At 40.1% G+C, this 72089-nt stretch overlaps 3 protein-coding genes across 3 annotated transcripts; 2 read left to right on the plus strand and 1 right to left on the minus strand.

Annotated features, from left to right (window-relative positions):
- The first annotated feature begins 786 nt into the window (after window positions 1–786).
- LOC105033193 (FHA domain-containing protein FHA2) lies at window positions 787–11286 on the plus strand. Its single transcript, XM_019846563.3, has 3 exons — window positions 787–1596; window positions 8928–9085; window positions 10955–11286. Exons 1-3 carry the CDS (start codon window positions 891–893, stop codon window positions 11162–11164), a joined length of 1074 nt encoding a protein of 357 aa, XP_019702122.1. The 5' UTR covers window positions 787–890; the 3' UTR covers window positions 11165–11286.
- An 18241-nt stretch (window positions 11287–29527) lies between these two features.
- Window positions 29528–53809, plus strand: LOC140850948 (uncharacterized). The gene is made up of 5 exons (XM_073261158.1): window positions 29528–29805; window positions 29934–30046; window positions 34068–35816; window positions 36696–36889; window positions 53546–53809. Exons 1-3 carry the CDS (start codon window positions 29637–29639, stop codon window positions 34116–34118), a joined length of 333 nt encoding a protein of 110 aa, XP_073117259.1. The 5' UTR covers window positions 29528–29636; the 3' UTR covers window positions 34119–35816; window positions 36696–36889; window positions 53546–53809.
- A 4956-nt stretch (window positions 53810–58765) lies between these two features.
- Window positions 58766–61659, minus strand: LOC105036973 (uncharacterized). Its single transcript, XM_073261159.1, has 2 exons — window positions 60628–61659; window positions 58766–59547 (listed from the first exon to the last, which is right to left on the minus strand). The coding sequence occupies exons 1-2, from the start codon at window positions 61412–61414 to the stop codon at window positions 59051–59053; spliced, it is 1284 nt and encodes a 427-aa protein (XP_073117260.1). The 5' UTR covers window positions 61415–61659; the 3' UTR covers window positions 58766–59050.
- Between the last annotated feature and the right edge of the window lie 10430 nt (window positions 61660–72089).

Here is a 72089-nt window from a genome sequence, read left to right on the forward strand (position 1 = left end):
CTAAATGAATGGAAGTGTTAGGAAATCTTAATATGAGGTTTAAGTACATGTAGAATTCATTTAATAAATTTAAGTTTGATAGTAGAAAACATGAATTTAGTTGGAAAACGTTTTCTAATAATCAAAGGGTGAAGTATGTAACAGGTTTCATCAACCAATAACTAGTTCCAAGTATTTCAAATTTTCTTTAAAAGTGAGGAGAGAAAGATTATTATTTTTTATATAATCAGTAGTGTTGAAGCTATACTTTGATTTAAGAAAAGTTGAGTGTGAACTTTTATGACCTTTAAATATAGGAAATTCCTAAATAAGGGTGTGTGGCAACTCAAATGGTGAATTACATTAGAGGCTTTAATTCTTTGGCATTTTTCTTCACTATTCCTCAGGATCTCAAGGAAATTTTAACGCCGATGCTCATGGAAATCTTAATTCTTGTGTAATATGAGACATTTGGCTCAAAACAAAGGAAAAGTTGCTTGGTATATGTTCAAGATATTGTCAAAACGCTCTAAGGAAATGTTGAAGAAAGAATAAGTAGCAGGTGGTAACTTTAGAGAGTTATCTACGGAACAAGACATAATTTTTTTAGTGTCTGGTTGTCATTTCTCAGACTTCAGAGATGAACGGAGAGGTGGCTTCTCTCAGATTCTCCCCCTCTCCGAATCTAAACTAATATTCTCAAAAATAATAGAACGATTAATAATTTTTGCTTAAGCGAAGATCGATATTAACTAATTTTGTTTGATTTTATATATTAAAAAAAAAAGGGAAGTGCGTTGGCCACCGAACAAGCAAATGGAAAAAGGCAGAGGTCAATTTAGTGACATCTCCAAGAAGACACCACAGCTCACCAAAATCCAGATCCGAGGGTTCTTCTATCTCCGTCGGCCATGGCGATGGTCGGAGGCGGAGGCTGCGCCGCCCCCGGCGCGGCGGCGGGGCCCGGGGAGGTGGAGGCCGGGTTCGCGAAGCTCCAGGGGGAGGACTTCGAGTACTACATGCAGACCTACTCGATCATGCTGGGCCGCAACAGCAAGAAGTCGGCGGTGGACGTTGACTTATCGAGCCTTGGCGGCGGCATGAACATCTCTCGCCACCATGCCCGCATATTCTACGATTTCCAGCGCCGCCGCTTCGCCCTCGACGTCATCGGCAAGAATGGCTGCCTCGTCGAGGGCGTCCTCCACCTCCCCGGCAACCCCCCTGTCAAGCTCGACTCCCAGGACCTCCTCCAGATTGGCGACAAGCGCTTCTACTTCCTCCTTCCCACCCGCTCCATCTTCGCCTCCGCCGCCGCCGCCCGCCACGCGCCCCCGCCGCCCCTCCTCCCTCCTCCCGGTGCCGGTGCCGTGCCACCACCCTTCTCCCGAAAGGGCCGCCCCCGCCCGTCTGAATTCCGCGACGGCTCGTACGACGACGACGACGACGATCAGGAAGAGGAGGAGGAGGATGGGGTGGATGATGGCGTGGGACATGTCGGCATCGCGGGGAAGAAGATTAGAAGGAGGGGTTCTTCTGGAGATATGGAGGGCTTTGCAGGATATGGATCCGGAGCTGCGCTTCCTGGGAAGGCGGGACATTCTTCGGGACAATTGGGTAAGATTGGAACTGCAGTCATTCAGTTTTCCTCATCCTTTGCTGGATTTTATTGAAAATTTTTTGCTTCTGTTGTTGCTCTTGTTACATGGTAAGGAGTAATTATATGTGTTGGAATTTGCTTAAAATCTTAGGTGAGGAATGATTTTTCTTTTCTTTTTGACAGGATTGAATGGTAGAAAATACTTAACTATGTTTTTAATTGGTGTGGGTAACATATTTTGTGCCTCTAGATTGGTATTGGGAACAGATTAAGAAACGTTTGCTGTTGTTGAAAGAAGAAAGGTGCATCTATAAGATTAGGGATTTGTGATTGGGCATTCTTGGTTGAATGGGTGATATTGAATTCCAGAAAAGTGAAGAAGCTATCATCAATGCAAAATGCATCGATGTCTGTCTTGCTCAATTCAAATTGGGAGTGAGGCTAGGATTTTAATAATGGTGAATTATTTAATCTGTCTAAAAATATTTAGACCGAGTCTAGGGCTGAATCCTCAGAACAAAGGTTGTGTTGGTCATTTATCGCAGCTCAATTTTTTAAGGGCCTTGATTACAATTCAGGTACCTGTTTCTGCGTTATTATGTATGGTTTTGGTGTATCTTAATGAGACAGACCTTCAGGAAAGTCTTGGATGTTTGAAATGCACTTTTTTAATCAAGTTATCAAGTCCTAGCAGTGTTGTAGCATGAATAAGGTGGGGAACCATTCATCTGTATATTTAGTCTTTAATGTTATCAAAAAGAAATTTGTTTAGTTTGTCCAAAGCAGTAATCTAGCATGGTTTTTTCCTCATTTTTCAAAGTAAATATTTTAGAATCTAACTATGTATGCAGGAGGTCACCTCACCAATTTTGAAAACTATGGTTTAATGATATTATCTACCATTTAAGTTGTTTATGTCAAGTATTCTCCTGGAGCTGATTTAAGCATCCCAAAATTGAATCAGGATCTCTAATTTACAACTATATGCTACTTGGGTTTGCTTAAACTAAGCAATGCTATTCTCTTTTGGAGCTTGTGAGACAAAATCATTGTTTAAATACTTATGATTGCAATCTTATTTATTTCTGGGGGATATTAGGGGTTTTAGGTGGTTGTTTGATTTATATGCTTATAATGTTAGCTCGTTTACCATTTGAGAATTTAATATGTGAATTAGTTGCTGTGTCCTGTAGTTTAACTATGCTTTTATGTATCATAATATGTCATTGGATTTGAAACTATTCTTCGTGATATTTATCTTTAAAACCTGTGTATCATCTTCACAACAGTCCCTTTGCTTGTCACATTTCTAGCACCTATTTGATTTGTTTCTTAGAGTGAATTAAGGTTGCATGCATGTTTCCTTTAGCAGTTTGGTCAATGTTTTACACTTTAGAATACGTTTATAGGTCTTTGCGATTGAATCTTTGATTATGGAGGTCTTTGAATGTTCCACTTTAGTCTTGAAGATTTCACCCTTTTTGAATAATATGACGAGCAATATTAATTGGTTGAGGGTTATTAGTGGATTTTCATGAGTCTGCCAACGAAAATGTTATTTAGGAAGTGGAGATAATTCTTCATTTATTCCTCCTTTTTAAAGTTTATTTGATTCTTACTGTTATTGCTAATATCGTTATTGCATTTGTGTTGATAATGCGTGGTATATTTGCTTGGTGGGAAGTAGTCTTGATATTTTTAAAACAGTTTTTTAGTTTATGATTCGTCAAATCACAGTCTAATATAGCAACCACTAAAAGCCTCAAAATAAAAAAGGAAAATCTTGCTTTTCTTGCCTAATGCACTATGTAAGATATATGGATGCATAATTACGGATGAATGATGTGGAAGTAGGGATGATAATGGAGCGGGTAACATCCATTTCAACTGTTTAGACATCTAAGTATATCAGGACATGGGAGCAAGCTGTAGCATCCTTCTATTTTCTTTATCCATTTTTGTATCTTCCAAATAGAAGCACTTGCAGATACGCACATATGCATGAATATCCAAATATGTGTATGTGGCAACAGTGGCATACTTCTTCAACTCATATTGCTCATAAATCCAAAGTGGATTTTGCAAATGATAGCATTATGTCTTTAAATTTCTTTGCTCACAAGGACATTGTTAACTTGGTTGATTTCATCCTTGACCATTAACAGTGAAAATTTTTTCATCTGAGATGCATTAATGTACAATAATTATAATCAACAAAGATGGCCATTTCATTAAGTGGAATTATGTTCTCATGAAGTTTACATATACTCATTGTAATGAATAATTATAATATATGTATTATTCACTAAATTAATTTTGTAGCCAAATTTGTTTCAAACTAAAATTTATATCTCTTATATCTGATTTGTATCCATATCTTTTCAATTACAATCAAATACCGATTCAAAGTTTAACATCCAATGAAAATCTGTTTTCATATTCCTATCCACCAAATGTAAGCCAGTAGGGATATAGAATTACTATTATCCTATCTGCATCCTATCTGTTTTAAAGTCTACATCTCAGTTTTTCTAAAGGTTGAGATGTTGCAAACTTTTAGATATCCGAAAACTTGTCACTTTTACCACATGTCAAGTTTTCTAGAAGTTCAGATGTCGCTAACTTTGGATACTGGGATGCTTGGCACCTATACCACATGGCAGGTTTCTAGAAGTTGAGATGTCACAAATGTTTGGGTACTTGAATGCGCAGCACATATAACACATATCATGTTTTCTAGAAGTTGAGGTATTGCAAATTTTTGGGCACCTGGACATTTGGCACCTATGCCATGAGGCTACATGAATATGGAAACATGCACCAAAACATGTACATTCATATACAAAAACCAGGGGACCCACTAGGAATCAGAAACATCCACCTCTCTCTCTCACACACACAATTTGATTGTCCCCGATTTCTTCCTCTTTATTATCATCCTTTTTGCTCTGCTGTTTTTAGGAAGAGTTCCTACTATTCTTATTAGGAAACCTTGATGAAATGGGAAGTGATGAGAACATATACAAATAAAACAAGAAGGAAAATAATGATATAAGATTAGGAAAGGAAGTGTACTTAGAAAGTGTAGTTGAAGAGAAGATTGTTAGAGTCCACAACAATGAAATTAGGTCTCTTATATATCTGAAGTCTCAAATAATTTGTTCGAATTTTTATTTCTTTAAACTTATTTATCTCGTTAATGGGGGTAGTTTGTACCTTAGATCTACCCTCAACAAGGTTTGTTGAACTTGTACTGGAGGTTGTACTAGCCAGCAACCAGTTTGGCACAGCACGGGTCTATATCGTGCTGTTCCGAGGCTCATTGAAATAAAGAGACTAAGAGAGGGGGGAGGAGGAGAGAGGAAAAGAGAGAGAGTCAGAGAAGGTGGGAGAGAGATGGGGGGAGAGAGAGAGAAGGCTCGAGGGGGAGGAAGGAAGGAAGGGACGAAGGAAGGGGGAGGGCCGAGGGAAACCCTAACCCTGATGGAGCGAGCGAGAGGGAGGGAGGGAGTGAGAGGGCAAGCATTGAATGGGGCATGCTCTGAGCACTTTGGTTTGGGGGGGGGAGGGGGGGTCAGTTTAATTGAGGTTAGAGCCAGTTCGGCCTAGTTACCAAGCTGATAGGGTGAACCATCTTGGTTCCCCATCTATTCGGGTCGGTACACCCAGTTCAAGGCATATAGCCAATGATAGCCCTAAAAACTCTGCATAGAAACATCCTTACTTTGTACTCATGATTTTAGGGCAATACATCGAAACAGTAGCAAAGGTTGTTCTTTTTCATGTTCCATGTGATCAGAGTGAAATCTTACATGGTGTTGTCCAAAGGAGGGCAAAAAAGGTGTTAACTTTTAACATGAAGGTGCTAGCTCACCAAGTTGTTAAAATCTTTGGTATTTGTGCCAAATGACTTGAGATCAAATCTTGCCTTCACCGAAGTTTGGGAAGTTCACAATATTTGGGAGAAGCCTGCCACATATTCTATAGCCTATTGCCTATTGGCCCTTTCTATTGGCCAAAAAAATGTTAAAGCACCACATGATGAGTCATTTTCTCCTCATTCTCCTTTGTATATAGTTACTTTAGTAGGAAGTCAAAGTACAATCTTTTGTTATTCAGGGAGTTGTATAACATTGTTTGGTTTTAATAAAGGAATTGGATTTTGAAGATGGTTAGTGTGCATCTGGACTTATTTTGATCCAAAAATTAAATCATAATTTACTTGTACAATATATTTATGGTAAGTTGTGGCAATTATTTGACTCAAAGAGGAGGGCATTGGTATCATCAACTACCTAAGTGGGGTCCTTCAATTTTAGATTACCAAGGAAAGGATATTGAATGATTTGTTTTGAGGCAAAATAGAATGCCCCTATCTTAGATTTTTCGTAGTTGATGATGAAGAGCAAAGAAGTTAGGATGAAATATCTTCTTTTTGATGTTCTATGAATAAAAGGAAATTCAGGGAGAGAGGAAAAAGGAGAAATAGAGGGCCAAAGGCCTGAGATTCTTACTCTGTTTTAGGTAGTGATCTTGTGAGTGTAAGAAAGGGGAAGCGGATTACAATAACTAACTCATTTCCTAACCACTTTATTTACAATGTTTCTTTTAACCAAACAAGATATGGTTCAAGTGTTCTTTCTTTTCTTACTTATTTCCTTTTTTCTTTTCTTGCCATTAAATTTCTTTTTCATTCTTTACTTGCAAGCACATTGAGCCCTGCCAATTGAAGAATCCGACCAGACAAAGTATCTTCAGCTACCAAAGCAGTTTCCTACTTATCCGTTGCTTTATTTAGAACCAAGGCGAGATGTCCTCTTTTATTTATTTTCCCTTCTCTTGTAGGAAGAATTTTAGAAACATCCATTCTCTAACCACAACTTCTATGGTAAGTTATGACTACATCAGTGCTTAAAGGATGTCTTCTTATAAAAAAAAAGGAGGATGTCTTGAGCATAATTTTATATTGTGTACATAATATCTCTGTGTGTGTGTGTGCGCGCGCGCGCGCACGTGCGTGCATATTTGTGTTTGCATACTCTTTTTCTTCACATGCTTACATACATGTAACATATGTGCATACAGATGTCCTTGATTGTTTAGGTTACCTATTATATATGATCCATAAGCCTTAGAATCCAGCCACAAGGCAGGCTTCCAAGGGTTTCTTTTCTTTTTTTTTAAACAAAAATATTTTTATGTTGTATACAAGGAAATACGATGGAGCATGTCTCTTGGGAATCTAATCAAGAGTTAAATTCCACTTGGAAACTGGGTCTACTTGGTTTGTATTGTTTGAGGATGGGAATGGTCGATGTCTCTAAGAAATCCCAGCTTTTGTAAATCACCCAGTGGCTTTGTGTCTTACTCGTCCATGTGTTAGTTTTGTTAAAGAAATACTCTCTTCTTTTATTGAGCAAATTATGCAGATTTACTATTTAATAAATACCAAGAAGAAGTGAGCTGAGTCTTGCTCTAGTGGTCGCACCACTTTGCTTAGCAACCGGAGGATCTGGGTTTGTTTATTGGGTGGCATCCCCAAGAATTTCTACTTGGATAATTAGAGTGCGCATGTGGGTTGCCCTTCCTTTCTTGGGCTTAAGAAAAAAAGAAAAGAAGAAGAAAGAAGTATAAAAATTTAAATAGAAAGTATTTTTATCAGATTGCTCCAAATAATCATGGTAGATGGAAGCATAGCCATCCATCAAATGCTCCTACCTCTTAAATAAATCACATGCACTGCATGTGCACAATACTGGTATGTTATAGAATTCACAGTTTGAGATTTATATTTAGCTTCTGTCATATCTTGACTTGGAAATCTATGTTAGATTGGATTTTGCTTTTTGCGATTCTAAAACAACATAACTGGGTTTGCATCACCTTATTTTATCACTTGTTTGGCATAGCCAATCTTTTTCAGCAGGTTAGTTTGCATTCTAATAATCAAGTAGGTGATCCCTGCAATTTAAGTCTCAGGTTCAAAGTATTTATAGCTCACTGTTTTCTTCAAATCTGAAAAATTGACCATAAATCCCTCAAAACAGAAGAAAATTCAGCTCTGATCCCACCCTGAGCAGTTGTTAAAGCAATAGAAATTTGATTCTTTGCTCAAATGTGCTTTATTCTTTGCCTTTAGCCTTTATCAGTTGCTTCTCTTTATCACATCAATAATTTGTTCCAACTGGATCTTTCAAGATGTATCATTTCTATTCTGAATTCTAGCATTGGATAGAATAGGTTTTACTGAATAACTTTATAAATGAAATTATGTGACCACATCATTGAACCTTTAGTGTTTTCATTTATTATATTCACCATTAGGTTCCCTCTCTGAAGCTAACATATTGGTACATTGCCATGCCAGTTTTGAAAACTCAAATTTTGCAGCTTAATTTCCACTGGGCCTTTCATGTTGTAATTAGATGCTTGTGCTTGTGATCACATTTATCAGATTGACAAGATGCTTGTTATCAACGTAAGAAACATCTTACCATGTGTTTCTGAAGTTGTTGCTGTCTGCAGTAATTAGGTCTCAATGTTTGGTCACCTTGTAGCATTCTTCTCTAAAAAGGAAGCTTATGCTTGGGACACTGCACTCGCTTGATAAGTAGCACTCAGAATGGTGTAGTAGGAATGCAGCTATAACTTTGTTAAATCATTTGGAAACTTTAAAGTTTAGACAGATATTTTCTCTCTTAAGTAAATTGATGTTTTTTTCAGTAAACATTTTGCTGCATTTTTTATGCACTAACATATCTTCAAAAAAGGTGTTGTCTGCTAATAGTTTGTAATTTTATCTTCTATATTTGCTCCAACCTATCAAACAAAGAGTGATAAGCTATCTATGTAACCTTAACCAACAAGTTTTATCTTATCTGTTTGGGGCTGGGCCTGTGGGGCAAGTCATTATCATAAATTGAATATGCTTTACGACTGTCTCTACCTAACATCGCCCCTTTGGAATGGGCATCTAAATATTGGTCCGGATAGAGAGGTGCTTAACATGAAACATGGAAGGCTAGTTCACAGGTAGAGAGGCATATGTTGTTGTGCATTTTAAGCTTATGCGACCAAGAAACAACTTCTTAAATTTCCAACAGTTTTGAATGTAGAGTGCCAGATGATGTTTTGTAACAAAACTACATCTCCCTCTAAACCAAGGCCATGCACAATTCCTACTTGATAAGATAACTAGATTTGCATGATTGCTTGCATATGAATGAACTGGAAGCACTGTTCTTATCTATAGATCTTTCCAAACATCATTCTGGTATATAATATGAGATTAGAATTTATGGCTAGGAGTTTTCTTAGGGTGACATGATTTTACTTCCCTCTTTTGCAGAGAAAAAGTCGGATACAAGATCAAGGGCTGACAGGGAAGCAGATAATCATCAACTCTTGCAATTAGAAGAGAAAGATGTTGTTTCATCTGTAGCCACAGTACTGTCTGATCTTTGTGGCCCTGGAGAGTGGATGCCTATGGCAAAACTTCATGCAGAGGTTAGTTTGGAGCAATGCCTTATTATATGTCTCATGTCTGTCACTCCTTTAAAATAAGAGTATTGAAATAATACTATTGATGGCTGCTATGTTCTACCACAAGTTCAAAGCAGACTAGGCTTATCTAATTTGTTACCGTATCTTCCATCAAATAAGGCATATTGTGCAATGCTGGCTGCAAATACATGGAAGCATAGAAAAGAGCTGTGTAATCCATGCATTTTTTATGCATTTCATATTCTGAAGCAGTTTGCTATCCAATTTCTTCCATATAATTGGTTGTTCAGTTTTTACTACAGTTGTCAAGGCTAGAATATATATGTTTCCAGCAAGTTGTGTATTCAAACCCCAAATCCAAATCTTACTAGTAATTTCAACTAGAATTCGAAAAAGACCAACTCTGCATTGCATTTTCAAATTTTATTTTTAGCTTATGCCGGATATAGCAGTTGACAGGACCTTTTTTTTTTCTGTTGGTTAGCAAATTCTGATTTGGTTCGCATTTACCATTGGTTAAATCTTTTATGGCAATTCAATTGTTGCCTTTGAGCTATTGAGGTCTTCTTATATGTATATCACAGAGTGGTTGATACATCTAACATAGTCCTTGTGATGGAAACATTTGTTCAAATGGACACAATTGCATATTGAATAATATTTATCTTCATGACACTCTCAGTAGGCTCATATCATGTACTTGATGTATGTATATTTCAAACATGGGTTTCTGTGATTTCAATATTTTCAACTGTTTTGTCAATTTTATTTTGGCAAGTACTGGGTGTCTCTGATCCCTGTGCAAGTAAAAAGATGGGTCAGTATAAATTAAGTGGCTGGGTGGATGGTGTGACCTCAGAATTGGATGGGTGTTGCAATTGTGGTGCTGTTATCCATTGTGAGGGAAAGGGATTAAGGTTGATGGATTTGTGATGTGGCACAGAAAATTAAAAAGGTGAATTATTGTAAGCCATGCATTCTTTGGCTTGCCGGGGCTTTGCTTCCTTGATTGGAGGTGATCTTGTGTTCATAGCAGCTTCCTCAGTGCAGGTGATCATGTGTTTTGAGTTGGCAACATACATCATATGTAGATGGGATATGTGTGTTGGCATCATAATAATAGAGTTTTGCAGACTTATTGTTGTTCATCCGGCATACTGAATTAGGCTTGATTTTAGTGAAATCCGCTAGTATATGAAAGAATGAAAAAGTGCTTTCATTGTTGTGGAATAAGAAGCCTTCGTAACTTTTTGGGGAATGTAGGGAATATTATTGTGGAATAAGAAGCCTTCATTGCATGTATTTAATTTATTTGGAGCTATTAGAGTGGGATCCACTTTTTGGAGAATCTGAGTTAAAGCAATAACAAGAATATTTTTAGTGGAATATCTTTCACAATACTTGGAGAGAGAGAGTTTTCTAATAGATGGAGGGATAAATAATTCGACTGATTCACACACAAATCGTGAGTGTTTGGGATCCATATTATGCAAGGAGATATTGCTTTTTCTAATTTGAATTGAAGGATGATATCGAATCAGTCTAATATTATGTGCATCAATTTCTATGATGAGGCTGGCATTGCTACATTTTTCCCTTATTTTTCTAACGACATTATAGCTTAGTTTTAAGTGACTTTGTTTTCTTTTCTAGCTGCTTGATGCGAGAATTTTTTTGTATGATGCATCAATTATCCATCCATGGCAAGACAGTTTTCTTATACTTCCTTGCCAATTTCTGCTGCCACGTATGGGTATTCCAGGGCCTACAGCAAATAGAACATTTACTTTGTTATTACTTTTATCGCTTCAGTATGTATTCTCTCGGTTCTCAGTATATTATAGCTGATGGTTTTCCTGTGACTTGATCCAGCTCGTTGAACAGTATGGCAACATATGGCACCACAGTAGGGTTAGAAGATATCTGTCGTCTGAGGACTGGCCACCAAATGAAACCAAAGGCAGGCCATGGTTTGGCCTGCTGACGCTGCTTCGGAAATACCCGGAGCATTTTGTGATCAACACGAGGTCGAAAGGGAGAGTGACCTCGGAGTTTGTCTCATTAGTTTCCTTGCTCTCGTAAGCATCACGTGATTGTATGAATCATCAAAACAGCAACAGCAACTTGTTTCAGTACTCTATGATCTGTATTGTACCTTTTATTTATAAATATAGAACATCTGATGGATCCACCATGTTGGTTCATAGTCTCTGGATAGTTTATTCTCTCTCTCTCTCTCTCAAAAAAAAAAAAAAAAAAAAAAGGATGCACGCAGAAGCATGCTCAGGCCTTTATCAGAAGAAAAGGAGATTTTGAGAAATGTCTCGCTTTAGTTTTCCTTGCATGCTAAAGCAACTTATTTATTTACTTTACAGGAATGATTTGGTTTTGAAATTCTCTTTCATTTTGGTGCAGGACTCAGCTGATAACTCTAGCAAGTTAAATACATATTTTATATTACTGAACACAAATTTTTATACTGAATGAGCATATTTTTGATGTGAAACGTACATCTTTTTCAGTGCTTGATTGACATATTTTCTATTGAAGAGTACTTGGTATTATCTAGCAGATACCTCGATACTTCATTTGACAGAACATTTTTTTATATGCTGTACTTTGGCAAAGAACAATTTCTGGACGTGAAGTAACGAAGACATGGATGTTTCTTTAACCATGTTTAGAATCGTCATGCTTCATGTATCTTTCGAAGGCACTCCGATCACCATCAATCACAATGTGTTTTTTATTGTGATGTTTAGCTCTCATTCAGTTGCATGATTTCAAGGCAGGAGGTTGAAAAAAGAAAGCAACGATAGAACAAAAGGAAGATGGAAGGGGTAGATGGAGTGATGTAAAAAAAATTAATGTGGGACCTACATTAGAGTATTAGTGGGCAGATACCCACGTTTAATTTCTCAAGGGCATGTGGGTAATTTGTATGGGCAGTTATCCACTTTTGGTCCCACGTTTACGGATGTGGTCTATATACTTTGGTGTCTTCAATCGATAATGTTAACCTTGATGTTACACATGATCATCTATCATCCCATAATGTTAAAATAACACACACCACGTTCGATGGAAAGATGGTTATTGAGTTATATAATATGGTGAAGGGTCCCCGACCTCGGATATGTTCGTAAAGTCATACACCATCAAAGTGAGAAAATCTGAGGGCTAGGAAGTACTCTCACCAGAGCGTTAGGAATCTACAGTGTTTATTCTCTCTCTTGGGCGCCATATTTTCAAAGTCTTTACAGATACTTTGGAGTCTGGTTCTTTACTGGAAATCAAGAGTTAAAAAGAATAGGGATGGCAACGGATAAAATTTGGATCGGATATTGTATTATCCATCCTCAAATTCGAACTTAATATCGTATATCCAAATCTTATCCGATATTCAATTGGATAAAAAAAGAGATACACATCTCCATACCCAATGGGTTCGGAGATACCCACAGGTAATCCATTTCTTCATATCTAATCTATATCATCCCATACCTAAAAAAATAAATAATCAAAATAATTTTATACATATTATCGATTAAAACAGAATTATCAATTCAACATAAAATATAATTTATAAGTTCAGATTTATAAAAATCAAACATAGAAATAGAATTACAATTCAACATAGAACATATAAACAACCAAAATAATTTTATGCATATTATCAACCAAAATAAAATTATCAAAATAGAATTATAAATATATATATTCGGATATGGGTTTGGATATTACTCATACCCATTGGTTTGTATCGGATTTGGATTCGGATTCGGATAGAAAACAGTACTATCCATATCCTACTTATATCCGTGCTATAGTTTTCGGATTTTATCCAAATTCGATCAAATCCTATTTTTCAGATTTGATCGGATTTGGATAGAGTGCATATCCATCAGGTCGGATCGATTTTACCATTCCTAAAAAAGGAAGAGGACTTTTCACATTGATATAAGGTTAATTCTATTAACAATCTTCCAGTAGTTTTCAGTAAATAGTATCAATGGTGGAAGGTAATTTCGATTCTAAATCCTGCATTTTGTTTCGTTGATATGATATGAACGTACAGTTAAGTTATAGTAAAATATCTCATTCTTTAATATATATATATATATATATATATATATATATATATATATATATATATATATATATATTATATATATATATATATATATATATATATATATATATATATATATATATATATATATATATATATATAGCTTATATTTTGGTATCAGAGCCGGGTTTAACCTCTGCCTTGATTTTGTTGAAAATTTTGATAAATTATCATTTTCTTTTCTGAACGGGAGTGGAAGGAATGGAGTTACAGTGATGGTACTTGTTGCGGCCAATCCCTCCATCGCCCGATCGTCGAGATTGCGTACCTGTAAGAGAAGTCCTCACAGACCGAAGATACCTCCGACGAGGACCCTCTGACGGTCAAGTCAGAGAGAAGACTAGGCAACAGTGAAAAATCAGAGGCTCAGCTTGGAGGAGAGAGAGAGCTAGAGAGCTGGAGGAAGCTTGAGAAAGCTCACTCCGAAAATCTTATCAAGACTGTTGCCTTATCCCATTTTATAGTAGAATGCGGTATGGTCCTGCCATTAATGGTGCAGACAATTGGAGAGTTGTCACATCGCCGGAGGCTGTCAAATCGTCGTGGGCTGTCAGAATTAACCCATGTCTTTGGCAGGACAATGCTCCAGGGCGGTCGCACAGCATGTCCTTGATAGGACAACAGCCCATAGCCGTTGTACGGCGTTTGGGATGGGCTGGCCGACTATATGTTGGTATTCGACTGTCGGGATGTCGGGTGATGATCCGGAGACACCGTCGGCTGATCTGGTACCTTGCGGAAGTCGGACGTCGGCTGCCACCCTCGACGGTGTGTCGGTAATATGAGTTCGGCCGCTTGGCTGGTCGGGAACAGCGTGGGTCTGTTCGGCCGACACACCTTCGGTCGGATATTGTCGGCAGCTATTGTCGACAGTCGTCTGTCGGAGTCGTTGTCGGAGTCGTGCGTCGGTCCGGTTGATAGAGTCGGACGTCGGTCGGACTGGTCCGAGGGTAAGTCGGCGTACAGGGGTCAGTCGGTATATCCTAACAATTGCCCCCCCACTCCTAAGTCGGATGTCGTGTTGGCCAGCGTTTCCACGTGGGCAACGGCTTCGGGCGAAAGGAGTGATTTTTCATCACGTCATGCTCTGACTCTGGTGACCGTACCAACGAACGATCCGACGTCAGATGTCTCATTGGGAATGCGAACTGCCATCTCCTTGAAATGCGAACCACCGTCTCTTTGGAAAATGCGAATCGTCGGTTAGTTAATTTCGAGATACGATTTTTTTCGCCACATGTCAGGGGGCTATTGGGCTGGAACCGTTCATGCGGATGGAGGCGACGTGGCTTGATCTGGGGGCAGGTGTGTCGAACCATCGGACCGAGGAAGGGCCCTAACGCTGCCGCGTGTCGACATCCTGGAAGCCCTCGCTCAGCACGCTTTCATCTCGACCGTCGAAGGGCCTTATATATATGTGGCCACTTACATCCAAAACTTCACTTTTTACTGCAAATCTGTTCCTGACGCTGAGGCCCTGTTGACTTGTCCCCCAGTTCCAGGTAGTTGCTTCCATCCTCTTCCTTTGAAAGCTCTCCTCAAAGTCTTTTCCATCCTTTCTCCTTCGACATTTTTCTTTGTGTTCTTTTCTGGGGCTAGCGTCATGGCTAAAACCTCTCCACGAAAAAATCAGTCAGGAAACATGACCGACGACTCCCGGTCAACCCCGGAGGTGGAGGTTTCTTCACTTTCGGGGGCAAACGTTGAACGGCTCAGGGAGCAATACAGTATCCCGGAGCAGTTCGAACTCTTCGCCTCTGGGGTCGAGGGTCGGGTTAACAACCCGCCTCAGGGTCAGGTGGCCTTTTATGTCGAGGACCTTCGGGCAGGTCTTCGCTTTCCGATTCCAGAGTTCGTCCGGAACGTCTTGGATTATTACGGGCTTTGCCCGACGCAACTGGCGCCGAACTCAGTCCGGTTGATAATTAGCTTCGCTCTGTTGTGTCGGCTTTTGCCGACCTTTCCCCATATCTCTCTCTTCCGAATGTTCTTCGTCCTCCGACCCCACCCGAAGGCCCGAGGATGGTGGTTCTTCAATCCCCGGAAGGGTCTTTCATCATCACCGATCTTCCATCGTCGATTCACGGGTGGAAGAACTAATTTTTTTTCGCTTCCTCCCCGCTACCTTGGGGGTTCCCTTCTCGCTGGGGCGACCCTCAGACTCAGTCAAACGAAAATAGTCGGATGGAGGCTGGAGATCGAGAGGACTTTCACCGACTGAAGGATGTGTCGGTGCCGAAGCAGAGGGAGCTCGTCACTGAGCAAGCTCTGTACGACGCCGGCTTGAGTTCGGTTCCCCGCTTAGGTATTGTTCGGTCTGTCGGTCGTCCTTTGGCTTTTTTATCCGTCTTTAGATTTGTGCTAATCCTTTGTTGAAATTGCAGGCATGCCGTCGAGAGTGAGACTGACTGATGCCGACATTCGGCAACATGCGGCGAGAACGAGACCGGCGCCTGGGGCCGGACCTTCGCAGCCCCCCAAGAGGCCTCAGATATCATCCCCGACCGACGTTGCAACGGCGGGAGCGCAGCCCGACCCTGAACGTGCGTCGGGCTTTGAGCCGGTCATCGCACTGTCGGCGCTGGTGGTGCTACCCGAGGCACTGACCGAGGAAGGGGCAGCAGAGGGGGCAGCCGATGGAGCGTCGGTTCCCCCGACTATGGAGGAGGTTCGGGCCGAAGCATGTGAGTCCGAACGACCTGCGGCGGCCCCCATCGTGCCCTCAGGAGGGACTCAGTTGAGTTCAAGTTTCCCATCCCTCTCTGATCTTCAGGCCTGGGCGACCGACCGTGGAAAGGCTCCAATGGCGTCGGCGGATGACACAAGGTCGGCGGACCGCGTGGCGTCATCCGACGTTCGGGTTTCCGAAGGAGCGTCGGTCCTGACCAATCACAATTTGGCTAGGAGGTTGTGCCAGGTGACCATCCTACTGGCCGACCGAGAGCTCTTGAAGAGTCGGCTGGTGACCGACATGTTCTCTTCCTTCTACCCGACCATGATTCAGGTGAGCCCTTCGTCTTCTTCCTTCTTCATTATTATTTTTATCATTTCATTTTTCTGACGATCGGTCTTCTACTTGCAGCTGATCTACAATATGTCCGAGCTAGAGGCCGGGTACCGGAGGTTCGGCGGCATCCGGGCGGCTTGGAAGAATAGGGTCGAAACCGTCGAGGCAGAGAAGGCAACGCTGGTGGACCAGCTGAAGTTGTCGGTCGACCGTGAGGCTAGGCTCGAGGAGGAGATCTCCCGACTCACCGACAGTCTAGCCGCCTCGGAGGCCGAACTTCAGTCGGCTCATGAGCAAGTCCAGTGCAAGACCCGTTCCGTTCACCAGCTGCAGCGTGAGCGGGACGGCTGTGTCAAAGAGCTCGAGGCCGAACGTGAATAGCTCCGGGTTAGCCTAGAGAATCTGGCTAAGGCCGAGGAGAACTTGTCCTCCACCCAAGCCGACGCCGACATAGCGAAAGCGGAGGCGGAGTCGGCCAAAGAGGTGCTGAGCCGGATGGTGGAGGACTTTCGTGGCTCGGACGAGTACCGGAAGGATCTCCTCGAGAGCGACTTCGCCTCCTATCAGGTGGGGTACGAGGATGCCCGAGATGCGATCCAGAGTCTGCACCCGGAGCTTGATCTGAGCGGTGTCGTCCCTCCGGGGTCGGAGGACCCAGTCGCAGAGGGGGATGCCGACGACATGCCGGAGGATCCGAAGGCTGCGGAGGAAGCTGTCACTGGGCCGGCAGAGGTGGTTCCAACCTCTGGTCCAACTCCGACCCGAACGGGTACACCGATTGCTCCCGAGCTATTCCCGGTGCAGGAAGTCGACTCCGACGAATAGTCGGAGTGTCTGCTATCTTTGTATCTTTTTGCTTTCGCTTCATCTTTGATATTTGTAATTGGGCTTCGGCCCAATTTTGTAAGTTACTTCAACTAAATGGAATCAAAGACTTTTTAAACTTTTTCCCGCAAGCGGTTCAAAGTGTATGCCTTGCCGAGCCATCCCCGATAGTATAGGTCGTAGCTCCGACATAACTCGTTAGGACATTCGGTAGGATCTAGCATACTCGATCAAAGTGGTCAGTGGCGTGCGCCCCACTAAGGGTAGAACAAGCCTCGATCGAAACCCGTCATCCCAACCGTCGTGTAGATAGCGTAGGGTCCGATGGTCGAGAGCCGTACAGATCGTAGGTCGAGTGTCTGTCACCCGGACCTTGGTCAGGAGTGCACGTGGGGTCGGGTGTCAGTCAATCCCCGAACGTAGCTTGTCGACACGATCATTCCGTAGAGTCTGATAGTCGAGTAGCGTCTGACGTATTCGGATAGGATAACGATGACAGGTCGAATATCCATTGTCCGGCCCTTGGTCGGGCGTCACGTCAGGACGTATGATAAACGATGGCAAGCCGAATATCCTTCGACCGATCGTGATCGGGTCGGTATGTCGCAAGTGCGACGTAGTTCATCGATGCCATCATACCGTAGAATCTGATAGTCGAGTCGCATCTGACGTATTCAGATAGGATGACGATGGCAAGTCAAATATCCATTGTCCGGCCCTTGGTCGGGCGTGCACGTCGGGACGTATGATGAACGGTGGCAAGTCGAATATCCTTCGATCGATCGTGACCGGATCGGTATATCGTGGATGCGACTGCGGTTGTCTTGACGTTTTGCCCTTCTTAGTCAAAGCTAAGTCGGCAAGTTAGCCAGCCACATTGGTCGAAGCCCTTTGCCTTCAGAGGCGGGGGCCGTCGTAGATATTCCGCCCCTTTGATCTCCGTCATAGAATCCGATGTGTCGTCGGTGATCGAGACGTAGATCGAACAATCGAAGCATGGATTCGACGATCGAGATGTAGATTCGACGTAGATTCGACGATCGACGATCGAGCCGTTGGTTCGACGATCGATGATCGATCCGTGGATTCGTAGTAGATTCGGCGATCGACGATCGATCCGTAAATCCATCGTAGATTCGTTGATCGACGATCGAGCCGTTGGTTCAGCGATCGACGATTAAGCTGTTGATTCATCGTAGATTCATCGATCGACGATCGAGTCATTGGTTCGGTGATCGACGATCGAGCCGTTGATTCATCGTAGATTCGTCGATCGATGATCGAGCCATTGGTTCGACGATCGGCGATCGAGCCATTGATTCATTGTAGATTCGACGATCGATGATCAAACCATTGGTTCGACGATCGACGATCGATCCATAGATCCATCATAGATTCATCGATCGACGATCGAGCCATTGGTTCGATGATAGACGATCGATCCGTAGATCCATCGTAGATTCATCGATCGATGATCGAGCCATTGGTTCGGTGATCGACGATCGAGCCGTTGATTCATCATAGATTCATCGATCGACGATCGAGCCGTTGGTTCGACGATCGACAATCGAGCCATTGATTCATCGTAGATTCGATGATCGACGATCGAGCCATAGATTTAACGATCGAGATCCGACGTAGATTCGTCGATCGACGATCGAGCCATTGGTTCGACGATCGATGATCGATCCATAGATCCATCATAGATTCGTCGATCGACGATCGAGCCATTGGTTCGACGATCGATGATCGAGCCATTGATTCATCGTAGATTCATCGATCGACGATCGAGCCATTGGTTCGGCGATCGGCGATCGAGCCATTGATTCATCGTAGATTCGACGATCAGCGATCGAGCCATAGATTCGAAGATCGAGATCTGACATAGATTCGACGATCGATGATCGAGCCGCGTTGATCCTTAGCCTTCAGAGGTGGAGGCCATCGTAGATATTTTGCTCCTTCGATCTTCGTCGTAGAATCTACGCACGAGGAGCGGAGAGAGGGGTGTAGGAGTCATACCTGCGATGCACCGATCTCGGACTCTACCGTCGGGGCGATCTTGAGCTCCGTCATCGGGGCGAGGCCCGTTTGTCGATCGGGGGCCTGCTGGGTTCAGCAGGAGCCCGACTTTTCTTTCGCTTCTCCTTCTGGCCTGTGCCCTCGATCAGCCACCGGTCGAAAGCTCCTTCATCCGCGCGCATGTTTTGTATGCGTGCTCCAGCAATTCGGCGTACGTCCAGGAGAGGGTCTTGTCCAGAGAATATGTGAACCGAGACCCCCTTAGCCCCCTCTTCATAGCCGAAATAGCCATGTCTTCGTTGAGGTCCCGGACCTCAAGTGTGGCCGCATTGAATCAGGCCACAAAGTGTCGTAGTGTCTCATTTTCTTCCTGCTTGAGGAAAAAAAGACTGTCCGAAGTTCGTGACGGCTTTCGGCTGGTGTTGAAATGAGCCACGAAAGAATGTTCGAGCTGCCCGAAGGAGTGGATACTTTTCGAGCGGAGATCGAAATACCAAGCCCTGGCAGTTTTGCGGAGTGTGGCGGGAAAGCCAATGCAGAGGAGGGCATCGGTTGCCCCTTGAATCATTATGAGAGCCTTGTAGCTCTCTAGATGGTCAATTGGATCGGTGGAGCCATCGTAAGGCTCCACATGAGGCATCTTGAACCGACTAGAGATCGATTCGTCGAGGATGAATTGGGAGAGAGGTTGGGTGGTCTGGAAGTCGATGTCATTTGACGACTTCTGACCATTCGTCTGGAGCTGGGCAAGTCGATGGTCGATTTCTTCAAACTTGCGCTCGTAGTCGTCTAACCGTCGGTGTTGAGAAACTCCAGGGGTCGATCCTCCCGACGAATTTGAGAGTGAGGCGGACGGTGTCCGCGGCCGCTTCTCCTTCCTCGCTCGCTCCAGCTGGGAAGGAGAGGGGCGTCGAGACCAACGGGTGTCATGCTGTGGCCGCCCCCCTTCTCGGTGGGAGTGATGAGACGGCCGCTCTTGAGACGGAGATGGGAGTGGATGCAGACGTCGGCGGCTGCTTCTGGACGGCATAGGGTGCGCTGTCGGTTGCTCCACCGACGGTCGCGGCAGCTGAGTCGGTTGTTGTTGGAGATTTTTGACCGCGTCCGTCAGAACGGTCATTTGCCGCATGATCGCCGCGATCTGTGCCTCCGTGGTTACCGCCGGGTGCGGAGAGCTGGGTTCCGCCATGGAGGGTGAAGGAGGGGCCTCTTCCTAGCGGGAAGAGTGCCTCGCCGACCCGGTAGCTCTCAATCGCTGAGCCCTAATTTTCATCATCTCGAGAGGTCTTTCAAGCTCTATGGAGCTCGCTGTCTTACCTCTGTTGAGCCCCCCTACCTGGCGCGCCAAATCTGTTGCGGCCAATCCCCCCGTCGCCCGATCGTCGACGTCGCGCACCTGCAAGAGAAGTCCTCACGGACCGGAGATGCCTCTGGTGGGAACCCTCCGATGGTCAAGTCAGAGAGAAGACTAGGCAACAGTGAAAAATCAGAGGCCCAGCTTGGGGGAGATAGAGAGCTAGAGAGCTGGCGGAAGCTTGAGAAAGCTCACTCCGAAAACCTTACTAAGACTGTTGCTTTACCCCATTTTATAGTAAAATACGGTATGGTCCCGTCATTAATGGTGCAGACAACTGGGGAGTTGTCACATCGTCGGGGGCTGTCAAATCACCGTGGACTGTCAGAATTAACCCATGTCCTTGGCAGGACAATGCCCCAGGGCGGTCGCACAACATGTCCTTGACAAGACAACAGCCCATAGCTGTTGTACGGCGTTTGGGATGGGCTGGCCGACTATATATCAGTGTTCGGCTGTCGGAACATCGAGTGATAATCCGGAGATACCGTCGGCTGATCTGGTGTCTTGCGGAAGTCGGACATCGGCTACCACCCCCGACGGTGTGTCGGTAATATGGGTTCGGCCGCTCGACCGGTCGGCAACAGCGTGGGTCTATTCGGTCAACATACCTTCGGTTGGATATTATCGGCAGCTATTATTGACAGTCGTTCGTCGGAGTCATTGTCGGAGTCGTGTGTCGGTCCGGTTGATAGAGTCGAGCGTCAGTCGGATCGATCCGAGAGTAAGTCGACGTACAGGGATCAACCGGTATATCCCAACAGTACTAAAGGATAGAAAACCATGGCCATGGTCGTGGCCAAAGGCTAGGCCATCACCAAGGGCACGGTCAATGAATGTGGTCACGGTGTGGCCATCAGCAAGGCCACGATCAATGACAGTGGCTTCGGTAGTGCCATCAGCAAGGTTATGTTGTGATTTTGAAGCAATTAGCGTGGCCTCCTCTAGATTATCGAGGCCATGCAGGATCTCCCAGTGTAACCTCCTCTGGTTTATCGAGGCATCGCCAGGGAGCACCACTAAGGCCATGATAATCCTATATGATCTCGCTGGGATGTAACTACATAATTTCAACATGACTCCGATGCGCTAATGTACTGTATTGATGTTTTATGATTGATACAATTTTGACTGACTAGAGTTTAGCCACAGCACCTCTAAATATGTTGAATTGTACATTAAATTTTTAGATCATATCTAAGAAAATAACATCAATTGTGATTAATCATAATTATAATAAATTTTATTCCATAGAAATTTTTATTGTAGTTTTATGATTAATCAGGATGAAATAATAAATCTTTTTCTTAATTTGCCCATAGAGATTAAGGAGGTTCTTTGATTTGTTAGTTTCATCGTATCCTAAAGTTAAAAATATGAATTCTAAAATAAAGCTTAGCCCACAAGCAGTTTTGTTGTATTGATTCATATTTTGATTTGTTAGTATGTTTTACATTGGTAAAATGTAATATAGTTGAATGACTCTATTATAGATTATGAACATGTAGTTTATTTAATTCGCAGCTATTCAACCTGTGACTTGCTCTGACTTTAAAATAGATATATCTAAACTAAGAGGTGATAACTACAAGACATGGAGAAAGAATTCTCCTTCAATAGGGTGCATGGATATTGACTACGCCATAAGGAAGGAGGAACCATCTATCCCTACGGAGACTAGCACTCCAGCACAAGTTGCCCTTTACAAACAGTGGGAGCGATCCAATCATCTCAATATGATGTTCATAAAGATGCATATATCTACTAGTATTCGTGGTTCTATAGGAAAGCGTAATAATGTAAAGGATTTATTGAAGGCCATAGATGAGCAATTCGAGTCTTCAGATAAGGCCCTTGCCAGCACTCTCATGATGAGGTTATCATCCATAAGGCTCACCGGAGTCAAAAGTGTTCGTGAGCATATCATGCACATTAGAGACATTACGGCCCAACTTAAGAAGCTAGAGGTGGATATGTCTGAGTCCTTTCTTGTGCATTTCATCCGAAACTCACTTACCCCAGCAATACAATGCCTTCAGAATCTCTTACAACACACATAAAGAGAAATGGTCAATCAATGAGCTCTTGACCATATGTGTACAAGAGGAAGGAAGGCTGCTTGCTGAGATGGGAGAGAGTGCACATCTGGTCACTCAAGGAAGGAAGAAGGTTCAAGCCAAGCATAAGGGAAAAGGTTAACCACCCATTCAGGCTGACATCAAGATAGAGTCCAAATGCTTCTTCTGTAAAAAGAAGGGCACATGAAGAAGGACTATATCAAGTATAAGCTTTGGCTGGATAAGAAAGGTAAACCTACATCTTTAGTTTGTTATGAATCTAATATGGCTGATGTTTGTCATAACATTTGGTGGATTGATTTTGGTTCTACAATCCATATTTCAAATACCTTGTAGGGCTTTCTAGATCACAGGAAGCCAGTGGACAGTGAGCACTACATCTATACAGAAAATAGAGTGTGCTTATCTGTGGAGGCCGTTGGGACGTGTAAGCTTATTTTGACTTCTGATTTTATCTTGCATTTAGAATAGACCTTTTACATTCCAAACTTTTCTAGAAATGTAATTTTGGTATCTAAGCTTGTACCCTTTGAATATTTTTTTAGTTTTTCAGATTCATTATATAGTATATTCTACAAATCTAATCTTATTGGGAATGGTATAATGTCTGATGGTCTTTTCAGAATTGACTTGCAAGATAATTCCACTTATAATGCATTGCATGTTCAAAATAAAGCAATATTAAAAGAAGTATTATAGATGAAAATTTTTCTATTTTGTGGCATCGAAGGTTAGGACATATATCCCTTGGCAGAATTAAAAGATTGATAAATGAAGAAGTACTTAGTACTCTAGATTTTACTGACTTTGAAACATGTGTAGACTGTATAAAAGGAAAGTGGACTAATATATCAAAGAAAGGTGCTAAGAGGAGTTCAGAAATATTAGAGATCATACATACAGATATTTATAGTCCAAACATGAACTCGTGTAGTTAGAAATATTTCATCTCTTTCATAGACAATTATTCACGGTACATGTATCTCTATTTGCTTCATAATAGGAACGAAGCATTAGATGCTTTTAAGATTTTTAAGGCAGAAGCAGAGAAACAATGCGGGAAGTAAATAAAGATCATAAGATCAGATAGAGGAGGTGAATTTTATGGTAGATATATTGAAGATGGACAAGCACCTAGTCCATTTGCGAGGTTTCTTGAGGAGCATGGGATAGTTGCCCAATACATCGTACCTGGATCTTCAGATCAGAATGATGTTGCAGAAAGAAGAAATCAAATATTATTGGACATGGTGCAGAGTATGCTTAGCCGCTCCAAGCTTCCTAGATCTTTATGAACTGAAGCTCTTAAGACGGCGGCGTATATATTAAACCAAATTCCAACCAAGGTTGTTCGTAAAATGCCATTTGAGTTATGGAAAGATTGAAAATTGAGTTTGCGACATATGTGCATACGAGGATGTCCGTCTAAAATAAGAGTTTATAATCTGCAAAAGAAGAAATTGGACTCAAGAACTATAAGTGGGTATTTCGTTGGATATGCTGAAAGGTCCAAAGGGTATAGATTCTATTGTTCATCTCATATTACTAGGTTTGTGGAGTCAAGAAATACGAAATTTCTTGAGAATGACTGGGTTAGTGGGAGTGATCAAACTCAGGACTCATTTTCTGAGAATGATCATTCGAATGTTCACACTCTCATTTCAAGTGATAGATTGGTTGTCATACATAATGCACCTCAGACAGATGTAGTACAATCAATCATTGAGACTCTACAAGTTGTCGATAACAATCAAGTAGATCCAATTGTTCAGCGATTATCAAAAAATGTTGAATAACTAATTGTGGAGCATACTCCTCAGGAGGATGATGACACAACATTAAGGAGGTCTACTAGAATAAGGAAATCGACAATTCCTAGTGACTATATTATATATCTACAAGAGTCTGACTCCAATGTTGGGGTCCAAAATGATCTAGAGATGTTTTCACAAGCCATGAGTTGCAGTGAATCAGTACTATGGTACAATATCACGAAGGATGAAATAAATTCAATGGCATCAAATAGAGTTTGGGATCTTGTCGAGTTGCTTAAAGGTGCAAAGGCTATTAGGTGCGAATGGATCTTTAAAATCAAGAAGAATTCGCTAGACAATAGTGAAAAATATAAGGCAAGACTCGTAGCTAAAAGATTTACTTAGAAGGAGGGAATTGATTACACAGAGACTTTTTCTCTTGTATCCAAGAAAGATTCTTTCCGTATCATTATGGCATTGGTTGCCCATTTTGACTTGGAACTACATCAAATGGATGTAAAAAAAATGGCATTCCTCAATGGAGATTTAGAGGAGGAAGTTTACATGAAACAACTAGAAGGGTTCTCCTCTAGTGACGGTGAGCATTTGGTTTGCTCAAGAAGTCTATATACGGATTGAAACAAGTCTTCTGTCAGTGGTATTTGAAATTTTATGATATTATCTCTTCATTCGATTTTGTAAAGAACATCATGGATCGAGGTATATACCACAAGATCAGTAGGAGTAAAATTTATTTTCTCATTCTGTATGTGGATGACATTCTACTTGCAACTAATGATAAGGGGTTGCTATATAAGGTGAAACAATTTCTCTCTAAGAATTTTGACATGAAGGATATGGGTGAGGCATCTTATGTCATTGGCATTAAGATCCATAGGGACAGACCTCGTGGCATTTTAGGTCTATCCCAAGAAACCTATATCAATAAAGTATTGGAGAGATTTCGGATGAAGGATTGTTCACCAAGTGTGGCACCCATTGTGAAGGGTGACAGGTTCAGTCTGAACCAGTGCCTGAGGAATGACCTGGAAAGAGAACAAATGCAAAATATTTCATATGCATCGGCTATTGGAAGCCTTATGTATACTCAAATTTGTACAAGGCCTGATATTGCATTTGCTATTGGAATGTTAGAAAGATATCAGAGTAATCCAGGTATGGACCACTGGAGAGCTGCAAAAAAGGTGATGAGGTACCTTAAAGGGACCAAAGACTATATGCTCATGTATAGAAGATCAGACGAACTAGAGGTAGTTGGCTATTCTGATTCAGACTTCGCTGGATGTATCGATTCATGAAAATCGACTTCAGGATACATCTTCGTATTTGCCGGCAGAGTTATTTCTTAGAAGAGTGCCAAGTAGACATTGACTCCTACATCTATTATGGAGATAGAGTTCGTCGCTTGTTTTGAGGCTACCTCGCACGGTGTGTGGTTGAAAAGTTTCATTTTTGGCCTCAGGATTGTAGATTCGATTGCTAGGTCATTGAGGATATTCTGCAATAATTCAACTGCTATTTTTTTGACTAAAAATAATAGAAGTAGTAGTCGAAGCAAGTGCATCAATATCAAGTTTTTAGCCATGAGAGAACGTGTTAATGAAAACAAAGTGGTCATTCAATACGTCAGCACTGAATTTATGATTGTCGATCCTTTGACAAAGGGCATGCCACCGAGTAGTTATAAAGGTCATGTGGATCGCATGGGACGGTCCCATCATGTAATATCTGTACAGATTTTGGTTGTAATGAAACTTTTATTCAGTATGTTATTTCTCTATTTTGGTGCACATTTTCAGTTTGAGAATAACATTTGTGTTGGACCTAGAATAAATATAAGATTTATTCATCAAGTTATGGGATAGTGTTGAAGAGATAAAGTGCATTGTGAGACATGGAAGACAATACTCGCACTTAAAGGACCTGTCGCCATGATTCGTGCATTTTGTTTCTTTTAAGGAAAGGTTGAGGACTAGAGCATTAAAGTATTTTGGTATGCGGACCAAGTGGGAGAATGATGTAAAAAAATTAATGTGGAACCTACATTAGAGTATTAGTGGGCAATTACCCATGTTTAATTTCTCAAGGGCATATGGGTAATTTGCATGGGCAATTATCCACTTTTGGTCCCACGTTTACAGATGTGGTCCATATACCTTGGTGTCTTCAATCCATAACGTTAACCTTGATGCCTATGCGTTACACATGATCATCCATTATCTCACAATGTTAAAGTAACGTACACCACGTTCGAGGGAAAGATGGTTATCGAGTTATATAATATGGTGAAGGGTCCCCGAGCTCAGATATGTTCATAAACTCACACACCATCAAAGTGAGAAAATCTGAGAGCTTTAGAAATCCACAGTATTTATTCTCTCTCTTGGGCGCCATATTTTCAAAGTCTTTATAGGTACTTTGGAGTCTGGTTCTTTACTAGGAATCAAGAGTTGAAAAAGGAGAGGGTTTTTCACATTGATATAAGGTTGATTCAATCAACAATCTTTCAGTGGTTTTCAGTAAACAGTATCAATAGTGGGAGGTAATTTCGATTCTAAATTTCGCATTTTGTTACGTTGATACAAGATGAACGTACAGTTAAGTTATAGTAAAACATCCGGTTCTTTTTATATATATATATAGCCTATATGGAGTTGTGGCGTAAGTGAAAGGTAACTAAGTAGATGAAGAGAAGAATGAGAGATGGATGGAAGAGCGAGGAATTTTTTTTTTTTTTTTTTGAGGTCAGTATTCAGATGAGTAGATGTAGGTGAGTGGGAGTATAGTTTTTTATTGCTGGACAATATTCATCACTTTAGAACAAAGAGAGAGAAACCTCCTAAACCATGAAATAGGCGCCAGCTTGATGTCCACTTGAAATATTAGTCCAACCTCAAAAAATTATTAGTCTGACCTCAACAAGAAATCCAAATAATATTGGAATCATTTTCATTTTTCCTAAACCTAGTCTCAATCTCCCAGGACTCAATTAAAGCTTACATGAATCTTTTAGGATCCAAACAAAGGTGGTAATATTTTTCAAAAAAATATTTTCACTGAACATTATCAGCTAAGAGAGTCAAAAGACTTTAGATGATTCACCAGTATGTTAAATTGGACAATAGTTTTGCAGTTTGATCATCACTCGGCAATATTGCCAAATAAAATAAGATTGCTACTATATTTGGGCTACATTTATTTATTAGAATGTGCTAAATTAGTATTATTATTTTTTTTATAGGTAGAATATTTTAATATGAATTTTCAGAGACCAAGTGTGGATCTTTTTTCTTTTTAAACATACTTGTTCAAGACTATGATAAGGTTCAGTTGAATGCAGTAATTTCTACCTAATTCACTCCTATAGCAATGTTAGATATAGAAGTATCAATATTCCTCCACGTTTCACATGGCTATTGCACTTGTTTCTTGAGAAAATGCATGGCCATTATATTTGAGCATCTTGTTCTAACTATTCTCTTTAGCTAAATCTAGTCCGAATGACCAAGCTAATCCTATCCATAATGTTGACAAAAAGAAAGAATTAGAATGCTCATTTCAAGCAGCAATGTGTTCCCATTTCTATGAATATCCACAACAAATCAACCAAATCCCAAGATTGTAACCAAAAGAAGAAAACGAAAAGAATGTAAACTTTAGATATCTAGCAATCTGAAAAATAAATACTCACAAAATTAGTAAATACGAATGTAGACATGTAGAATGAATAAAGAAGTAAATCTTAATCCAATGATAATATTCACTTCTATTGAAATTCCCAACCTGCTTTAGTGGATTGTTCAATAACATCATTAATCCCAAGATTGTATCCAAAAGAAGAAAACAAAAGGACTGTAAATTTTCAGATGTCTAGCAATCTGAAAATAAATACTCACTCACAAAATTAGTAAATACAAAAGTAGACATGTAGAATGAATTAAGAAGTAAATCTTAATCCAATGGTAATATTCATTTCTATTGAAATGCCCAACCTGCTTTAGTGGATTGTTCAATAATATAATTAACACAAATCGTAATATGACAATGAAATCTTTTTGATGAGCCTAACATTGAACAGTGGCTCCCACTCAAATGAAACCCGAGATGGCTTATTTGACTCAGTAAAATTGTACAAGAAGTTTTCCAGCCGGAAAAAAAAAATTTTTGAAGGAAGAAAACCAGCTCCACAAAGCGATTAGACAAGATCTAGGTTATTATGTTAGTTTAGATTCAGCTCTTGGATCAAAAACAAAATTTTGTTTGGGCTAGATTGGTTTTTTTTTTTTTTGGTTTTGTTTTGATGAAGTGGGAGGTGGAAACCACCCATAAGTTTTATTAATATAGAGAGAGAGAGAGGTACAGGTGAGGTCATTATGATATGATCTTTGAGCGATGACAGTGCTATCTAGTGGGCATTTTTCTTTTGAAATAGATAAAATTAAAAGAAAAAAATACATCAAAAACTGTGTTTCCAAGCAGAAAATGATTGGGAACATAGGGTTCATCAAAAATTGTGCTTCCGAGGGGGCCTTTGTTTTGCGCCATGGAGTCTTAACACTGAGTAGTTTTGGGTTAAAGAAAACAACAGATAAATCAAAACACACAAGTTGTTGTGAGTAGTTTCAAATAGATAACATAAATAAATAATACTAAGAAAAATATATTTTCAATAAGTACTCAGTTGTTGTTGCAACCGGTTGCAGCTGAAAATATTCAACGAATAATGGATAGATTGGGTGGTGAGATCCAAGACACTTGCGAACCATATTTTTCCTGTTGAAACCTTTGTTGAAATCGAAGACTGTAATGGAAGAGCCCCTTTACCAATACTTGCATGCATCTAAAAGAATGGGATTAAGCCAATCATGGTTCTCTCCGCTATCCATAGCATAGCTAATTATCAACATCGGAGTTACAAAATGAAGTGGGGCACCTACAATGAATTACATATCTCTCAGCAAAGGATGCTTATCTCCTATTCTCACCTCTAGCAATCCAAGCTACTACAACCCATGAATAGGTGTTAATTGAGCCGAGCTTGAGCAAGCCTATGTCCGATCAATCTTGCTTCTCTGAATGATACCTGATTTATTTAGCATTATTTCAATCTCAATTCAAGCTTAATTTCAAATGAAACTAAGGAAAAAGCCTACTTATTAATCTGGAATCAAATACCTTGGTTCTACAGATGTTGTTCTTGAGCGTTATGTTGTTTTTGGCTCCAGCAAAAGGGAATACAGGGGTTAGGGGTTCCCCTCATCTAGTGGGGTGAAGGATTATGGAGGTTCACAATTGGAGGGTGATGGAGGTTCGCCTTCGCGACTTTCTTCTTCTCCACCGAGAGGTCAACCAGGAGTGACGATGCAACCTTGGAATCAAGTAGTCCAGAAACAAAGACGATTTTGCTGGGAATCTTTGAAGGTTTCTAAGGCTGAGATTGCTGTGCTTGAAAGTATATTTCAAAAGGCCGTTGGGTTCACTGAGGAGGACATTCAAGGTTCGTTAGATCGATGGAAATTTGTACTCATACGTAAGTTCTTTGACTGTGGTTTTCCTGTTGAATTTGTAAAAAGGAAGATGAGGGTCAGATGGTAAATGACTAGGGATTTTCATGTATCTAGTCTTGCTAAGGTTTTCTATTGTTTGTATGTTCCTCAGCTGCTGAGCAGGAAAGAATTCTTGCTCAAGGTCCTTGGACTCTGGTTGGACAAATTTTAGCCTTAGGACCTTGGCATCCTGGTTTTCGTCCAGGGTGTGATAAGATATCTAAGGTAAAAATTTAGATTTGGCTATCTGAGCTACTGTTAGAATTGTTGGATTCTGTTAAAATTTATAAAATAGTGGCTCAAACTGGTCAACCTCTTTTTCTTGATCAGTGGACATTAACTTCTTTAAGGATGGGGTATGCTAGGGTTTGTATCCTCGTGGATCTTAATAAACTAATTTATTCAAAAATTTGAGTCAGAGTCAAGGATGTGTTATTATGACAGTAATTCACATATGAAGACCTCCCTGATATATGTTATGTTTGTAGGAAGATAGGGACCACTTTGGAATCCTGTGGCTATGCAAAATCAGCTGAAACTTTAGACCACTTAGTCTATGATCCCTGGATTCGTGCAACTAGGGTGCCAGTGGTTCCCATTTCAAATTCCCAAGGCTCTAAGATTGGGGGTACAGAAAAAATTGATAATTCAGGATAGTCAGTATCGAGAAAGCTTGCCAAGAGGTCTCCTCCAAGGGATCAAGGACTGGCTACTAATGACATATCCTTAACTCCATCTAAATTTGCTCCATTGATGAATCAAAATTCTGTGGAGACTAGTACACATCAACCTTTAAAGGATGTGCAGCATATGATTTTTGTAGCTCGATCCATGGGTGATGTTGATAAAAAAGGTAAAAGAAAGCGATCTCCTACTAAGCCAAAGTTCTCTCCATCTTCTCCTGGTACCAGCATCCCACCAAAGCTAAAATCTTAGTTGAAGTTCCGACATCTCTATCGAATTCCAAAATGGGGACTCCATCAGTTTCTTATCCTAAACAAAAATTTGAGACTATCAAAGTGTGGAAACTGGTGGATACTATTTTGAACAAATTTGTGACAGCTAGCACTAATATAGTTGAGTATAAATCTGACAAACAGGTAGCTGAGTTGAATAACCAAACACATGAGGTGATGGTTCAGCAGCTTCAACTCACTCTTCTTCCCCATCAGGATGTATCTCCATCAAGAGAAGGTAAGAAAATTTTGGATGTTACTGGTTCTATGGGGACGGGGTTAGAGGGTTCGAACAGGGCTTCTCCTTCTAATCTTTAACAATGAAGATGATTGTGTGGAATTGCAGAGGAGCTGCAAAGCCATCCTTTGCAAATCATACAAAAATACTCTTAAGAAAAGAAAAACCTGATATTACCTATTTTCTTGAAATCTAATTATAGAGTGATGCTTTTTATAGAATAAGTAGATTTTTGGATTACGAATGAAGTGTTTATATGATTCCAGCTGTCCGTTTGTCAGGAGGCATTGTGGTAGCTTAGCATAAGTCTTTAGAAATTTTTTTTTTATATATGTTGCAAGGTAGATTATTTTTGGTGTCATTTCTGTTCCCAATAAATACAGCTGGATATTAAGATTAGTCTATGCTAGTACTTCTTATATTGAGCATCGGAACTTATGGAATCAGATCCAATCAATGATGTCTATGGGATTTTTATTTTTGTTGGTTGGTGATTTTAACTATTTCCTAAACTCGAAGGATAAAAGGAGAGGTAGACATTTTAGGGTTGATCATGAAGTTAGGAAATTTAGAGCTTGTTTGTGTCAAATTGGCCTTATTGATTTAGTGTTCATGGATCCAAAGTATACTTGGTGTAATAATCGTTTGTGTATAGCTAGGGTCTGAGAGAGAATAGATAGAGCTTTTATTTCTTCAGGCTGGTTGAATTTGTATGTTGAATCTCTTGTTATCCATTTGGCTAGGTTTGCTTCTGATCATTGTCCTCTATCTATTATGGTGTCTAATCATATCAGAAGAGGCCCTACTCCATTTAGATTTGAAAAATTTTGGTTATCTTATAATTCTTTGACTAACATTGTACAGCAAGCTTGGCAGCATGATGAAAACATCACTTCAGACAATCGCCTCAATAAACTTCTCCAGAATGTTTGTGTGGCCATTAAAAATTGAAAAACCAGGTTAGGTAGCTTGTTTCAAAAAGGTAAGCTTTTGTATTTACAAATTTATGATTTGTAAATAATGAAAGCAAATTTGGGGGGTCTTTCTCCATTACTTTATAATCAGTTGCTAAAGTTGCTAATGGAGTATAATGCAAATTTGAATCATCAAGAACTTCTTTGGAGGCAAAAGCCTCAGCAAACCTGGTTGCAAGAAGGTGATGCAAACACTCGATAGTTTCATATATCCACTATTATGCGAAGGAGGAAAAATAGAATAATAAAAATAGTAGATCCTCATGGTAATTGTTTAACTAAACAAGAGGACATTCATAGTTTGTTACTTGATCATTTCATGCACCATTGGCAACAAGATGAAAATATATTGCAGTTAGATTATCCTTTACTAACTCCTTTAATTTCTTCTGCACAAAGCATGAATCTAACTAAATGAGTGTCAGATGCAGAGATTGAAGATGCTATCCATAATATGCAATCTGATAAAGCTCCAGGATCAGATGGATTTTTGTGTTATTCTTTCAATATTTTTGGTCAATAATTAAAAATAATATAATATTAGCAGTCAAATATTTCTTCGACACTGGTATGTTGTCATCTACATGGAATCAAACTTTCATTATTCTTTTGCCAAAAAAATCTAATCCTCAAACACCTAACGATTGTAGGCCAATTAGTTTATGTAATACTATATATAAAATTTTGGCAAAAATTTTGGTTACTCATCTTAGGTCTGTTCTTCCTTGATATCTGAAGAGCAAGGTGCTTTTATTTCGGGTAAACATATTTTTACCAATATTCTCATTACTTAAGAGTTAATGCATTCTTTAGCTAGGGCATTCAGATCACGTAGATTAATGATGATTAAACTTAATATAGAGAAGGCGTATGATAGAATAAATTGGAGTTTTTTGTTTCATATCATGCACATGTATGGCTTTCATCAAATTTTCATTACTTGGATCAAAGTTTGCATTCAATTTTCTTAATTTGCTCTGCTTATTAATGGATCACCTACACACTGGTTTACTGGCACTCGTGGTATTAGACAAGATTGTCCTCTTTCCTCTTATCTTTTTATCTCTGTGGCTCAAACTTTTTTCAATCTTTTAACCATAGCTGTTCAAAATAAATTGTTACAAGTTTATCATCCTAGAGGGAGATCATATCTTTCTCATATTTTTTATGTGAATGATTGCTTTCTCTGTGCCTGAGCTATGACTAGAAATGCTATTGTTCTTACTGCTATCGTTGATGCCTATTGTCAATATTCTGGTTAACCAGTTAGTCATAATAAATCTTCTATTCATTTTTCACCTTCTGTTTCCTCTGCTATGACAGAGTCCATCTTATATCTTTTGTATTTTTTTTTGTCCGCTGCCTAGGACTTATCTTGGTATCTCTTTGTCCCCAAACACTTTAAGAATTACTTAATGTAAATATTTTATAAATAAGGTTTCATCAAAAATTGCTGCTTGGAAATGACACACGTTGTCCTTTGCTGGCAGAGCTATACTTGTTCAATCTGTGTTATTAGTTTTGCCAACTTATATTTTAAGTATTGTGCATCTTCCACTTATACTTTTAAATCAAATGGAAAAGGAACTTAGAGCTTTTTTATGGGGACATTCAATGGATACTAGAGGATTTCATCATATTGCTTGGGATAAGATTTGTTTATCAAAAGCAAATGGAGGTCTTGGTTTCACATCTTTAAGCGATATATTAGGAGGTTGGCAGCTTTCCTTATCTTACATTCTAACTCATTATGGGCAAGATTAATTAAGGCTAAATATTATTTTTTCGACTCCTGGATGAGATACTCCCCACTGAAATCTAGCTCAGCCATCTGGAAGAAAATTTGTACGGAAGGGATCAATGTGCAATTCTACTTTCAGTACATGATAAGGTCTAGACATAATATTAATATTTATACTGATCTTTGGATTTCTACGTGTCCTTTATAATGGCGGCCAATATTTGTTAATATGGATTCTAATATTTATCAAAAAAATCTTTCTGAATATATTGACAATTCTCATTTGTGGTTAATTGGGAATTTGTCTCAGCTCCTATCTAATGATCTTTTGCACCAGGTACTTGAAATACCTCTTTTGGTGTCAACAAATGAGGACATTTTAGTTTAGGGACCATCAAAGCTTCCTCATGTTTCCCTTAAAGATATATCTTTTATGGACGAGCAACCGAATTTGCATGAATATGGCCATCTTTTCAAGCTTATTTGGTATTTATCTCTCCCATATCGTGTTAAGTACTTTTGGTGGTAATTATTATGGGTTTGTCTACCAACTAAATAGTATTTTGCTCATTATAAAATAATTCCTTCTAATAATGAGTTTTATGATGTTTGTTTGGACATTATTGAAGATTGTAATCATGTTTTCACCACATGTCCTGTTGCATATCACTGTTGGAGGTATATTTCTCATATGCAATTAATACCTTTAGAGTTCATTTCTTTGATAAGCTTGTTTGATTTTATGCAAAATGCCAATGTTAGTAAGGAAGAGAAAACTCTTGTGGCTTGTGTTACTTGGATAATATGGCAGGTAAGAAATGAGTGCATTTTTAGTCATACTAATTCTATGTAGAGCCATAAGTTATATCAGTAGTCCTAATTTGTACCTGGATAGGCACTGGGATAGCATTCAATCTTTTGCTGTCAAGAGTAGTACATCTCTATGGATCTCTTGGCTACCCCCTCCTTGTGGGTTTATTAAAATCAATTTTGATGGCTCTCTTGTATTAAAACAGACTTCAGCAGCTTATGTTCTTAGAGACCATGTAGCTTGTTTCTTGCAAGCTGGTGGAAAAAAATTATTTAATATTTTTGTTCCTTTTGTCAAAATGATAGCTGCTTGGTTAGGTATATATGTTGCTGTTACTAAATTTATTGCAACTTATATTGTTTTAGAAAGTGATTCATGTACTGTAATTCAGTGGATTGAAGCATTGGAAAATCAACAGGCTAAAAAATTTTCTTTTTTACAGAACATTTTCATTTAGTGGTCCCAATTGCAAGAGTTTCAACTGGCTCACATATATAGAGAGGAAAATCAAATGGTAGATTATTTGGCTACTAAGGTCAGATCGGATGATTTTCAATGGAATGGTCTCAATGAGGTTGACTCACATTGCTTAATATCTTCTTAGTGTAGACAGATATAGAGTTCTATATTAACGGAGGGGATGAAGGACATGGAGGCTATGCATACAACCCTACACAAATTGCCTCCTCTAGGCAACATCGGTCTAATTGCTTTGTGTTGCATTGCTTTTAAGGTCGGTTTGTATAGTTTTCCAGTGCTAATATCTTATTTGTACAGGAATATCACCAAAGTCTTGGGGAGCCATATCTTCAAATCACCAGCTGCATTATTATGGTGGAAGTTCAACGTTTAGAGGAGATTTTATATGATATTCAATAAATATCTGAGGGCTAGAAGAAAAAGAGGAAAAAAAAAAATACTGATGCTGTGCATCTGTATCACAACTTACTGATGGTGGTTAAGAATTCTTTGGTCAGCCTGATAAAGGAAGAAGATATGTGCCTCATATGCTCGCATATCACTTTCACTGGGCTTCAATATTTTTGGATGCTGCATAAGGTAGATTATCTGCTGTCGAAAGTGTATTTATCATATATAATTGCTTTTGTGAATCTTGACACAGTATCTAAAGTCACCCGGTCAACTATGGTGGTTAGCATCACATTGAACAGCGAAAGGTTCATCACTGTCATCTTTCCAAAGGGGTATTAGAGGTCCAACTATTATGCTCCGCTAACTGGACATTATAATTCCTAGATCTCTTGGTGGTTGAAGGTATCCTATACTTCTTTTGGCTCCCATGACTTATGGCTTCGATTAGGGCATTTTCTTGTTTTGCCTGAAATGGTTCACTATGTTAGTCTATTGTTTCATGCATCTCAGTCATCTGACAAATGTATCATATTGTTGAAAAAATAAAAAGGCAAAAAAGCAAAAACAAAAAGAAAGGAGAAAAAGCAGAAAAATATCCAAAAAAATAGGAAAAAATTATTTTACTAACATTAGATATCTTTTGTTCTATGAAGTCAAGAGGAAGTCACTACATTTACAAATGCAGCCATATTTTTCTTTAATTGAATAATATTTATGCTCTATGTTCCAGCACATTAGTCAGAATCTACAATACTTGATCTCCTTCATTTGCTCACGGAACATAGTAGTGAAGTTTTATATTGTACATACAGCTGCCAGCATACAAGTATTTTGGGCATGGATGCATAAATTGGCCCATAGGGTGAGTCTCCATTATTTTAGAACCTATCTTTGGTTCAAAATAACAATGTCTCTTCCTTGGAATGCATGCCTTGTTGCTGCTTCACTGAATGCATATATTAATTCACATTTCTATTCGTGGTTATCGAAACTCTATACTTCTATTGAATTTCACAACATGATGATCCATTCTGGGTATTTTCTTCCATTGTCTGATTTAGTCTATGTATGGGTATACTGTTTTCAATGTTTCAGACATGGACCACATGTATATATCCCTAGAAAAACAAAAGAAAAAAGAGTCAGAGATTGAAAATGAAGAATCAAAAAAGCAGAATCAAAAAGAAAGGAAAAAAAGAAAAAAGAAAATAAGAGCAGAAAAGTATCAAGAAAAGAAGAAAAATATTATGTTATTAATATGGGTTCTCTGTTGTCTTGCAGGATTAACAGGAAGTTCATCCAGTTGCTAAGACAAATATTTCTTCCTTATATTGGATCTTCTATATGGATGCAAGATTCATCAGATGGTCAGAATTTGTAAGGCTTTACATGCTATCTTTGGTTTCATAATTTCAAGTATCCAATATTTCTTTACTGGGAGGATGCAGTTGATGGCAGCCACTTTTCTTCTTCATGTTCGCCCTGGGCACTATCTCTCATTACGAAATAGATTTTTGTTCATGGTGCCTATATCTTACTGATGCTATCAATGGCATTTTCTTCATCGTCTCTGCTGCTAATTCACAGCTATAGAAAGATACAATAGTAGATTTTCAATTGATTTTTGCTCGGTCTTTTGGATACATAACTCAATCATTCTTTTTCATCGTACACTTTTATATATATTAGGATTTGACGCTTCGAGATTCAGCCCATATTGAGCCCACAGCGAGGTTCGCGGTGAAAAACGGAGTCCAACGAGATCAAGATCGTCCCAAACGAAGCTCGAACGGAGGAGATACGAGCTTTTGAAGTCGGCACGAGAACCGAGGCGGCGAAGGACCGTCGGCGATCGGCGGCGGGCCGGCGAGGTAGCAGCGGCGCGGCCACAGGCGGCGGCACGCGGGACGTGCGACCCAGGCGTGCGGCCCAGGCGAGCGAGCGGCCCAGGCGGGTGTGCGGCCCAGCCCATGCGCGGGCCCACGCGCAGGCGTGGCCCAGGTCCGCATACGCGGGCCGGCCCAGGCCCAGGCCCAGGCGCCCTGCCTCGGCCCTGTGCCCCGTGCCCCAATCCACCGTGGACCGGGTGGTCCATGGCTGGGTCTGTGGACCGCGTGGGCGTTTCCCATACGTTTCTCGCGGTCTACGGTACTATTCTGTGAATCGGAACACGATCGGAGGGCCCAAGGACGTCCCGGTCTTGATCCGACGGTCCAGGAGGTTATCTGGGTTTGTTTAGGACTCCTAATCCATCTCTAATCAAGTTTTAAGCCCTTTAAATAGGGCTGATCGGTGAAACAAGTGCCAGGTGGTCTGGTTTTTTAGCTGGTTCGGATTTTTGTGCCGTACGGAGCCGTACGGAACCCGAGAGAAGAGAGAGGCGGAAGCATTGAGAGAGGAGCAGGAGGCTCCTGGACAGCGGTCGCCAGGCACTTCAGGGATTCAGGGGGTCTTCCAAAAGAGAGAGCTTTTGTGAGAGAAATTTCTAGTGAGAGAGAAATTGGGTGTACGAGGGTTGAGGGTGAGATCTCTTCTTGTAAATTTTTTTTTCATAGTGAAGTTTGCATGCCTGGTGGAGACGAGTCCTTTTATGGCTGATCCATGTATTTTGATTGTTTTGTTTTGTTTCTTTTTTCTTCCTGCTGCATCGAGTGGTACTGAAAAGGTCTTTGGAGGTGGTGTCCTGGCCAGACATCCACCCAACAAGTGGTATCAGAGCAAGGCGGTACAAAAACGCAGATTACAGTGGTGGTGAGCAAGACTGAAGATGGAGAAGACAGGAACAATCAAGATGAAAATCAACAAGTTTGATGGTAAGAGCAATTTCTCCTTGTAGCAGGCAAGGGTGAAGGACGTGCTCATCCAACAGGGGTTGATCGATGCTCTTTTGTACGATGAGAAGCCAACCACCATGGAGGTGCGGGATTGGAAACGGCTACAGATGCAGGTGGTGAGCACCATCCGTATGTACCTGACGGATGAGGTGGTGATCCATGTGCTGAGCGAGACTTCCCCGATGGTGCTGTGGTCGAAGCTCGAGGAGTTGTACATAATGAAGTCTCTCACCAACACTCTTTTCCTCTGGAGGCAGTTCTACCAACTGCGGATGATTGAGGGACAGAGCGTGCAGGAGCATCTCAGCCACTTTCAAAAGATCCTCACCGACCTCCTCAGCATTGGTGAGAATGTTGAGGAGAAGACCAGGGCGCTGGTTTTGCTGGCGTCGCTTCCCCCTTCGTACGAGTCCTTGATAACTGCTCTTCTAGTGGGGAAGAGCACCATCAAGATGGACGAGGTCACCACGATGATACTCCAGAATGAGGTTCTCAAGAGGGAGAACCCAGCTTCGAGCTCAGGTGGCGGTAGCTCAACTTTGGTGGCTTCTGGAGGAGTAGGAGGCAGTAGACGGAGCGACAGGAGATCGCAATGAGGGCGGTCCAAGTCCAGGAGGGACTTGAGCAAAATTAGGTGTTACCAGTGTGAGGAGTTGGGGCATCTAGCCAGAGATTGCCCTCAACTTAAAAAATCGGACGGTGGCTGCTGTAGCGACAGCCGGCAGCGATTCAGATGGAGATGTCCTGGAGATATCTGACGAGGTATCTACTTCTTCCCAGCAGTGGATATTAGATTCTGCATGCCCATATCATGTATGTTGCAGAGAGGAGCAGTTTGACTCCCTGGAGAACAGTGAGGGCACTGTATATCTGCCGGATGGATGGAGCTGTGCGATCAGAGGTATTGGGACGGTCAGCTGGAGGACACATGACGGTGCAGTGAGGAGATTGGGGGAGGTCCGATACATACTCAATTTTAGACAAAATCTTATCTCACTTAGCAGACTGGATTCGAGAGGCTACAGGACGGTAGCTGATGGAGGAATCCTGAGGGTACTACGCGGCGATAGGATTGTACTGGAGGGGAAGAAGGGGAGCAGAGGACATTATTACCTAGCGGGGAGCCCAGTGCGAGGTGGAGCTTCGGGAGCCAGGTGGAGTCCAGAGCGAGGTGGAGCTCCAGGAGGCAGATCGGGCACGAGACAGGAGACTCAGGAGGACGAAAGGCGACGTCGCAAGGTGAGATTCCTATTGCCGCAGGATGATGCCCCGAGCAGATCTCAGGTCAGGAGGAGCACAGCATACGACGGAGATGGGATCGAGCATCCTGACTCGACTCCCATGTTTGCCCATCCTTGATCAGCAGGCGTTTGCCCCAGGGCATGGGGGTGAGGAGATCCAGAAGCTCTCGGAGTTTGGAGGAGGCCGAATATCGAGTCGAGGTGAAGATTGTTAGGATTTGATACCTCGAGATTCAGCTCACATTGAGCCCACAGCGAGGTTCGCGACGAAAAATGAAGTCCAACGAGATCAAGATCGCCCCAAACGGAGCTCGGACGGAGGAGATACGAGCTTTTGAAGTCGGCACGAGAACCGAAACAGTGGAGGACCGCCGGCGGCCGGCGGCGGGGCGGCAACGGCGTGGCCACAAGCAGCGGCATTCGGGACGCGCGACCCAGATGGGCGGCCCAGCCCATGTGCGGGCTCGCATGCAGGCGCGGCCCAGGCTCGTGTGCGCGGGCCGGCCCAGGCCCAGGCGCCCTGCCTGGGCCCTGTGCCCCGGTCCACCGTGGATCGAGTGGTCCATGGCTAGGCCTGTGGACCGCGTAGGTATTTTTCATGCATTTCTCACGGTCTACGACATTATTCCGTAGATCGGAGTGCGATCGAAGGGCCCAGGGACATTCCGATCTTGATCCGACGGTCCAGGGGTTATCTGGCTTTGTTTAAGACTCCTAATCCATCTCTAATCAAGTTTTAAGCCCTTTAAATAGGGCTGATCGGTGAAACAAGTGCCAGGTGGTCTGGTTTTTTAGCTGGTTCGGATTTTTGTGCCGTACGAAGCCGTACGGAACCCGAGAGAAGAGAGACGAAACGTTGAGAGAGGAGCAAGAGGCTTCTGGACAGCGGTCGTCAGGCACTTCAGGGGTTCAGGGGGTCTTCCAAGAGAGAGCTTTTGTGAGAGAAACTTCTAGTGAGAGAGAAATTGGGTGTACGAGGGTTGAGGGTGAGATCTTCTCTTGTAAAATTTTTTTTTTATAGTGAAGTTTGCATGTCCCGTGGAGACGAGCCTTTTTGTGGCTGATCCACGTATTTTGATTGTTTTATTTTATTTCTTTTTTTTTCCTGCTGCATCACATGGTACTGAAAAGGTCTTGGGAGGTGGTGTCCTTGTCAGACATCCACCCAACAATATACTTCACAAAATATATGGATTGTCAGAATTGTATATAATAATGGGTATGTATATTGTATTCAATATGCATCTCCATGGTTTTTGGGCTTGTATAAGTTACAACCTGTTGTTGGCCTTTTGTTTTCACTTGCACTGACTAGCATGTACACATAAGTTCCTGTGAATAAAGTTGCATTTTCTACCAAAAAAAAAATTGAAATCAAATTGAAATCAATTTGAATTTTGGTAAAGCTCGATCCTTTTTTTTTTAAAAAAAACTACTTAGCTTTGATAAATGACTAGCACTAAAAGCATGAATGCCATCGATAAAAATTTTGATAATTTATAAAATTTTTATCAAGAAAAAATTTTATCAAAAATTTATCATAGATAATTAATATTTATTACGAAAAAAAATTATATTTTAAGATAATTTGATCCTTCAATGATTACTTCATGACTTCTTTCCTACTTACATCAGCATATTTAGGACTTCTTGGCTCCTAAACTCTTTTACATTAGATCACCAAAAATCTTATCTCGTTGCCAGGTCATTGATATGATTCCTATCACCCATAAATATCGTAAAAATATTTTTATGATATTTTTCATTTAAAAATTTTATATGTATATATGATATAGTGGTGTCATATGTGGGAATTTTATAATAGATTATTCTTGTGTGATCCTCTCATCACTAATTGATGAATTTTTTGTTCATATTATTATTTATTTATTTATTTATTTATTTTACACATTTCATGCTCATTGTAGTTTCAAGGGGGAAAAAAAAACTATTCTTTAGAAAATTTGGTCACCATAAATCGATGCATTTTTGTTGTTTATTATTTCCTATTCCTTTAACATAACCGGCTAGCTAAACGTATACAAAAGTAAAATACCTGTGTGGTGAGGTGGAAGTTTAAAAGTTTTTAAAAAATAAGATTTTCAAACCTATTATTTGATTTTTTGCTACGGTTGTTACTTGAATGGTGGAATAATCACAAATTTTTAATAATTTATATAAAAATATAATTTGGACAGTAGATCTCAGATCAAAACTCTCCCACCCGATTTTAGGTCACGCAGCTATAAATGAAGACCGCCGAATCTCTTTCTTGCCCCTCACGTCTTTGGACGGAAGAGAACCTGCGAACCCGAGGAAATCAAATCCCTAAACCCTAGGATCCTCGAAGCTCGCCGAAACCATAATCCTACCACCATGATCTACGACGTCAACTCCCCCCTCTTTCGCTCCTTCCTCAGCCAGAAGGGCGCTGCCGCCTCCGATAAGCGGTACTCTCTCTCTTCTCGCCCTTCCGGTGTCACAATCTTTGTTGTTTGAATAATTCAAATTTAATTGCAGGGTTTTCATTAATTATTTGATCAACTCATCCAACAATCTCTATTAATCCTTTTTCTTCTTTTGGTTTTGATGTACAATTAAAAAATAGGAAGTTTTGATTTGTGGTTTCACTTATTAATAGCAAATTATTTTCTTTTTAATTGCTTTCATTTCTTAATGGGCGCTGTTTTTATTCCCAAAACTCAGTTGCCTGTTTCAGAAAATAGAATTTGTTTTTATTTTCCTTCTCTAGCATTTGTTTTGGCGAGATTTGTAAGGTTGAAGGCAAGGATCGTTGACTCAGAACCGGACTTCGTGCCGGTCGGTCGGCTGTAAGAGTCGTACGTCTCCATACCGGACCGTACCGAGCCCGAGCTGACACTAAAATAAGGAATGAATCAGGGAGGAAAAGAGAGAGACGGGGAGGGAGGAAGAGGGAGGGAAAGAAATGGAGGCTGATAGAGATGCCAACAATGGTCACCGAAGGGCTGCGGAGGCTGTGAGAGGGCCGTCGAGGCCTCCTGGGTTTCACGATCCTCCACAAGAGAATGAGAGCAGAGAAAGATAGAGAGACAGAGAGAGGAGAAAGGAGAGAAGATGAGGGAGGGGAAGGCAGGGGGAGGGGGTGGGGTGGGGAGGCCAGCAGGTGGCCGTTGGGTGGCCACCCTCGCTCCTCTTCTCTCGGTTCCCCTCTCTCTCTATCTCTCTATCTCTCTCTTCTTGCATCTCATAGAGAACCGTGGAGTCTCGGCAGCCTCGGAGGCCCTCTGACGGCCTCGATGGGCCACCATTGGCTTTTTCCTTTCCTTCCCTCTCTTCCTCTCTTTCCTTCTCCCTTGCTCCTTTTTTGCTGGCATTCTGAATTGAACGCACGAACTGCTCCGACTAGCCACCGGAATGATTTGTTACGCCCCAAACTGCCCAATTCGGGATGGTTTGGCGAACCATGGTTGAAGATTTTTGGTGTCCGTAAATGTTCGAGCTTTATCTGTGCTACCTTGTCATGCTTTATGTCTTTTCTTAAAAGCCTAATGAGGTAATGAGAGTGAATGCTGGATTGGATTATAGTGGTAGGATGGCAGTCGATAACTTCTGGCTTCTAGCATTGACGTTGCCTTTGGAGATGACTGGAGAATAATTTTAGGATGTCTCGTGGTTACATTCTCTTATTCTTATATTTGACTGTTGGTCTGTTGCGTCATGAAAATTATGAACTCGTTTTCTTCATCAAATCAGTGTCTAGTAGAGATTGACTATGCTTCTGTTCATATCATTGATAATGGATATATGATACGGATGGTTGCTTAGGAGGCATGGTAGTAGGGCCAAGGAATATCAAAAGGAGGAAATTTAAAAAAAGTGCATGGATGACAAAACAAGGGGCAAAAGGGGAGTAAGTGTTTCGAGAGAATATTGGTAAAAGTCATGGTATGATCATTCATGAAGCGTATTGTGTAAGGGTTGAAACTAGAGCTCATTTCCTCACAAGATAATAGACAATGGTATTACAAATGGTCAAAAGGACATGCAATATCTCAGGAAGAAGGAAAATAAAGGATCTACTTTAAAAGTCTTGATTGGCAACTGTCTTTAGATAAAAACAAAGTGGTGCAACTGGTAACATGAGTATGGGTGCAAATGGCTATGCCTTAGAGTTCATGGAGCAAAAAGCGGTAATGAAGATATAAGCAGATTCATGAATGTGACAATGATCTACTTCTCAGGCTTGTAAGCTAGTGAGTGCTGAAGATGCCAAGGTGGATCTAAGAAAAATAAACACACACACCGACATCACAAGTTGTAGTGGGATATACTTGAGAGTAGTGGCATCAACTTGTAGCCTTGGGTTATTTCGTTGGTTTAAGTAAAAAATAGTTTTGCTTGGGATATACTTGAGAGTAGTAGCATCAACTTGTAGCCTTGGGTTATTTCAGTAATCACCCTGCTATTTTAGCCATACAGATGGAAAACTTCAAGATGGTGACTAGTGAAGATGGTGATGAAAAGGAGTTGTCAGTGGAAGACATAATAAGAATATTAGGAAAAAAAACAACCCATGGATGGCAAGGGACAGACACCTTGAATATCAAAATATTTAGATTTAAATGTGTGAATAATGTGCTCAAGAGATTACTGCAGATCAGGATGATAATCTATCATTCACTAGTTCTATGTGTGTATTCGCATTTATGTGGTGCTTTTATAATTACTTTATTTCCTTCAGTTTAAGAAATATCACTAACTGTGCCTTTAAACTAGTTTGGGAGGAAGGGAGGGGGGGCGGGGGGTGGGCTTCCAGTAATGTGACAGTATGGCGTGATAGGTTGTATAATGACATCATTGTTAATGATTTCTTACTTGGCTTTTCATCTGAGCTTGTAATCTAAGGGCAGGCTTGATGAGGGATAATGTTATGAACCATTTGGTGATAATCTGGAAATTTATTTTTAATAAGAATCATCATGGTGAGGAAATTGAGGAAGAAAACAAGAGTTTGGCTTTACTTACAGCAGTCAAGCTAGATAGTTGTTATTATGATTCTAGCTCTGGAGATGATAGTTCAAGATACAGCTTTCTTAAATACACTTCATGGTGTTATATATTTTGAGGATGGAAGGTGCTAATGTTGTAGGTGAATAACCCTTGGTTCTTGTTAAGACTGGTGTTGGTAAACCTGGTGAATTGCTTGTTCAATCAAATTCTGTGATAACCCAGCCCACTAAGCCCAGTTAAAACCCGGCCCACTAAACCCAATAAAAAAAAAAAAAACAGAGCAGGGAGAAAGACTCCCGATTGGAGTCTTCCTCTTTCCCGATTCCGATCAAGAATCGGAGTCCTAGGGCCATTAAAAGACCCTAGGACGAGCTCTATAAGAACCCCCCTTCTCTCCTCTAAGTGTAGATCCATCAGCCACCGACGATCGCCGGAGTTTTTCTCCGATTTTTTCGATTGAAGCCGTGGTGCTTCGACCTGTGCTCGCCGCGATTTCACGCCGGTGGGGGTCATCGGAGGTTGTGGTAAGACCTCCTTCCTCTTTTCCTCTTCTCTCCCTTCTTTCCCGTGCCTGTGGGCATGATTGCTGGCGACGGGTGTCGCCGGATTTTGTTGGAAAAGGGAACCCCCTGTCCGGCCTCTTCTTTTCTCCGATTTTCCGGCATCGACGGTCACCATCGATCGCCGGTACGGGCCCCTCCGAACTCGGGAGAAGGCCGCCCTTGCCGCCGGCCACCGTCGGATGGGAAATGGCCGTGATTGGCCGGTCAAGGCACGGGGACCTCTAGGTCCCCTGTTTCGGCTCAATGGAAGCCCGGGAAGAAGAAAAGAAAAAGGAAGAAGAGGAAGAAAAGAAAAGAAAAGAAAAAAAAAAGGAAAAAGAAAAGAAAAGGAAAAGGAAAAAGAAAAAGAAAGAAAAGAAAATACAAAATAGAAAAAAGAAAAAATAATAATAATAAGAAAAGAGAAAAATTTCCTCTCCCCCCTTTTTCTCCCTCTTTCTCTCTCTTTTCTCTCTTTCTCTCTCTCTATTGTCTCTCTCTAAAAAGAAAAAGAAAAAGAAAAAGAAAAAGAAAAAAAAAATATAATAATAAAAAATACATGTGAGAGAAAGTTTCTCTCATCTTTCTCTCTCTAGAATTGGACTTTCTCTCTTTACATTCTCTCTCTATTTTCTCTCTCTAGATTTTCTCCCTATTTTCTCTCTCTAGACCTTTTATCTCTTTTTATGAATTTTGTCTCTCTAGGGTCATTCTCTCTCTGATTGCATCACAGACCCTAGGATAAACTTGAGATGAAAATATGATGATTCGAGACTGCTCTGAAATTCGTGCAGTAGATTAGATCCTGATCCGATCATTCTTCGAAATTGATAACATCGATCATGGTTAATCCATATTAAGTCATCCTGATATAACCTCTGATCTCAATCATGATTGTCACTTTTGAAGGATACGAAGATTCTCTCTCCACTTTCTCTCTCTACTTTCTCTCTCATGACCGACTTTCTCTTTCTAAAAAAGGTCTATGAATCCTGTATCGAGTCATGCCTTCATCTTTTAGAAGCTCATATTGACTCTAACAAGATGATCCGAAGTTGCTTTGATATCCGTGCTGTATGTCAACCTCATTTGATCATATCAAGGATCTTTCAAATTCATTATTAAAGAATTCTATTAATTGATCTTGATCTTAATTCGATCTGTGCTTCACGATTTTTTGATCAAGTCACTTAAATCTGACCCTCAGATCAGAGATCCTGAATTGCCCTGGTATCTGGATGGTCCGACACATCCGAATAACAGTCCTCTTTCCTTATGATTTAATCTTATTATATTTATGTAATAGAAATTGATAATGATTTGATATTTTAAATAGGATTAGCTGATTCTTCTAACGAAGTCTGAAGGTCTAAGATGAACGAGGTAAGTGGATTTTATGCTCCTTATTTATTTTTAAATGATCATGCTTTTATGTAAAGAATTGCTATTGATAAAATCATAATTTTTCATAAAATAAAGATCGGCATATGTGATATGAAAAAGCATGTTTTATTATGAGCATGTCTTATGAAAATAGCATGATTATAAAGCATGAATTTTATTATTTTTTCATCTATGTATATGTATGCTTTAAGAAAAAGATATAATGATTTCAAAGGCTCTCAGATGGCTATGAATGAATCCCTTCAGGAAGATCGACATCCGGAGCTAGCATCCATACGAAACATGGCCCTGCCAGCGGGTATAAAGTTGGCACATGAATTAAGAACTCCGTCGATTAAGAAACATGACCCTGTCACGAGTATAATAGTGACCTTAGCACGAATATCTGTAAGCAATGTTTTGAAATATGACATGAATACATGATGAAAATGATTTACGATTCATAATTGTGAAATATATATGATTTATGCATTCATGATGAGCTTATAACTTGTTTTATTATATGCTCTATGAAATATTTATTTTTACAATAATTATTATTTGCTAAATGATGCATTATCATAGAAAACTTATGCTTGATCCGGTAAGGAAGCGGAAGTCTACTTACTGAGCTAGTGTAGCTCATATTCTTTTTGTTTTCTTTTTCATGTACAGAGAAATAAGGCTAGAACTGAAGGAAAGGGAATCCAGGCCTGGGGATCAGCAAAGCAAGTTTAAAAATTTTGCTCTAGGAATTCAGTTTATGTTTATAGATTGTAGTCATTATGAATTTTAAGACTTGAATTATTTTATCTTTGGATTTAGATGCTCTGAACCAATATTGGTTCGATTATTTGATGAATAATAGAATTGAATTTTTTTTTATTTGACGGATTTTAGATGATTATGATGGATTGGCTTCGTGTTATCGTGGGTTTCATCTCTCGGTAGCATGGCCGAGTTATGTCCCGAATTTGGGACGTGACATTTTATGGTATCAGAGCTCAGGTTATAATCTTTGGAGATTATGATATAAATAATATAAATGATTAGGATATGATAGAATAATATCAGAGCTTAGGTTTAAGATCATTGAGATTATAAAGTGATATCAAAATTTTATGTATGATCAATAGGATGTGACCGAGTGGAGTATAATGGATAATATCAGAGCTTAAGATTATGATCATTAAGGACGTGATAGAATGATATAAAGTTTAGGTTATGATCACTAGAGAATATGACTTAAGTGGTATTTGAGCTTAAGGTTATCATTATTCGGGATCGTGACTTTAGTGATATTTGAACTCGAGGCTAAGATCATGAGGAACATGATAGATATAAAAGAAAGGATTCAATAATTTGATTTCGAATCAATAGGTATTATGATGAAATTTATGCATAAGTGGCATATGATGTCTATAATAGAATTGACGAGTTATATTATAGATTTCAATTAGCAAGGTTGACTTGAGTACGAGAAGTGTTGACTCTAGAATGAAGTGGGAGGTATTGATATATTATGTTGGGTATATTTGGATGACATTGGAATGCTAAACCTATATGGATAAAGGACATGATAACTTTGCTGATTTTGATGTTAATTTCTTTGCAAAGAAAAGTTGGTTTGAAAGTTATTTAAATGATTGAAAAGTAAATCGAAGGTTAACTCAAATTAATTCTAGACATATTGAATTTTTGAGGAGTGGTGAAGCTTATGTAATAAGTTCAAACATAGAAGGTGGATGAGGATTTAATTTTGATGTGCTATGCCTAAGAGATAGTAATGACAAAAAAATCTTAAATTTTATCCTTAATTGTATATGAAATCTGAAAGTTAGATCTATCTCTGATAGATTTAATATACAAAGATATCTTTTATTTTTGATAGACTTAGATAATTTGGTAAGTTGAGATCAGAGTGCGCAGCAAAAGTGTGGTGGTCTGAATTGATTAGAAATATTAATCCTTTAAATCTAAAGATATTATGAAATACGTTAGTTGTAAATAAGGAAGGATTTTACTGATAATAAATGGATGCTAGAGAGAAAATCTATCTGATCAAGGAGAGACTCAAAGTAGCATAGGATAGACAGAAGAGTTGGGCAGATAGAAAAAGAAGAGAATTATAATTTCATTTCGATGATCATATTTTTCTAAAAGTATCACCTACAAAAAGTGTCATGAGGTTTGGGAAACATAGCAAGCTGAGTCTGCGATATATTAGACCTTTTGAAATTTTGAGCCGAGTAGGAGATGTTGCTTACGAACTAGCTCTACCATCAGAATTATCTAAAGTACACAATGTCTTTCATATTTCACCACTAAGAAAATTTGTACCTGATCCAAATAATGTGATAAAGTATGAGCCATTGCAAGTTCATGAAGATCTAACCTATGAAGAATTTTCTCTCTGAATTATTGATCGAAAAGAGCAAGTTCAAAGACGGCGTATCATTCCATATGTAAAGATTCATTAGAGTAATTATGAAGAGAGAGAGGCCACATGGGAGCTTGAAGATGATATGAAGACGAGATATCCACACTTATGTGAAAATGAAGATATGTTAAATTTCGAGGATGAAATTTTTTTTAAGGAGGGTAGAATGTGATAACCCGGCCCACTAAGCCCAGTAAAAACCCAGCCCACTAAGCCCAGTAAAAAAAAAAAAAAAAACAGAGCAGGGAGGAAGACTCCCGATCGGAGTCTTCCTCTTCCCCGATTCCGATCAAGAATCGGAGTCCTAGGACCATTAAAAGATCTTAGGACGAGCTCTATAAGAACCCCCCTCCTCTCCTCTAAGTGTAGATCCATCAGCCACCGATGATCGCCGGAGTTTTTCTCCGATTTTTTCGATTGAAGCCGCGGCGCTTCGACCTGTGCTCGCCGCGATTTCACACCGGTGGGGGTCATCGAAGGTTGTGGTAAGACCTCCTTCCTCTTCCCCTCTTCTCTCCCTTCTTTCCCGTGCATGTGGCTACGATTGTCGGCGACGGGTGTCGCCGGATTTTGTTGGAAAAGGGAACCCCCTGTCCGGCCTCTTCTTTTCTCCGATTTTCCGGCACCGACGGTCACCACCGACCACCGGTACGGGCCCCTCCGAACTCGGGGGAAGGCCGCCCTTGCCGCCGGCCACCGTCGGATGGGAAATGGCCGTGATTGGCCGGTCAAGGCACGGGGACCTCTAGGTCCCCTGTTTTGGCTCAATGGAAGCCCGGGAAGAAGAAAAGAAAAAGGAAGAAGAAGAAGAAAAGAAAAGAAAAGAAAAAAAAGGAAAAAGAAAAAGAAAAGAAAAAGGAAAAAGAAAAAGAAAAGAAAAGAAAATGTAAAATAGAAAAAAGAAAAAATAATAATAATAAGAAAAGAGAAAAATTCCCTATCTCCCCTCTTTCTCTCTTTTCTCTCTTTCTCTCTCTCTATTGTCTCTCTCTAAAAAGAAAAAGAAAAAGAAAAAGAAAAAGAAAAAGAAAAGAAAAATATAATAATAAAAAATACATGTGAGAGAAAGTTTCTCTCATCTCTCTCTTCAGTCTTTCACTCTCTAGAATTGGACTTTCTCTCTTTACATTCTCTCTCTATTTTCTCTCTCTAGATTTTCTTCTTATTTTCTCTCTCTAGATCTTTTATCTCTTTTTATGGATTTCATCTCTTTAGGGTCATTCTCTCTCTGATTGCATCACAGACCCTAGGATAAACTTGAGATGAAAATATGATGATCCGAGATTGCTCCGAAATTCGTGCAGTAGATTAGATCCTGATCCGATCCTTCTTCGAAATTGATAACATCGATCATGGTTAATCCATATTAAGTCATCCTGATATAACCTCTGATGATCTCAATCATGATTGTCACTTTTGAAGGATACGAAGATTCTCTCTTCACTTTCTCTCTCTACTTTCTCTCTCATGACCGACTTTCTCTCTCTAAAAAAGGTCTATGAATCCTGTATCGAGTCATGCCTTCATCTTTTAGAAGCTCATATTGACTCTAACAAGATGATCCGAAGTTGCTTTGATATCCGTGCTGTATGTCAACCTCATTTGATCATATCAAGGATCTTTCAAATTCATTATTAAAGAATCCTATTGATTGATCTTGACCTTAATTCGATCTGTGCTTCACGATTTTTTGATCAAGTCACTTAAATCTGACCCTCAGATCAGAGATCCTGAATTGCCCTGGTATCTGGATGGTCCGACACATCCGAATAACAGTCCTCTTTCCTTATGATTAAATCTTATTATATTTATGGAATAGAAATTGATAATGATTTGATATTTTAAATAGGATTAGCTGATTTTTCTAACGAAGTCTGAAGGTCTAAGATGAACGAGGTAAGTGGATTTTATGCTTCTTATTTATTTTTAAATGATCATGCTTTTATGTAAAGAATTGCTATTGATAAAATCATAATTTTTCATAAAATAAAGATCGGCATATGTGATATGAAAAAGCATGTTTTATTATGAGCATGTCTTATGAAAATAGCATGATTATGAAGCATGAATTTCATTGTTTTTCCATCTATGTATATGTATGCTTTAAAAAAAAGATATAATGATTTCAAAGGCTCTCAGATAGCTATGAATGAATCCCTTCGGGAAGGTCGACATCCGGAGCTAGCATCCACACGAAACATGACCCTGCCAGCGGGTATAAAGTTGGCACATGAATTAAGAACTCTGTCGATTAAGAAACATGGCCCTGTCATGGGTATAATAGTGACCTTAGTACGAATATCTGTGAGCAATGTTTTGAAATATGACATGAATACATGATGAAAATGATTTACGATTCATAATTGTGAAATATACATGATTTATGCATGCATGATGAGCTTATAACTTGTTTTATTATATGCTCTATGAAATATTTATTTTTGCAATAATTGTTATTTGCTAAATGATGCATTATCATAGAAAACTTATGCTTGATCCGGTAAGGAAGCGGAAGTCTACTTACTGAGCTAGTGTAGCTCATATTCTTTTTGTTTTCTTTTTCATGTACAGAGAAATAAGGCTAAGACCGAAGGAAAGGGAATCCAGGCTTGGGGATCAGCAAATCAAGTTTAGAAATTTTGCTCTAGGAATTCAGTTTATGTTTATGGATTGTAGTCATTATGAATTTTAAGACTTGGATTATTTTATCTTTGGATTTAGATGCTCTGAACCAATATTGGTTCGATTATTTGCTGAATAATAGAATTGAATTTTTTTTTATTTGACGGATTTTAGATGATTATGATGGATTGGCTTCGTGTTATCATGGGTTCCATCCCTCGGTAGCATGGCCGTGTTATGTTCCGGATTTGGGGTGTGACAAATTCAATTGGAAGTTGCAACGCTTGCAGGTTATGATCCATTAATCATCACTGTGAAATTAATAAATATTTAATCAATTAGTTTTTCATTTCTTTCATTGCTTTCTTGTATACCTACGATAACTGCACGAAACATGATCATTGTTAGGTGCTGGAGAGATTCCAATGGCTGATCATAAATATGTCTTATGTTTTTCAGAAAGTTGTATATATTTTCAAACCTTATCAAGCCAAGCTTGATTGGGCTGTGGCTCAGGCTTGACTTGAGCCAGAAGATCCTGGATCAAGCTTGGCTTGCTCACATTCAGTTTGTGCCTGATCAAGCCTACAATAGAGGTGAAAAGAAGCCGCTTGTAAATAGCTTATATTAAAGAGTTCTATGAACAAAATAAAAGAAGATGTGAGAAAATTATGTGTAAAGAGTTCCTGATGAATTTTAATTATTGTTTACCTCTTTTTTTTTGCATGCTAGGCCCTTAGGACTACTAGCTAGATGAGTAGTTGATTGTATGTTGTTTACTTGCATGTCTTCAATATGGTTATTTGCCTTAGGAATAATTTCTTGTTATATGCATTATTTACTTCAATTTCAAAGTATTTCAAGTTACTGATTTACATGGTGCCTATTGGATACATTATTTCTCAATCTGTAATAGTGTTGTGCGCTCCAAAATATTTACAGGTGCATCCATTTTGTGTGACTAACTTCAGTGGTGAGTTTGCATGGAATGCATTAAAGAAAATTGTATTGCCAGAACAAGATGAAGGTGAAGAAATTTTGCTTGTGTCTGTGCGTGACCCATCGGGTCATTGGGTTCAACCCAGGCAAGCAGAGCATCCAAATTTCTCTAAATTCTGATTTCATTTATGCACATAACTCAGATTGGGTTCAACCCATTCAAGTTTTATGAGTCTTGGAACATTGCTTAGTTCAAGAGATAACATAATATGTTCTCTGAGTTGTTCTGTTGGCTTCTATGCAAGATGCATATGATAGCTTCTTCCTTTTTTTTTTTGTTTTGGGAAGAACAACAGTGGGATGCCCACCACCAAGGCCCTTTTTGCTGTGACTCTAAGAGCAACTAACAGAAAGCGCTAGATCAAGACTGAAACTCTGGCAACAGCAAGAGAATTGGGCTTTTCTGAAATGACTATTCATTAAAATAAAACAAAGATGTGCCGCTTTGCTCCTGCTTCTCTTGGGCTTGATGCTGATGTGGAGTTTGATTAAGTATTTGATCTATCCCTTTCTTTTAGATAGACAACCAACACTCAATCTACTGACTTGATTTGAGACTGGTGATGGGATGCGTCATCGGAAGTCGTATTTGCAGACTGCCCACCAGGGTTTGAATTCGAAGCCTCTCTCAGGTAGAGAGGGATGCCAACCAGAATAATAATTGGATATGACCTAGCAACAGAGAAATCTTCTCGTAAAATTATCATAGCTGAAGTTCCCTGGTGCTCCTTGTCCCCTCCCTCCTCTCTCTCTCTTTCTCTCTCACACACACACACACACACACATGCAGGGTATCAGTCACAGAAAAGTTCCATATTGGTGCAATTTTCTTATATGGGATTTATGTATAATGCTAGCATTACTTTCCAATATCCTACACTAATTTTAGTTTTCTGTAGTAAAAGTTAACTGCACTGTTGACTGATATCTTGAAGAATTGGATCTCTTTATCTACACATAACATGTATATGAATGCTTAATACATTTTTGCATATTTGAATGCTCTAAATTATATTCTTGACTATATCTCCTCTCTACTAGTTTTTGATTGTAGACCTTTTGTCTTTGTTTGAAATAGGAGAACTGAAGAGCAGAAGCCAAAGGAGATGAAGCCAAAGGCAAGCGAGAACAAGCCTGTGATGACTGAGTAATTCGAGCAACTGAGAGTGCAGTGCATTAATGACTTCATTGTATGATGATCGTACTGCTTTATCTTAGTATCTATTGCCATATTGGATTTTGATGTGTACCCCATTTATCTAAACCAGTATAAGTGTTTAAATATCACATCTGAAAACTTATGCCATATATTTTGTGTGGTTTTCCCACATATTTATTAAAATCTAATGGAATGGTGCTTTGCAGGTGCAGGAAGTAGTTTGCATGTCTGGATCCGTTTGATTTTGACCAGCAAGCCTGCAGATCTACTTAATGTAACTGGCGTAATTCTTGATTTTGGTTCACTCCAGGTGTAAATTCACATGCGACACCAGTTTCCACGTTTCAACAAGCAACCCAAATACTACAACCCATGCAAAGGATCTAAACATCCATGTCGTTAAGAGTCATTACCACAGTGGAGAGCATTAATCTCCAGCCTAACTGGGGTGATGTTTCAGCAACATCCAACTTTAAAGTTTGTGGATAATGTTTTCCATGCTTGGGGAGCAGCTTATGGGTTCAATGATTTTAGTGGTCAGGCATGAACAATTTCCAGAGGGTTTGATCTCTTAGAGTGTTCATTTTATAATACTGGTGCAATGGTGGGTCGCAAAGCCGGGATGCTGTACGAAATTATGACAAGGAAAAGCCATAAAGAAATCAAGAATGCAACAAATCTAGTGCTACCATTCATCGTAGGAAAATTTCAAGATGTGAATCAAAATTATATGTATTAACTATCAGGTATGCCCAGAGTTGACATCATAATATCTTGATAATGAGGTAAGATTATTAGAATAATGCAATGATATTGCTGGAATTATATGTTTATGGTTAAACATTAACAAAAATTGATCAAAGAATTTCTGGTTCATCTCAAGTTCTAATCATTTTTACAGAATATTGGATTGTTTTGGGAGACTCGAGTAAAATAGAGATATTGGTGTCATTGTGACCTCAAGCAAGAACAATATAGCTTAAGGAACAGGAAGTGCAGAGACTAGAGATACATTGATCCGACCAGAGTGACATTAGTTTTGCATCTCCAAGGAAGCAAATTGTTTGATTGCTTTGTGTAGATATCTGCCCAGCCTTGAAAAGGATGGGTTTGTTGCAAGATGTCTCAAGTCTGTCACATGTTAGTTTCCCACCTTAGTTTGGACAAAGTTTATCATGGTCTAGCAAAAATAGTAGTTATAATTTTTTGTTGCTAAGAATGGTTAAATAAAGATTGCAATGCTTATTGATCACCAATATTGCAATGACATTCTGTAAAACACCAAACAATATTAAAATAAAGGGTTTTATGATGCTAACCGTAATGGATTAAAGAGGACAGAGTTTTTGTTTGTAGACCTCGAACTCAGATTATTGAAAGATAGCAAATAGAATCAAAGTATGCATAGTTATACGTAATTGGTTTTATATTAACAAGATTCCATGAAGTCAAGAATATGGCTGCACAGCATCTGATCACGACTTATGTTCAGATGTCAATAATTTAAGAGGGTCATTTTCAATTGTTTCCTGAATGAATGTCTAAAACTAGAAACATCTGGTTTTCTTTCTACATATTGACGCAAGAACAAGGATCATACAAATGAGGCAATAAGAATCCAAGAATAACGAGTGAGAAAATATTGGATAGTACAAATAACCTCTGAAAAAGAAAATGAGCACAATTGCCTAGTTTTCATCAATGGGTCAAGTCTCCCACAAAAAATTGTACAGGCAGACCGAATCCTTCAAGGAATCTATGCTTGGAAAATGTAACGATATGTCTAGATCCCCAATGAAGTTTGTCCAACGTGAACTATGGTTTGACAGTGCCTTTCCAACCGAACAAAGATGAATTCCATCATTCTAGAGAATAATAATGACCGGATTTTTTTTTTTGGATCCAAAATTGGGGGTGCTTAGTTAGAGAGAAGGAGGTCTGGAATCAGAATGAGAATGAATGACTTATATTTTAATTATTTAGTTGAAAGGAGTCTCGTTCTGATTTCGGAATAGAATGAAATGGCCCAATGTACATAGAACTCAATTCCTATTCTTCTCTATGGATTCAAATTTTCATTCAAATTTTGATTCCGATTATGAATCAAGCACTTCGAGGATTTAATTATTCTAATTTTAATTTTAAATTATTTCAATTTTTATTCCGATTTTGATTCTGATCGCGAACCAAACACACCTTGTGTTGCAAAGATTTTATATATCATGAGAGCTTCAATTCAAAGAAAGTATGTCCCTTGAAGCTTTACTTGGCCGAAGATAATGTTGACCGAAGAATGAGAAGAGACTCTTTCCTGTTTCACAATTCCCATAAGTTGCTCGAAGCTGGAGGTTCTTTGGTGGAACTGTTACCCATATCTTTTGTCTTGTGGAGAAGGAAAATTCCTGAAAGAATAGCAATGGACCCACATATCTCGGTCACGATCTGTGATGCATTCTGTGAGTTCCAGTCCTGGATCATAAGACAAAAAATTAGGAGACAGAAAAATGGATGTCAGGTCAACATACAATGAAAAGGTGCAGCTTTAGTAAAATATAGTTGTTGCTCAGAGACTGGAAATAACTCCAGTATCTACCGGGACTTGGCATGTCAACTGGAAAGCAACAAGGAATGTGCTGAAACCACATGGGAAGGACAGGTTGACATTTTCAAAGAACCTAACACCACATCGGTTCAAGTCCAGTACGGAATGAAACGTGGGCGCACCGAACCATGTTGCCGGCCGAGCGGTCTGGGCCCTGATCCCGGCATGGCAAATGTTGCCTGAGACTAATGACTTCTCTTAGCAACACAAACATAGAACACGATCGGTCTTTAATTTCAGACTGAACCCCTCAGGTAGGCTATGCTCGCAATCACCTATGTTTCTCCATAGCTTTACAGACTCACAACTCGGCCTACTCCATTTGATGTTTTTTAGTCATCAGTTGGTCTAACCTCATGTCATGCTACATGGTAACTTGATCGGCCGACACACTTATATGATTTTCTAGGTTGTTCGGCCTCCCTCAAGCCTTGCCATGTGGCCTCATCTTAATGGGCATTCATACCTTTGATCCAAGATGGTGTAAGAAGGCCTGTTGTCCAACACTTGGACTCCAGTTAGCATTCTCTGTGCTTTTCCTATTAAATCAGACCTTAACACTTGGATAATCCGTTGGACCTTAGTGTATCAATCATTAAAGGATGAAGCTTCTCATTACTCCACTGATGCTGGGTGTAAATGGACATTCTTCGATAAATTGATACACATATCATGCTTGTCTCTTATTGGATTAACTGATTTAGTTTTAGGTTTCACTGCTTCTAGTCATATGTCATGTGGCAAACTATTCTTTCATGGATTTCATCGTCCATTGTGTCTTCGACTAATTAGATATTTTTTGCTTTAAACTCATGGCCTTTGCCGCATCTCTAGATCGTCTTAGTATTGTCACACAGTCAAGTCCTTTCTCTGGATTTTGGTCTCTGAACCACCATAAGCTTCACTTTTATGCTTTAGCTGTCATAATAATTTGAAACCAATTATTTCTGTAAAACAAATTTCCAAGCTCAATCTTGCCTGGAAAAAAAAAAAAATCAAGCTGATGACATTAGTAGGTTCTTGCTTTGGGGTTAATAGATTGTATTTTTATTTCCTTCGTACTCTTTCCGCAGTTTCAAGACATTATTTGCACTGCATGCTCATTAGCCTTTTATATCAGACATCAGCATTCAACATACCATCTCACCAAATGGTATAGGATGTACCATACTGTATCAGTACACCGAACCACCTCATATCGATACAACCATACCATATCGTACTGCATATGGACACAACAGTGGGATTTCACCAAATGTTTTGAGCTGCCTACTTTAAAATTCATGACCTAGTCATCCGGTATGGGCATACCATATTGGTACTGTATTGGTACACTGAACCACCCGATACCGATATAGCCATACCATATCGTACTGTGTATGGATGCTATAGTGGTGATTTCACCGATACAGGGTCTACTATCGAAAACAGTGAACCTTGCTAAACATGCTTCAAATGTTTTGAGCTATCTGCTTTAAAATTCAACACATGCCTGCCTCATCAACACATGCCAAGAGTACCTCTCTGTGGGCCTTTTAATTGTGGGACGTTTATTTCTGGGGTTTTTCAATGGTTGGACCTTGTTGGTACATCAGTCTAGTCGTCTCGTTGACCTCTGATGGTTTTAGGGTTACTAATTCAGCTTTGAGAACCTTCTGGTAGAATCAGTTGAAATGCAGATTTACATTCCCACAAGCACCTTCCTTCCTTGACCTTTGTCCATTGATTATATTGTTGTATACTTATGCTCATGACTCATTTGTTGAATACATTCATGCATTTTGACTCATTCTATGGAACTTGACATCTTAGCCCACTTGTTTCTAGTTCACCCATATCATTCCTTGAACATTTTCCCCCACATTATTCATTCCCCATCAGCTACCTAGTTTCATATACTCCGCACATCTTATTCATGGGAAACACTTCTAGATGATTTATCTCAAGTTCGTGGGAGTTACCAAAGAGGCATGCAGTAAATTTTGGAAGCATTGAAGCATACACATATCCAGTGCGATGTCTAATTCATACTTTTCTTTCATCATGCTTCTGTGACGTACATACATATGGATTGTATGCAGTAAGTTTGTACATGCTTTCCTGCTGCGTTCTACATTGTTTATCAAGCACACTCCTCTATTGGAGTTTATATCTGAGTTCATGCTCTAATAAAATGTATATATTCCATTTGTTTCCCATGTTTTAATGCTCTGGTGATGCTTTTGTTTGCATTGTCTTCTATGTGAATCTGACAATATGTAACTGGAAAGATCATTGGTATCCAAACAATAGTTTGTCCTTGTTGCTTCCTTTGGCCGCTAAAAATATTCAGATTTACAAAGCTTTTCAAAACATGCAGGACTGCATATCAATTGTGTGTTGGAACAATGATGTAATTACAAGTTTGATTTTGTCAGATATATTCTAAACTTCTAAATGGGGAATTAGATTTGTTTATCCAGTAATATAATTTTTTATTGATGCTCGCCAGCTCCTTCAAATGAACCCAAATATTCGATACTTTTATGGCCTGTGTCTAGAAAGAAAATCTCATCAGCACTTTGTTAGGAGGAGATTCAATATAAAAGATATTTATACAGCGATCCAAGTTGAAGAGCCACCCACTGAATTTCCCCTCGAACACTACCATCTATTATCTACTTTGAACAGCCGACTAGTAAATTTCCCCTCCAACACCATCTCCATGCTGCTATATGCCTAACTCCTTGACACCTAGAAGAAGACCAAACAATAAAAAGGATAACAGAAGCCTAACAGCCACCTAGAAAGACAGGAACAGTGGACAACTCTCCTCTAGCCTCTCATGAAGGAACAACAACAATCTGCCTCAAAGGCTGTGAAATGTTAGTACCCCCAGCATGCCTCACAAACTCTGCTGGCGAAAAGGAGCTCCCATGGCAAACACAGACGATGCGAACCTCTGCTTTTGTATATCTGTATAGAAATCCAGTGACTGTTTTCCCATTGGGTCCATTCCCAGTAGTCGAAACAAAGGGCATTCGTGGCAGAGAGAATGAGTCATTTGGGTTCCGATCTTCGGCAGTTGAGGTTGGTTTGTTCACAGAGGTAGCAGTACCATCAAGCTTCCCCATGGTTGAAGTGGCTGAGTTCAACACCAAGCTAGACCCTGCAGTGCTGGCGGCCTTCTCAGTACCATCTTCAATGACTGCGGATGAAGATGCTGCAATGTGAGATTGATGCCCTTGCAGATTGCTGACTTGTGATGAAAGTTGCAAGCCAGACTTGTCTACCATGGTATGGGTTGAATGACTCCTTGCATCACTGCTGATGCTCGATCCTGAAGTGTCACGGAACAGTGAGTAGTCTTACATACAGACAAACAATCTAATGTGAATTAAGATATAAACATGAACAATGACATAATCAGATGCATTTGAGATCACCCCTATCAAGTGGCAATGTTTACTGTTTGGGGAGGCTTATAAAATCATTCAAATTTCTCTTTCAAAAAAAGAAAAATCCGCACATCTGATGCATTTTGCTGCACAAGTTGAAAGATCTTGACATAAAATCTTTCATATTTAAGAACTGAAAAATATGATATTAGTGATGTCATAAGTAATATTCACCGTAATTACAATAATCTCCGAATTATTGAAGAAGTCTTGAATTATTAAACGATTCTCCGAATTATTATCTAAAAATGAATCAATCTAGAACAATCCAATTATTATTGAATTATTCATGAATTTTATGATTTATGAATTATTGACAAAAGTAAGTCGTGAGTTGCTTCACTATCACCAATCATCAGATGATACATTGTTATTTTTGGAAGTGCTTGCGTGGTTAAAAAAGAATAAAAGGAAGCAATTTAACCCTATCCATGCAATATAACAATGCAAGATCTAATGTCAACAAACTGTCAAAATAGCAATGGCTCTAATTTCAACAAACTGTTAAAACAACAATGGCTATTCCTCTTTTATCAACAACCAAACAGAGAGCCCTGATACTGTTGCAAGGGCTAATGGGGGTGCTTGCGGTCCAAAGGACTTCTCTCATGGTTAAAGTCCTACACAACAAAGAAATCAAGAACCTTCATTCTATATTGTTTTCTTAAAAAAAAAAAAAAAAAAAAAACAAAGCATTCAAGACTCCATAAACAAAAATTGCAACCATTTCAATTCAATTTCAACAAAGCCATCCTATTTAAAGGATCAGATTCCAAAATTCATAAGAAAATTGAACAGGATCGTAATTTACTCCAATTTTATGTAAAAGGAACTTAGACACTATAATATCGTTCTAGATGAGCCAAAGATGCAAATTTTGAAGTAAACAAGTAACCTTTTTCAGAGATCTATCATACAGAATGCATCGAAAGTTCAAATAAAATCCGGAAGAGATGTTTTACCTCGAAGCGAACCACTCCAAGTATCCGAAACCCCTGAAGAGCTGCTCCCAAGCGAATCAATCGACGAAGGGGCCCCATTAACCCCAATGCCCTTCCCACGTTTCACTTCCAAATAGCAACTCTCGCCGATGCCACGATTCGCATTCCCAGCCGGTACGGAAACCGGCAAGCCCCGGCAAACCACCGGCAGGAACATACTCCTCTCGGAATGGTTCGAACCCTCGGCGGCGACAGGCAACACCGCCGGAGCCCAGCATGGCATCACAAAGGGAAATCCCAGCCCATTCGGTACCGGCGCGCACCGTAAATGGTGGTGAGGATACTGCATTGCCATCGCCGGGAACGGATGCGAGCCGTACGCCACCGGATTAGGGTTAGGGCTAGGAAGTCGAGCAATGCCGGCGATTCGGTCGCGGCTCCGCCTGTCCCGGTAGGCGACGAACGCCTCCCTCTCCCTCGCCGCCCGGTCTCTGGCCCTCGATTTCAGCGTCTGTGCCTCTAGCGTCAACCGATCCTCCGCCGGAACCCCATTGCCGCCGCCAAAGATCCCATTTTTCCTCCCCTCCTGCCGCCGGAAAGGATCTTCGTTGTCGAAGGGACGAACCCCACCAAGATCGGCGACGGTCTCGCCGGATCCTAACCGGGTGTCCGACCCGTGATGGGCCGGACCCGGATTCCGGTCCCTCCGGGAGCTCCCGCCGATGGAGAGCCCGAGGCTGAGCTCGACTCCTCCGTCGTCCGCCGGCTTCGGGTCCGAAAACTCCACTCTTCTAATATTTCTGTCCATTAACGGGTTCGGATCTGCACTACAACTCCATGACTTCTGGGACTATTAAAAAAAATGGAAAAGAAAATTTCTAACATTAGGGGTAGGGTTTGGATTTGGATCTTCTTCTCTTCAGCAGAACTTCGATGGAGACGGATAGAAGAAGAAGAGCTTTTTAGAGAAGTCCGGGAGGAGGAAGGGAGCCTCTCGTTTCAGTAGCCATCGCCGGAGGAGATGCCACGTGGCAAGGTGCTGGTAGGAGATGGACTCCACGGCCGACACGCACTCCCGTCTACATAAGCCAGCGGAGAGCGTCTTCCTCGCTCCATCCGCGTGCAAAAAGTTATCCCTTGATCTGCTATCAAGGATGAAATTCCACTTTCGTCAGGCAGCCGACACGTGTATGGGCCCCAGTGCTTAATTCTCTACGTTTTGTACGTGGTGGTTCATTCATGGCTTACTACGGTGTTTCGGAAGATCATGGTGAAGTACTTGATTGAGGGGTCTGGCGTGTCCGTCTTGCATGGATGGAGTACGCAGCGTGGTCAAAAAAGTGGCTAAGAACGGCTGAGCTGGCCACGTGGCGGTCCTCCGACCCCGCGTGCGGCATGCTTCCTGCGCTCTGGCGCGCGATGCCTGCCGCATCGACACGAATAACGTTGCGATGCCATGTCGGGTTGGTCCAGAGCTTGCCACGTAGAGGACAGAGAACAACGCATGCAGAGGTGACACGTGTCCGACAGGTCTGTGGAACCACTTCGGTAAGAGAAATTATTAGGTAAAGTTAGCCCACCACGCGTGATTATAGGCAAAGAAAATGAGAGCTCAACACGTCGACCGATTCTCATTAAATGCGTAACTATGGTTAACCACCCCCCACGTCCACATTACCTCCCTATTTCTCTCTGCATAAACCACTCCCCCCGTCCCTTGCGGCGCTCCGCCGCGATCGCAAGTACCCAACCCCTCCTGCCCCGCCGGATCCGCCGCCTATGGCTTCAACATAATCTATGGCTCCTCCTCCCTCCTCGCCTCCCTCTCCCTCGCCTCCGACGTCGTCCCTGGCTACACCTTCGGCTGCCTCCGGAAAACCACCGGCCTCTCCATTCCACCGGCCCTTCGTGGCGCCGGGGATGACGTTTATGTTCGTTGGGATGAACGCGACGCTGCCGGCGGACAACTATTTGATTCACAGTACGGCTGGGTCGATCACTTGCCTGGCCATGGCGGTGGCGCCGGACAACGTGAACTCGGGACTCAACGTGATTGCCAACATGCAGCAGATGAACCACCGCGTTCTCTTCGACGTAACCAACGGCAGGCTGGGCGTCGCCCGCGAGAGCTGTACCTTTTAAAAGATTGGATTCCTTCTGAGAATGTGATACGCCATATCAGAGCTCTTGCCACTGGGAGAGTGTTATGTTTACTATTATGATTATTATATTTAGTAATTTGGTTTCAAAATGTACCTCTTTGTAGTACTGCTCATGTTATTGTTGTTGTTGGCATGTATTCATCTTGTAGTCTACTATAGTGTTGTTTGGGCCTGATCCCATGCTAAAAAGCAGTGCTGTTACTGTATCAGCAGATCAAAGGTGTTACTGTTACTGTATCAGCAGATCAAAGGTGTGCTCCTTTTGATATTTTTATTTTACGTTTTATCGTTTGGTTGACAGGAGCGAGGTAAGGGAATATTCTATGGCTTCTTAAAACTACTAGTTGTCATTCCCTTGCTGTATCTATTGGTGTAGCCGTGATCTCCGTCATAGCCTTTTTGCTTTGTTTGAATGCTGCATGAGGTGTCGACATGCCCGACAGAGAACACGGACGGCATAGGCAGGGGCTGGAGGATCTGACGGCCGGGGACGATGGGGACAAAGGATCGGCGGGCGGTAGCGAGGGAGGCGAGGTAGAGGAGGCCGACGTCGCGGGAGAGGAGGTCGAGGACAGTGTCCTCTCAGGAGGCGGATGGGTGGAAGGGGAGCAGAGGCCCAAGGCGTGGAGAACACTCAGCGTGGAGCCGCTGTCAGCCGGGGTGGCGCAACCTGCCGGAGTGGTGGTGGCGCCGCTGGTGATCGGGGATGGAGTGGAAGTGGAGGGGTTTATATAAAGAGAAATAGGGAGGTAACGTGGACAGGAGTGGTTAACCATAGTTACGCATTTAATGATGTTGAGGTCTATTGCCCACAGGGAATCATCTTTTCCACCCAATCGTGAGGTATTGTCCGCTTTGGAGCGGGGTCTGGATCTTTGACCCGATCAACACCCCACACCACTAACGATTTTGCTCCGCAAAAAGGGCCTCACGTAGGAGAGGGGGAACCTGCACTAATAAGCAGTAGGCTCTCTTGATTGTATCCGATATGGGACTTTCGGGCTCGATGCCTCCGATGCCCATCCCACAACAGCCCCAGCAAGGGAGCATACTGTTGCAGGTAGGAGACAGGTTCTCAAAGACGGCGCCAATTGCCTTTGATCCGATCAATACCCCACCCCTTACGATTTTGTCCCGCAAAAGATACCTCACGTGAGAGAGAGAACCCGCACTAATAAACAGTAGGCTCTCTTGATTGTATCCGATATGAAATTTTTGGACTCGATACCCCCGATGTCCATCTCACAACAATGAGAATCGGCTGACCTGTCATTGTCTTTGCCTATAATCACACCTGCCAGGCTCATTCTACCTAATAATTCCTCCTTCAGTAGGCGGAAGTCAGCCTTTGATCCGAGTCGGAATACAGTACACGCTGGAGCCATGACCCGGAGCTCCTCTCCTCGACGACTAATTATTACATGGACCAGAGTGAGCTGGTGGACCGGTCCGGCCATGAAGCAGCTTGCGCGACCATGCGTGCATTGCAGGCTTTTTCATTTCATCCAAGCCCACATGATTACTAAAATCAAATATGACGCATGGTAGTCCTGGCATACTGCATCACGAATTCGCTACCGATCGAGGGTCATTACAAGTTTACAAGCCATATGACCGATATGAGACTGCAACCGTTGTCCCTTTTGTCTGATAGCATTGGAAGTAATGTTTTATTTGAGCATTCAACCCTTTCTTCCTTCGTCCAAATCTTATTATCATTTATTAAAGTATGTGATTGCGTAGTTGAGACCCTAATTGGATATTGTGCTGCAACACTGATCCAAGACGAATGTGGCCGGGGTTGCACAATTTCCTATCAATTTGAGAATTGAAGCATCAAGAAAAATTTATAGGAGAAGTCCACTCTTATCGAAGGTTCTGATGAGGGATCCTTCGATACTTAAATTAGCCAAAATTTGAGAATAGTATAGTTAAAAGTGAGGAAAAGCAAGAGCATGGATGGTTCTTTGGAGTTGAACTTACTTAAAAGATTATCTTGTTACCTCTTTATATAGAGAGGGAGCTATAGATTGTTATGCTTGAATCTGATAAGTCGTTAAGCTCTAATTCATTAGATTGCTAGGTCTTGATCAGATAGACCGTTAGGATAGAGAATCTATTCATTAATTTGTGAATCAGGATTATTAATCATGTGTATCAGTTATGCATTTTGCTCACGTTCTAAAAGTTATTGGAAAATTCCAATGAATCTCTCGCATGACTGAATAAGCTGGTCACTTGAGATCAGTTTAACATCGAGGTTCCACCTTAGATGTATCAAAGCTCAGATCAAGATTTTAGGCATTATCTTCCTTTCCATCGATTGTGGGACATTGTTTCTTATGTCGGTAAGATCCCATCTCTGAGGTCAGTAAAAGTTTGAGCCAGGAGTCAGACAAAAAATGATAATATAAAGTCGCTCTATTGTAGATTTCTAAATCTCTCACTGGCATTCAAGATAATCTTGTTGAGTCATCAATGAATGCTCGATTGTAATCCGAAGAGAGCAAGATCGATTCAAATGGTGGATAATCTCCATAACACTTATCCCCCACTTCCGAGTCTAAAGTAGTTTCATTGCTTTGGATGAAGGAAATAGTCAATCTCAAAACTAGTCCTTAGTTGCTAACCCAATCTTCTTTTGAAAAATTTACTCCACAACATTTGACAGAGAAAATCTTAGAGCTTCATTAATATGCTGCTTCGCAAGTCTCACCATATTTATGAGGGATGGACCATTCAAGACGTGACAACATAATGATTTGAAAAAAGAGATCTGGAGATCATCTTTAGGCCCATCAAAGTCTACCGTATGTTAGACATTGACTCTATCAACTGACCGAGTTGGTTAGAATCTTTGGTTCGGACTTGAGTTCGAAGCCACAATATCGAAGTCAGTCTAAAGTCGCAATATCGAAAGTCGGTCCGAAGTTGATCCTTGGCAACAAATTTTGTCAAGTCTATGTCATCATCTTTTTTCAACCAACAATTGGCGTGGTCAGGAAGATCTTGACAAAATTTCATCTAAAGTTGAGTTATGGCAATAATTTTGCTAAGTCGTTACCATCGTCTTCATCCAACTAGTCATGGTGTGGTTGGAAAGATCTGGACAAAATTTTTTGTCCGAAATCAATACGAAGTCAATTCATGGCAATAATTTTGTCTAGTCATTGATGCCATCTTTACCCGATCAGTTATGGTTGAAGAAAAAATGGATAGTTCAAAGCATGTATTTTTAAATTTTTACAGCGAAATAATAAAAGATTAAACATTTTAATCTTCTAAACATACTTTAGATCAGATCTAAACTACCATTAAGGATCTATGAATAAAAAATTTACATATAAAATCTGAAATAAAATAGAAAACTACATCGATCATATCGATGCCCTGAATTTGATCTAACCTTTAGATTATGTCGGTAGAGTTCAGAACTCATCATCTTTTTATGGGTGGATGATCTCGCTGTTGGTAAGCATGGTATAAGCTCTCACTGATGTCCAGAGCCGCACAAGTGTCCGACCTTTACGGATGGTCCACACGAAGTTCTCGGACCGATCAGCCCTCCGCGAGAATGCTAGCTCACGCAGTCAGCTTCTGATGACAAATCTGACTTGATCTCCTTCTTCGATCACCTCAAATCTTTTTGATGTCGAAGATGGATCAGAAAAAGATACTGAATGGTGGAGAAAATTTAAATAAATACTCTCTTCTCTTTGATTTTTTTTTCATCCAAAAACCTAAACAGTTCTAGGTCTCTCACTCAAGAGGAGAACGATCTCCTATTTTGTTCACGCCAAGGAGGAAGAAAATCCATCCAATCCTCACATCTCAAAGAAGTATTTTTGACCCTCTTTCTCTCTGGTATCTCGTGGTGAAGAGCTCTCTTCTTTTGGCATACAAAATTATGACTTTTTATGGCTGCCGCACAAACCAGATAAAACAGGATAAGGGTTGGAGTTTGTTGCAATTCAAACTCTTTTAAATTTCCAATTCGACTCCAACTTTTTCTCACCCTTATCTAACTTAAAAAGGGACTTATCAGAAAAAATTAGGCACAAAAATCAATTAGAAAGATCTCCTTTTCTCGTACACAATAGACTCCTTCAAAAGCAGCCAACGTGTGGAAGGATATGGATAAGATTTTAAGTTGAAATTCAAATTAATTTGAATTCAAATTAAAACAACCAATTTTTATTATTAATGAGTGATAAAAAAAATATTATTTTCTAATTTTTTCATATACAAACTAATTTTGTGCGATGAGAAAAGGTATGAGACAATTTAGGTGGTGCAAGGGATAGAGTCCTACTCATTTAGGACTCTAGGGTTTAACCAATTGGATTTCTTTTCAAACCCAATCCAATTGGACCCAAATAAAATATAATGAACCTAATATAATTAGGCTCTTATAACCTCAATTAAATTTGATCAAATTAATAAATTAATTGAGCTATAGATCTGATCAAATCAGGATCATTTCACCCTTACCGATTAGGTCATCTCATAACCTAATCAGACTTAACCTATTGAATCAAATTCAATCAGACTTGATTCAGACTTTAATGCTCAATCAAATTGAGCTAATTAGTAATCTAATCACTAATTAATCCTCTATTTAAAGATAGAGTCCAAGTCTAGTGGGATTCTTCTCTAGAGTCTCCTTCCCGTGAGACTCTTCAGCAAAGTCCCCGTCCAGTGAGACTCTTCAACAAAGTCTCTGTCAAATGAGACTCTTCATCAGAGTCTTCATTGAATGAGACTCTTCAAATTAGCCATGTGATCAGAGAGAAACTTTTAATGTGTGTGACTCCATAGGTTCGAACCTAAATCGGTAGCACAGGAACTGATTCCTGTACCAATCGGAATAGCCATCTAGCAATGGTATCCAATATCCAGATAGGTCGAATGTATGCTAAGCAATACTTAAGAACTTATTTGAATATAGTTACCGTATAATTCATCCCTTTGATCCAAATGCTTAAGGTGACCTAGAGTTTAACTGCCAACCCTGATATGGTCATCCACATTGTATTTCAATTTTTAAAATTCATCATATAGATTACCCCGACCAAGATTTTACTGAATTGAAACACACTGATATATTAACTCCTACTTATTCGGAGGGGTCAATTCCATCTTAACTCACACACCGACTTTACAAGTACTTGACTATGTCCAGAAATCTTTCATCGCTGAATTAGAAATTCAGATAGTCCGGCACCAAAGTATAGTGTGTTGCTTGCAAGTCACCGTAGTAATCTCAGGTCGGAGAGACACTTATACCTATATCCCTTCGAAGTGACTCTTGACAGCAGAGTGCTCCAGAGTTGATCATGTTTAGTGAAATGTACTCCTATATTTCACCTGCATGCCATACCAGCACCTCCACACTCCTTATTTAAGAGGACAATCAATCTATATGGCACACAATGACCTACACTTGATATGTCTATCGTCCTAGTAATAGCATATCATTTGATCGCGAACTCATTTAAGAACTAAATGATATATCCTCCTATATTGAATCAAATAGTCCTAAGAACTTTATCACATAGCAGGAGTTCAAAATGAGATATACATTGTGATGAAAAAATTAAATAATATTTATTAATTCAATAATTCATAGACAATTACAATGATAAGTATAACCATCAATAGACTGACGATTGATTCTGGGATACAATTTCCAATAACTCTCACTTGGACTAAAACCAATCGGTATAGTATCGTATACCCATCTTTGATTTGTAGTCTTCGAACTCCTTGACGTCGAGGGCTTTAGTAAATGGATCGGCCAGATTCTTCTTTCTATCGATCTTCTGAAGCTCGACGTCACCTGATCCACGATCTCTCGAATTAGGTAGTAGCGATGCAGAATGCGCTTAATTTGCTGATGTGACTTCAGTTCCTTCACTTGAGCAATGGCACCAGTACTATCACAGTACAACAAGATGGGACCATCAAGGGAGGGTGCCACTCCGAGCTCGTTGATGAACTTTCATAGCCACACTACTTTTTTCGCAGCATCGGATGCCGCGATATATTCTGCCTCAAAAGTAGAGTCGGCCATAGTATACTGCTTAAAATTTTTTCAGCAGATTACTCCACCATTCAGGGTACAAATATATCCTGACATACTTTTGCTGTCGTCATGATTAGATTAAAAATTAGAGTCTGTAAATTTCATAAGTTTTAGATCGGATTCTCTATAGATAAACCACTAATCTTTAATATTTCTCAAATACTTATTGATGGTCTTTATGTCCTTCCAGTAATTCTTACCTGGATCGATGCTCACTGCTCCTAATGAGTATATCACATTCGATCATGTACATGTCATAGCGTATATAATAAATCCCACTATCGAAGCATATAAAATTCTATTCATATGCTCTCTCTCTTGAGGAGTTATCAGACAATCTCTCTTCGAGAAAAAAATTTCTTGGCCTATCGGAAGATAGTTTTTCTTAAAATTTTTCATGCTGAATCTTTTCAGCACAGTATCAATATACGTCGACTGAGATAATCCAAATAATATTTTAGATCTATCTTTATAGATCTTCATCCCAAGAATGAAGGATGCTTCTCCCAAGTCTTTCATAGAGAACTGTGATGATAATCAAACTTTTATTTTCTATAATGCGGGGATGTCATTCCTGATTAAGAGAATATCATAGACATACAAAATAAGAAATACTACCATAGAGTTATTAACTCATTTGTATATGCAAGGTTCCTCTCCATTCTTAATGAAGCCATACATTCTGATCACTTTATCAAAACGTATGTTCCAACTCTGAGATGCCTGCTTAAGTCTATAGATGGACTTTTGAAGCTTACACATCTTAGACTCATCTGTGGATATGAAATCTTCAGATTGTATTAAATACACCTCTTCTTCTAGCTCTCCATTTAGGAAGGTTGTTTTCACATCTATTTGTCAAATTTTATAGTCCAGATATGCTGCTATCGCAAGCATAATCCAAATAGACTTGAGCATTGTTACAAGAGAAAATATCTCATCATAGTCAATACCATAACGCTGACAGTAACTCTTGACAACCAGACGGACTTTATAGATCTCCACCTTTTCGTCTGCGCCCTTCTTCTTTTTGAAGATCCACTTATACCCTATGAGTTTTATTCCTTCAGGTGGATCAACCAATGTCCATATATTGTTGATTTTCATAGACTCCATTTTGAATTTCATGGCTTCCAGCCACTTATCAAAGTCAAACCTCTACATCGCATCCATATAGGTGATCGGATCCTCATTGTTCTCATCGAGTTCAACTGGATCTCTGTCTCGGACTAAGAAACTGTAATATCTATCCGATTGACATGGTACTCTACCAGATCTTCTTAAAGATATTTCTACAATAGATTTTGAATTTGATCTAATCAAGTCCGACTCTATAGATTTACTAGATTATATCGGTTCTTCTACCGATCGAACTTCATCAAGTTCAATCTTTGAGGTATTAGTTCATTCATCAAGGAACTCTTTTTCTAAAAAGACAGTCCTATTGCTGATGAACACCTTCTGTTGTTCATCAGCGAGGTAGAAGTAATATCCCTTGGTCTCTTTTAGGTATCCTATAAATAGATACTTGTCAGACCTAGGTCCAAGCTTGTCAGTTTTCAAACGTTTGACATAAGCCGGATATCCCACATCTCATGTAGTGTTTTACTTACAGACTTACTCAAAATTTTATTTAAAATATAACAAGCTGACTCGAGTGCGTATTCTCAAAAAAAAATCGACAGACTTATAAAGTCCATCATGGATCGAACCATGTCTAACAGGATTCGATTCCTCCTTTTTGATACACCATTATGCTGTGGTGTTCCAGAAGTGATCCATTGTGAGAAAATCACATTCTCTTCTAAGTATGTCAGAAACTCACTAAAGAGGTATTCTCCTCCTCAATCGGATCGAAATGTTTTAATACTCTTTTCAATTTATTTTTTTACTTCATTACGAAATCATTTGAATATTTCAAATGATTCTGACTTATGTGTCACTAAGTAGACGTGTCCATACCTCGATAGATCATCTGTAAATATAATAAAATAATAATATCCATCTCTGACACTAGTGTTCATCGATCCACATACATCAATATGTATCAGACTTAGAACTTCACTGGCTCGCTCATCTTTTTCAGTAAAAGATGATTTGATCATTTTTTCAAGAAGACAGGACTCACAGGTTGGGAATGATTCATAATCACTGACTTCGAAAATTTTTCTTGTGTCAACCTGTTTATTCTGTTCTTGTTAATATGACCTAATCTACAATACCAAAGGTAGATATCAGAGACATCACTAATTTTAGAGAATTTATTGGATGTGTATATTACACTAACAGGTTGTGATAATATGTAAATACCATTATTCAATTATTCATTCATCACATTAACACCATTCATAATGATATTAAAATTATTATTTTTTTTAATTTCATAACCGTAGATGGCCAAAAGGCCTACAGAAATAATATTCAATAAAAAAGAAGGACAAAAGTGACATTCACTTAGACATTATATTAGACTTGAATACAAGCTTAATAGTCTCTAACACTAGAACTAGAACTAGTCTTCCATCTCTAACATTAAGGAACCTTTCATCTTTTTGAAATCTCCTACTGATCTGCAGATCCTGCAATGAATTATAAATATTAAAAAAACTTCCGATATCTAATATCCAAGTAGTAGAATCACAAATTAAAAAATTACAAGATGTTATCATATAATTACCTTGTCCAGCAATAACTTGCTTTTTCTCGATCTGTTCGGATCCAGAGAGGCAATGTATTGAGGATAATTTTTTTTTAGTGCCCCTGCTTCTTACAGTAGAAGTATTTTGTCTGACTCTAATCGAACTTGAGTTTCTTGGTCTGACTGAATTTGGGGTGCCCCAGCACTTTGCACCATTTTCTTGTTCTTCTTATTCTTCTTTCCTTTCTTAAATGATCATTGTCCAGAAGAAGATCCTCTCACAATATTTACCGACTCTTTTGGAGCTGCTGATCCTTCTCAAAGTTTTGCAGTAACCTCAGCAAATCATGGTAGTTAATTGCAAGCTTTGTCATTCAAAAATGAGTAAGAAAAGGAAGGTAGGACTTGGACAAAGAGTTCAAAATAGCATTTTTTTCCTAACTGCTCATGTAGGAGAAAGCTGAGCTTGCTTAGGCGCTCAATCATCTCGATCATATACAATACATGATCAGTGACTGATGCTCCTTCCTTCATTCAAATGTTGAAAATGGCATAACTATTCTTATGCCTCTCAACATCATCGGGTGTGCCAAAAGAC

Source organism: Elaeis guineensis, chromosome 7, assembly GCF_000442705.2.
Source record: "Elaeis guineensis isolate ETL-2024a chromosome 7, EG11, whole genome shotgun sequence".
NCBI classification, from domain to species: Eukaryota; Viridiplantae; Streptophyta; class Magnoliopsida; order Arecales; family Arecaceae; genus Elaeis; species Elaeis guineensis.

What these genes read in the sequence shown, in the direction of transcription:
- LOC105033193 (XM_019846563.3), top strand. Translation starts at nt 891, where the DNA reads ATGGCGATGGTCGGAGGCGGAGGCTGCGCCGCCCCCGGCGCGGCGGCG. An exon ending in ACATTCTTCGGGACAATTGG is followed by an intron (nt 1,597 to 8,927) that starts GTAAGATTGGAA and finishes CCTCTTTTGCAG; the next exon opens with AGAAAAAGTCGGATACAAGA. An exon ending in TGGCAAAACTTCATGCAGAG is followed by an intron (nt 9,086 to 10,954) that starts GTTAGTTTGGAG and finishes GACTTGATCCAG; the next exon opens with CTCGTTGAACAGTATGGCAA.
- LOC140850948 (XM_073261158.1), top strand. Translation starts at nt 29,637, where the DNA reads ATGCAACCTTGGAATCAAGTAGTCCAGAAACAAAGACGATTTTGCTGG. An exon ending in ATGGAAATTTGTACTCATAC is followed by an intron (nt 29,806 to 29,933) that starts GTAAGTTCTTTG and finishes TATGTTCCTCAG; the next exon opens with CTGCTGAGCAGGAAAGAATT. An exon ending in GGTGTGATAAGATATCTAAG is followed by an intron (nt 30,047 to 34,067) that starts GTAAAAATTTAG and finishes CTTTTGCACCAG; the next exon opens with GTACTTGAAATACCTCTTTT.
- LOC105036973 (XM_073261159.1), bottom strand. Translation starts at nt 61,414, where the DNA reads ATGGACAGAAATATTAGAAGAGTGGAGTTTTCGGACCCGAAGCCGGCG. An exon ending in TTGGAGTGGTTCGCTTCGAG is followed by an intron (nt 59,548 to 60,627) that starts GTAAAACATCTC and finishes GTGACACTTCAG; the next exon opens with GATCGAGCATCAGCAGTGAT.